The sequence below is a fragment of the Alosa pseudoharengus genome, unplaced genomic scaffold (genome assembly GCF_046254945.1).
Source record: "Alosa pseudoharengus isolate Yale_2024_CS ecotype anadromous, Long Island Sound unplaced genomic scaffold, YU_APseudo_1.1 YU_APseudo_1.1_scf_4, whole genome shotgun sequence".
In the NCBI taxonomy this organism is placed as follows: Eukaryota; Metazoa; Chordata; class Actinopteri; order Clupeiformes; family Clupeidae; genus Alosa; species Alosa pseudoharengus.
This window is the reverse complement of record NW_027468774.1, coordinates 4020145-4085144: the sequence shown is the minus strand read 5'-3', so window position 1 is coordinate 4085144 and position 65000 is coordinate 4020145. Positions and strand designations below refer to the sequence as shown.

At 44.1% G+C, this 65000-nt stretch overlaps 3 protein-coding genes and 2 long non-coding RNA genes across 7 annotated transcripts in view; 3 read left to right on the top strand and 2 right to left on the bottom strand.

Moving 5' to 3' along the window:
- Positions 1–1753, bottom strand: part of LOC143103172 (cerebellar degeneration-related protein 2-like) — a 10397-nt gene extending 8644 nt beyond the window's left edge. Inside the window, exon 1 of the mRNA XM_076266981.1 lies at positions 1612–1753. Coding sequence (XP_076123096.1) covers positions 1612–1690 — 79 coding nt within the window. The 5' untranslated portion in view covers positions 1691–1753. The remainder of the gene's footprint in view (positions 1–1611) is intronic.
- A 7778-nt stretch (positions 1754–9531) lies between these two features.
- Positions 9532–18246, top strand: LOC143102778 (uncharacterized). 2 transcript variants are annotated; one of them, XR_012982648.1, is made up of 3 exons: positions 9532–10111; positions 12568–12704; positions 17362–18246. It is a non-coding gene; the product is annotated as an uncharacterized LOC143102778 (long non-coding RNA). The 2 variants fall into 2 exon arrangements; XR_012982649.1 differs by having other exon boundaries at positions 9533–10111; positions 12571–12704.
- Positions 18247–18503: 257 nt separating this feature from the next.
- LOC143102777 (uncharacterized) lies at positions 18504–21232 on the top strand. Its single transcript, XR_012982647.1, has 2 exons — positions 18504–18847; positions 20404–21232. It is a non-coding gene; the product is annotated as an uncharacterized LOC143102777 (long non-coding RNA).
- Positions 21233–24635: 3403 nt separating this feature from the next.
- gtf2a2 (general transcription factor IIA, 2) lies at positions 24636–25397 on the bottom strand. Its single transcript, XM_076266590.1, has one exon. The coding sequence runs from the start codon at positions 25168–25170 to the stop codon at positions 24841–24843; it is 330 nt and encodes a 109-aa protein (XP_076122705.1). The 5' UTR covers positions 25171–25397; the 3' UTR covers positions 24636–24840.
- A 71-nt stretch (positions 25398–25468) lies between these two features.
- On the top strand, positions 25469–62390 carry sap30bp (SAP30 binding protein). Of its 2 annotated transcripts, none has more exons than XM_076266979.1 (11): positions 25469–25565; positions 26420–26532; positions 30077–30121; positions 41626–41668; positions 52070–52158; positions 56857–56948; positions 57512–57572; positions 57749–57800; positions 58451–58509; positions 58878–58962; positions 61228–62390. In XM_076266979.1, the coding sequence occupies exons 1-11, from the start codon at positions 25490–25492 to the stop codon at positions 61404–61406; spliced, it is 894 nt and encodes a 297-aa protein (XP_076123094.1). In that variant the 5' UTR covers positions 25469–25489; the 3' UTR covers positions 61407–62390. The 2 variants fall into 2 exon arrangements, with proteins under 2 accessions (XP_076123094.1, XP_076123093.1); XM_076266978.1 differs by having other exon boundaries at positions 61225–62390.
- The last annotated feature ends 2610 nt before the right edge of the window (positions 62391–65000 follow it).

Genomic DNA, 65000 nt, shown 5'->3' with positions numbered 1-65000 from the left:
ACATTCCTGCTCCAGCCGTGCCCTGCACTGGAACACTTAGTCATGCTGGCCACAGCCAAATGTCAGGATACTAGCAGCACTCAGCTGCGGATCCCCTGAGCGCCTCTAATGCAGTCTCTGAAAGGACTCTATGTACATAGGGCCCTCCACACACCGTAGCCAGAGTGCCAAACACAGGAGTCAGCAGCATGGCAAGCTAATCATACACAAGACAAGGCAATGTTTGTAGCAGCGCTGAACACGGCTGGCACATGCCCGCCCATATTTGGCATCTGCCCAGTGCCCACTCATCCTTTTTTTGAGATAACTTTAATCATCAGTAGGCAAATGATAATGCTCATCCAATCAGAAAGTTATCCCATGTATCACCATCGTTACACTGTACTCATGCGTCGTTACCACCACACCATTCATGTGTCACCGTTACGCTGTTCTTGGGTTACTTGCACAACTCCTGGTATGTAGGTTACAGTAGGTTACTAGCACTGTGTTAGTTAGATGCCTAGTCTTGGTGGTCTGTGTTGGACAAACAGAAAGGTGTCCTCTGATGTTCTTCCCCTCCCCCCTTCCTGTTTGCCTGGAAAATGTTCCACACGATTCCTATGAATGTCACCGCCAGGCAGCTGCAGTAAGAACCGTCCTGTGGGGTGCCTTCTGATGAGTGTCGTGGCAGACATGATGACACGGTTAAAGTCATGTGCGTGTGCGTCTGTGTGTGTGTGTGTGTGTGAAAGAGATGCGTATGAGGTGAAGTGCGGGGAGAATGGCGGAGGCCGGGGAGACGACTTCCACCGCGGGCTCTTTGATGAGAGGAAACGCGTCTGGAAGCGCCATCCACGCAACTGTTATCAGGGAATCTCTAATTCACTTCCGTGTTAAATGGACCAGTAATAGCATGATTGAGACCGTTTTGTCGCTGATGGTTTACAGTAACAGAGCAGCAGCTGGTGATGGTGGTCGATCGTAAACTTGTTTGCTCTATGGGCAAAGAGCCCGACGTGGATATGCTTTGCACATAACATCCACCCAAGCAGATGTGCATCCTCTCAGGGAATGGCCATGCATTTGTTGACAGACTGTAGGCTATACCTGCAAGTATGTTTTTTCTAAACGTTATGCCTAAAAGACCAAGGCTTTTTCGAAAAATAGTCAATTCAAGTATGTACACCCAAATTATAAGTACTGGTAGACGACACTTCATACGGACAACATTTATAGGCCTCCCCAAAGCCAGTTGTAATCATACATTCTTTGGGTGCATGTGCTGATGTGTAATTTTGTGGCCAAAACCATAATATAGGCCATCCAGCTGGAGCTAGGCAATGACGTTATCGCGGTGTTCAGTTGTTCCGTATCAAGCGGCTGGCAAAAAGGAACCGGATTCCAGACGCATTTCCCCAAGAATGTTCCGCGCAAATAGGGTATATTTGTGAAACAATTGCAATCAATAAGCCAGGACGGTGTGTCTGCAACATGTACATTTGACTACCAAAATGCCAGAATATATATATCTGAAAACAAGCCAGTTTCTACACTGGCAAGAACCCTCCCCACTCCCTTACGCCGAATGAGACATCGGCACTAGCGGTTCTCTCTCTGGCGATAACTCACCCTGTTCCAGATCCTGCTGGTCGTACCATGGCTCCTCTTCCTCGGTTACGAATTCTTCCATCCTGCCGGCTCCTAGCATTGGAGATAGGCTATCAGACGGCCACACAGTCACTCCCGCACATGAACGCAGTCCGCCCGGCCGCTAGCTACACGGCGGAGGAGAGGAGGATCTTTGGTGCAGGAATCACACTGGCGAAGGGGAGTGCTTTCGTTCCGCACGCAGACAGGAGGACGGAGATAGCGCCGCAGTACCATCCGAGGCTATCCCAAGTTGTCATACGCTTGCTCTCATGCAAAAGACCTCTTCAATTCTTCAACAGTTCCTTTTAACACGCCCTATTGCATGCTTCTAGGATATTATAAGAAGCAACATCAACGATTCTTCAAAAGAGTTCTCCCCATACTCATTTGCATAGCGTTCCAACTTTCAGAAACAAGGTCTCCCCCTCGTGGACCCCATAGCAAATGTAGGTTTTGGAACTCGGTATTCCTAAATGGTCTAAGCTAGCTAAGCAACTTTTTGGGGACACGTTTGACAAAAGCACCAAATTGTTTTGCAGGGAAACAGGTGAATTTGGGTAAAAATGAATAAATAATAGATACCACCATTAGGCATTAGGCAAATAAGCCTTAATATTATATGTAGTTTTCCAAAATGTTGTTTTAAAATGCAAATTATGCATTAGTTAAATATGGACTTAAATTGCATACTTTTAGAAAGCAGAAATCTGAAAATTGGCTGAAAACATGCAAAAATCATTGTGTCATTTTGCTGATAGCCTATTAAGAAGGCTACCAATACGGCTATTTTTACCGGTTTTTGTTTTCATCATTCCATAAATCAGAAAAAGCCATTCAAAAAAATCCGCCATGTTCAAGGGCTGACGTGTTATAAATCAAGCTATGAATGAAAATACTGATCAATGTATCAGGGCGCAATTTGCTGCCTTCTTCTTCTGCAGCAACATGGGTTTGGGCTGCTTGGTCTTTTGTGGCCCCATCGTCCACTTCAAGGCAGCGCTGGAGTTGCCTTGAGAGCATGGGTGGGCTGGGGGCAGGAGTGCATGTTTCATGTTTCCTTATTATTATTATTTTTTAATCTGACTTTAGCCTATTGGGTGTTTAATTCATGCTTTGTTGGGGTCTTACTTGTGGTACTTCTATAACTCAGCAGCATGTTCAACTTAGGCAGGTACCTTACCTCCTCTCTGGTGCTGCGGGCGGGGGGCGTTGGTGGTGGGGATAAAGGATAAAGAGATGTCAGATTGGGGGAGGGGGGGGTTATGCCTTTAATCCGACAGGACAGGGAAGAGGCCTATCATTCGATGGCAAGCTCAAACGAAGGGAATAAGTATTGAATGCGTCAACCTTTTTTTCAGTAAGTATACTTCCCATGAGGCTATTCGCATGAAATTTTCAACAGACATTAGTATTAACTTAGGTAATCCACACATATAAATAAATCCAAACATTAATGTCCATAAGTAGAGTTGAGTAAAAAAGTGGAATGGTACAGGGAAACAGTATTGAACACGCTAAGAAAAAGCAGTACACAAAGACAAGAAATGGCAAGGAACAAGATGGAATCTATAAGTAGTTAGAGAGTAATTACCCCTCTTATCTATTAATATACATATTGATTGGCTATAAAACGTTTTTCATTACCAAGGTGTCAGACAAGAAACTGAAGAGCTCTCCCAAGACCTTTTCAACTGTTGCAAAACATATCAGTGGAACTGGTTACAGATGCATTTAAAAACTTCAGAATCATCCATTAAGCAATATTGGAGCCATTATCGGCAAGCGGAAAGGACATCACTGCATCATCAATCGGCCATGCACAGGATCTCCTTGCAAGATTTCTGACTAGGAAGTCAGAAGGATAGTCAGAAGAGTAGCCCAAGAGCCAAGAACCACTCTGAGAAAGCTCCGGAAATTTACTTGGAAGCAGCAGGTACAATTGTTACAGATTAAATCATAGGCAATGCACTCCACCGCCATGGCCTCTATGCATGCTCAACCCGCATGACTATTACTGAAGAAAAACATGTCAAAGCTCATTGAAAGTTTGCTATACACAACATTTGAGACAAGCCTATGAAATACTGTATTTTGGTCAGACGAGAGCAAAATTGAACTTTTTGGATGTCATACTACACACCATATTTGGAGGAGAAATGACACTGTGCATGACCCTAAAAATACCCTATCAACAGTGAGGTTTGGAGGTGGAGGCATCATGGTGTGGGGTGTTTTTTCATCTGGCAGACTTCATACAGTTGAAGGAATGATGAATGGAGTCATTTTGTTCCGGGATAATCTTGCCATCCACCAGGATGATGAGGATGAGACATGGCTAGACCTTCCAGCAGGATAATAATCCAAAGCATTCAGCAAAGGAAACTCTCAATTGGTTTCAGAGAAAGGGATTTAAGGCCCTGAGGGACCCCTGAAATCTTCAATATTAAAAGACTGTTTAAAAGTATGGGCCAAAATCACACCTGAGTACTGCGACTGATTAGTTTCGTCATTCAGGAAATGCCTTGAAACTGTCATTACAAATAAAAGCTTTCCCACAAAGTATTTAAGAAATGTCAGTGTCATTCCACTTTATTACACATAACTCTAATGGACTTCTTAATGTTTGGATTTTTTTTATATGGGTGGATTACCTGAGTTAATAATAATGTCTGGTAAAAGTTTCATGCGAATAGCCTCATTGGAAGTATACTGGTACTTACTGATTTTTATTTTTTTTGATGTGTTCACTTCTTATTTCCCCCGCTGTATATGATTGATGTTGAGCTATAGAACAAAACTGATGCTGGATATCGGATAGTGACTTGCTTTCTCCACAGGGGGGAGCTCCAGCAATGGTAAATTCTACTTAGATTGAAATTAAATTCAGTCTGATTATTTTGTCGCAATTTCATCAACAGAATTATCAGATTAAAACCTTACCTCTAACTCACCCTAGACAATGAATATCCCAATATGTCAGTGGCAGGAGAATACAATCCTATTATGATTGATCTAGAGCCTGCAGAGACAAGACCATATGTTGCGTATGTCGTACATCTTCAAAGAGATACTAGCATGCATTGCAGAGGCTGGTATGCTAACTCTGTGTGTGTGTGTGTTTTTTTAGTTGTTTGTGTACTTCTTGACCGTTAACATCAGACCGTTCACATTCAACTTTACCAGTTTTCCTTAGAATGTGAAACATTCACAGACACAGCAGCGCTGGAGAAACACATATTAACAACATGGTCTCACTCTCCTCTGAGCTGTGACACTGAATGCACTTCTGGAATAAATATACTGAAGACTTTTTTTGATGTCATCTTGAATAATTCATAAAAAGCACAGAAAGCATATTGTAGTCATGTCACTGTAAACCACACAATAAGGGTGTGATTCAGTGAGAAGTCTAAGCCTCCATGGAATGTATGTTGCCATATCAACAGAATATTTTATACAATGAATCTGGGGTATTTCATATAGCTTCTGTTCGAGTCAGTGTGCAAGGCCAAATAAAAATGAGACAGTAGGAGTTTAAATGTGATTTATTTTGTATTTAGGTCCTAAGACATTATAGATAGTTGTTTTGGTACCACTAAGCCACCACATTAGATAAAAGGAAGGGTGGTATATAAGGTGGTATACATGAAGCATTATAGACACATTTATAAAGGTTAATAAAGCATTTATAATGCCTCACACACATTGACATAAGTCTACTCTATGTCATTATTCAAAGATGCATGTTGTGTCTACTTCAACATAAAGAAAAGTATTCTGCCCTTGCAATAAGATCGGATTGCATGACGTTGTAATGGCTGATGTGGGTATCAGTATCTATCAACCTCTGCCGGCCCTGGCTCTCAAATGCCTGTTTGCAGTCAAGTCAGTCTGTGGTCTTCCTTTATTCCACTACACTGTACACAAACACCCCCCCCCCCCACCCCATTTTAGGACCGTGTGTGTGCATGTGCGCGTGTGTGTGTCATGCAGACTCCACACTGCAGAAAATACTTTTCTGGTGGGACGCCAACCAAGAACCAAGAGCACCTGTACAAAGACTCCCTTTATCCCTAAGCCCCTCCCCCACTACTCCCCTCAACAGGCCCTCTGCTTTACAAGATGCAGGACACACACACACACACACACACACACACACACACACACACACACACACAAAGAAAGTTTCCAGACGGCCTGCCCAGCAACCACCCCTACAGGCCCCGTCATTCGTGGAATAGTGATGGGGTGGTGTGTGTGTGTGTGGACACAGCATTATAAACATTTTCATAAAGGGTTATAACCCTTTCATAAAGCCTCATAATTAGTGAAATTAGTATACTATAAATATTTGAATTACTTATTAATCAAAATCTTGGTGATTACAAACCAATTGAACTTTCTTTTCAGGAAAAAGCTATACAAATAATATGTAGAATTTAGCATTCATAATGTTGTTTGGCATCTTTTCACGACCTATAAATACTCAATTCGTTTGGCAAATGCACTCAATTTTGAATATTAAAAAATTAATCAAATAATTAGTTACCTAAGTAACCCAAATAGTTAAACTAGATGTACCGCAGAGCGGTACAAAATATGACCGCCGCCCAGTCCAGCACATTTTTTCCACAAAAAGAAATCACGCTGAAAGGCCTATATGATTCTAACTGTCTCACTAAATTGCATTATCCACACTCAATTCTCACTGGTATCTGCTAGACAACAAGTACCAAAACATGATTAGTTCTTAGATTTCACATGTAAAATTCATTTTATACAACCCCACCTCCATCTTGCCTGTTCATAATTCTGAGAAATTCTTGATTGTTTGTGTTATGAATATGTTATGTGTGTGGGTGTGTGTGTGTGTGAGTGTGAGTGTGTGTGTGTGTGTGTGTGTGTGTGTGTGTGTGTGTGTGTGTGTGTGTGTGTGTGTGTGTGCGTGCTTGTGTGTGTGCCTGCGTATGTGCCTGTGCATGCAAGCGTACATATGTCTACTGTGTGAGTATGTGTCATACGTATGATTACTGTGAATATATGTGTGTGTGTGTGTGTATCTGTTTGTGCACATGTGTGCACATGAAATGGGTTAACATGACCCCTGGAGGCAAACATACGGAAAAAAATGGTCATCCTAGGCCCTACAGTTCTCAAGATATTCACAGAGAACTGTGTCTGCCCTACCCTCCTTTCGGGGGGTCCAGTCCAGCTACAGATCAAAACAAAAAATGACGGTTCCATGCTATCCATGTGGGGGTACATGCCCACCAAGTTTTGTGTACCCCGGTCTTTCAGTGTCCCGGGGATCCTTGTTGGTGTACGTCACTAAATGTACACATAAATTATTTTATTGTAAGGCCCCCCATGAACGAAAGTACACAAAACTTGACATGCATTTGGAGGGTGTCATAATGACCCTACACTTTTAATTTCGTGCAGTTTTGACCTTGTCAGCCAGAGATATTGTGATGAAAACACCTAATTTTTTGCTTTTTAATTTTTAACTAGGTGGCGCTATACATGAAATAAGTGGTAATGGGATGGGTTGACATTCCCCCTTAAGACCAACATACATAAAAAAGGTGGACCTCCTAGGCCCTACGGTTCTCGAGATATTCACAGAAAACTGTCTCCGGCCACCTACAGGCCAGTTGGTGTATAGTAACATAAATTAATTTATTGTGTGGCCCCCCATGAACGGAATTCCACGAAACTTGGCGTGCATACAGAGGGTGTCATAATGATCCTACACTTCCAATTTCGTACAGTTTTGACTATGTTAGGTCACAGATACCTTCGATTACAACACCTCATTTTTTCTTTTTTGTGTTTAACTAGGTGGCGCTATACATGAAATGAGTGGTTATGGAATGGGTTGACATGGCCCCTTGAGATCAACATACAAAAAAAAAATGGTCCTCCTAAACCCTACAGTTCTCGAGATATTCACAGAAAACTGTGTCTGCCCTACCCTCCTTTCGGGGGGTCCAGTCCAGCGGGGGGGCTACAGATCAAAACGAAAAACAATGGTTCCATGCTATCCATGTGGGGTTACATGCCCACCAAGTTTCGTGTACCCCGGTCTTTCAGTGTCCCGGAATCATTGACGGAAATTTGGGCATGCGAAAAAGAAAAAAAAAAGAAACAAAAAAAAATCTGACTAAACCTATATGAGCGCCGCTTCGCTGCGCGCCGCTCATAATTACATTTTAACAGCGTAGGCAATAATCTGTAACTTATTGCATTTCAAAAGTAACCTTTCCAACCCTACACATCATATGACATTAAATCATATTTCAATCTTTTGCTCTGGCAAAATAGAAAAATAATTCAAAATACAGACAGATGGCAGGAAGTTATCAGCAAAGAAGAGAGGGTGGAATGATGTAGGAGGTGTGTCTGGTTGGTATCATATAATGCACGTGGGTTGCAGACATACCGAGCAATGGACGGTGTTAATGGTCATCATACACAATGAGCTGTTAATCATCTTACGCAAGCACGTCTGTTTGAGTGTGTGTCATTTTTAATACTGGCATGTATCTCTCTCTCCCTCTATCCCTGCCTCCATCTCTCTCTCTCTCTCTCTCTCTCTCTCTCTCTCTCTCTCTCTCTCTCTCTCTCTCTCTCTCTCTGCCCCTATGTATCTTTCTATCTTTCCCTCTGTCATAGGCATGCATGGGTGTGAAGAGCAGGAAAGCGTTTTATATGACGATGAGCGTAGGAGAGGTGACAATGCCAGACATGAAGAAAAAAGAAAAAGAGAGAGAGAGAGAGAGAGGAAATGGAAACGCTATCAAACAGTCTTGTCTTCTGCTTTGTGAAGAGATTGGTGAATCTCTCAAAAGATTTTCATCACACCATGTGACCATAACCATTCAAACAGTTACTTACAAAATTCAAACTTGTAAAGTTGATGAATCCACTAATTGCATTTGATCTTACTTCGACCTTTCAGAAGAGACAGAGAGGTCGCCTGTATATCCGGTGGCATTAAGTGTTTAGTTTATGTTGATGCTCATCCTGCCACTATGGGTGTTAGCTTTGAGGTCTGAGGAGCTCAACAACATGAAGGATGCTTATTAGTGGTGTCATGTCCTTTTATCCTTATCCAATGTGACTTGTGTATGTGTGTTTCAGCAGCCCAGTGTGTGTGTGTGTGTGTGTGTGTGTGTGTGTGTGAAATGTTATGCTGTAAATGATTTGTTAAGGACGACAGGACTGTGGTACACAGCCAGGGTGGCTGGAGTGATGGTCTGGTGTCTTTAACTATCCTTCTTACCAAACAAATGTATTTCCTAATAAAAACAAAACATCAAAACATCTACAAAACACAATTCCCTCTCACTTTTCTCCTTTTCTCTACAGACATCTGTAATGTGTGTTCTCACCAGATTACCTAATGCCCATTTCAAGAGCGTGAAGGACATACGTGTTTTGGGTTAGAAATAAAGGTGAAGGTGTTGAGTTTGTGACTCAGGCTGTGAACTTGCGTTTTTGTCGCGTCATCAAAAACCTCATTTATTCTCTCATTAGCATTGCATTCTCTAAGCTGAGCCAAGCAACAGGTCTGACAGCCACACACACACACATACACACACACACACACACACACACACACTCCCTCGTACTCTTCCCGTCCAATGAATGTCAGCTGAATGGCAACCAGACCTACTACGCCTGAACAGACGTACACACACACACACACACACACACACACACACACACACACACACACACACACACACTCACTCCCCTTCCTCCCTCCCAATCCTTTCGCTGTAAAAGGAACCCTAGTCGCCACGGTGACCAGTGACAAAAAAGGGAGGCTTGACGGCATGGCAGCTGGCTCTTGGAGAGGGAGGGAGGGAGAGGGAGAAAAATAGAGTGAGTGAGTGTGAGAGAGAGAGAGAGAGGGGGAGAGAGAGAGTGGAGAAAAAAGACGAGGGGGAGTGGGAGAGAGAAATGAAAAACTTCCCAGTCCAGAGCGGCACAAAGAAGTTGTAGATGAGGAGAAGGGTGGCGTCACTGAGACCCCTTATGGGAGGCAGAGACGTTTGCTTTCACCACCACCAACGTGAGACGTCAGCGCAGAGGTGACCGACTGTCCAACTCACCAGTGGAGCAAAGAAAAGCCAACTGGAGGAACAAAAGAGTTCCACGGTCAGACGAGAGCACGGGGGGGCAGTGGAAAGCCTGGACGAGAACATAATGTTTTTGTCTTCACAGACACGCTGTGCAGAGTAGCCTCCCCTGGTGACTCCTTCAAAGAGAAGAAACCAGCATAGAAGAAAAACACTCAGAGTACTTCTTGCCTGCAGGCGTTTCATTCAGGAGGACGGTAAAGCAACGCTGTGGGAGTGAAACGTGTGGCTTTGCCAGGTGATAGAAGTACACAACAAGGACCGCAGTGTTAAGAAAAATAAAAAACAACAGTGAAGACCACCAAGAAGTACGGACAAAAGTTTGTGTTCAGGTTAGTAGTTTATCAAACAGTCCTCTTTACTTGCCTTGTTCATAACATTCCATTACTGCATGGTGTTCTGTTTTGTGCCATCAATGTTTACTTCTGGCATTCTGGCACCGATGTGGATTTTGTTAGTTGACCACAGACAATAAAAGTTAGTGACTGTTGTGAACTGTAGCTAGTTGTCTGTGTTATCTCTAAACAAACAAAAGTACAGGGAGTATCTTGGGGTGTCCTGCAGTAGTTGCAAAGGGTCTGAATGTTTAGTGTGTGTGTGTGTGTGTGTCTGTGTGTGTGTGTGTGTGTGTGCATGTGTGTGTGCGTGTGTGTGTGTGTGTGTCTGTGCACTTTGTGTGTGTGTGTGTGTGTGTGTGTGTGTCTGCGCGTGTGTGTGTGTGTGTGTGTGTGTCTGTGTGTGTGTGTGTGTGTGTGTCTATTTGGGTGTTTGTTTATATGTGTATGTGTATGTGTGTGTGTGTCTGTGTTGGTTCAGTGTTGGTTCATTGTTGTTTCAGTGTGTGTGTGTGTCTTTGTCTGTCTGGGTCTTTGTGTCTGTGTGCATGTTTGTGTGTGTGTGTGTGTTTGTCTGTCTGGGTGTTTATGTGTATGCGTGTGTGTGTGTCTCTGTTGTTTCAGTGTGTGTGTGTGTGAGTGTGTGTGTGTGTGTCTATATTTTCAAATGTGTGCAGTAAGTATAAAGTGAGTGTGTTTTGGAGAAGCTGTGACAGACGGTGGAGAATGGGGCGGGGGAGGGGAGGTGAACCAGTGACCCTCGCAGGTGGCTGAGACATATCCACACAAGGCGGCCTCCCTCACACACACTTACACACACACACACACACATACACACATAGACATGCGTACACTCACAAACACACACATACTCACATATGCACACTCACTCACACCCCCCCCCCACACACACACACACATACACACATAGACATACACTCACAAACACACACATACTCATACATGCACACTCACTCCCCCCCCCCCCCCACACACACACACACACATACACACACACTCACACACACATATAAACATTAACATATTCCCGTGAATACATACTCTGACAGACACAGACATATTCTGTGTCTCAGCAAACACACACACACACACACACACATGTGCATGCATTCACGTTTGAGTCACAAATGACACTTCATTGATGAATCTTCCCTTTACCCTGTAAAATAATTGTAAGTCAACCTGCCTAGTAACCTTTAAGCTAACATCTTTCACAGCTTCTGAAACACTCCCTGAGGCTGATAACACAGGCACACACAGCACACACACACACACACACACACACACACACCTCACCCCGTCCACTAACACAGCACTCCGTCCCCGTGCGTGGTGCTATTCTCCACGCGGTTGTGTTAATGAGAGAGGCGCGCTGCATACCACGCCAGGAATAGCCTGCCGGCCTGTCATTACAGTCAGACTGTGCTGATAGATCTGTGCCAGTGGGCACGCTACGGAACCGCACGGAACCGCACGGAACCACACGGAACAGCACGCCCAGTGGCAGTGGCAGCCTCAGTGGCCCACGGCACCAGCTAACGAGCACATTGCTATATGTAATGACATGATGTGGAAGATCCAGGAGCTAATTGGAAACCTGAGGAAGTATTTTAGTGTATAGCGTTTTCTGTGTGTAATCACACAGTACGTAAAGTGTAAGATGAGAGTATAGGTTAGTGTAGGCTGTTCCTAGGAATGGACCAACACAGACTGCTGCTGTAGCATGTAGTTTCGTAGATATTAATACAACTCTGCCAGAGTGCAGCCACACAGATGTACCACTACTGTAGGCAGATCTGAGACACACACACATACACACACACACACACACACACACACACACACACACATATATACACGCACACACACACACAGATGTACCACTACTGAAATAGGCAGATCTGAGGCACACACACACACACACAAACAGACGTACCACTAACTGAAATAGACATGTCTGAGGCACACACCCTTTCACTTCCTTACAGGTGTTTCCCTTACTGAACTGTTATATTGCTGGGAGTAAGGCCTAGTTAGTGGGTGTCTCTGCACAGACTACATTAAAATTTGTAAGCAGTAACATTTTTCTTGTAAGGCCACTCTTAGGTAAAATGACACGTCGACCTGTGGCAACTTAGGAACTGCACCAGTGGCAGATGCCTTGAAATGTTAGTGTGTTCTAGTGATCCTGATGAGACAGTATGTGCTATCTCATTGTGATGACACAGTGTGTGTTAACTCCGTATGATGAGAGTGTGTGTGTTCTTACAGTGTTATGATGAGTGCTGTGTGTGTTCTTTCACTGTGATCATGAGACGGTGTGTCATTTCCGTGTGTTGATGAGTAGTGTGTGTGTTATCTCAGATGAGACTGTGATGAAACAGTGTGTGTTATCTCAGTGTTATCTCAGACTGTGTGTGTGTGTTCTTTAGCAGCACTTCCAGTGAGACCATGGAGGTGAAAGAGGAAGTCCTGGACATCCTTCATCGCGTGTGGGCCAAACTGCAGGGCCTGCCTGAAGCCAACTCGTTGGAGATCGGAGCCTTCTTCATCCTCCTCCTCTTCGTCGGTGAGTTTAGCTGTCGTTCTCTCGGCCACTTGGCGTCTCTGAGTCAGGCGTCTGTCCAGTGGCGATGACGAGCGATAAGTCACGGCGCGGGGGTTGCCATGGCAGGCTGATCAGGAACGCGTGGCTGGACACCTGCGCCCACAAACCCATAGACGCGCAGACCCAGATAAACGTCAGCTCTGGCAAAGACAAGGGCCTGGTGTGGTGTGGATTCCCATAGACGCGCAGACCCAGATAAACGTCAGCTCTGGCAAAGACAAGGGCCTGGTGTGGTGTGGATTCCCATAGACACGCAGACCCAGATAAACGTCAGCTCTGGCAAAGACAAGGGCCTGGTGTGGTGTGGATTCATCGTCAGCTGTTGAAGTGTACCAACAAAGCTCTTGTTCTTGGCTGTGCACCAGACTCTTGCTCTATAATAAGGCTCTGTGTGCATCTCACAGGAAATCCAACCATAACCACGGACTCGGTATGTGAAGCTGCTGGTATTCCATCTGAGTCTGGACTCTAATGGACTCAGTAATGTCTCACTCAATGCCAGTGTTTAGTTATCTTGTTTATTTGCCAGAAACACATTAGACACCGGTAAGGCATCAGAACTCAGTGGCCCACAACTGGCCCAGGAGGACATAAAGAGCAAGAACGTCTTCAACAGGTAGCTTATATCTCCTGGGGGTCCACCCTATAGATATTAGAAAGCTAGATTCCGCATTGACTGTGTCGAGTTCTATTAGGTGGCATCGTAAACACAGTCACCATATTGCTGGGGGCAAACACGTTTACTGTCTATGGGCAACATTTGCAGGCAATCACAGACACCTGTCTGATGTCCAGTCAGAGTCACATGCTCCTCCATTGGCCTCCAGTGATTGCTGCCCCCACCAAGATGGCGCCGCTATTTACGTACGTGCTGGAGCCCAATGTGGTATGTAGCTTTCTAATATCTATGGTCCACCCCCCTCTCGCCAGGCTGCCAACCAACCAGCGTGCCCAGGGTTATACATAGCACGTGCGCTCTGTGATTGGAAACCCGCCGCTACAATACGAACAGACTGAGCAGTGGCAGGGCTTCTGCATCCAATATATTCAGACGTCAACAAATTTCACACTGTGACAACAGATACAGCTACGGGCTTATTCTGGTACAAATGTCCAAATCCAGTTGGTATGTACCGCAAGGTTATTCTTTAGCCCTAACCACAGTGCCTAGTTCCCTTGGGAGATGGCTATAGACCTTTTTCATAGCAGCCATTTTGAGAAGAAATAGTAAGCACAGGTGTTACTAACTACGTTAGTGAAGTCTCTGTAAGTATAGCAAAATCAATACCTTAACTAATGTCAGTTAGTTACTGGCTGGGCTGCCATATCTTTCATGTCAAAAGCTGCAGCACTGTCACTGCCTGGTGTGAGTCGAAGGTAGATATGAGTTGTGTAGGCGTTACACATGTGCTGCACATCATATATTTTCATTGTTCAAATAAATAACAACAAGGTCCGTTAACTTGGTCTCTGACAGCGCAGTCACCTAAAAGCTGTCACAACTGTCAAACACTCTACGTTTGGTCATCCAAGACCCAGAGACTAATCATCATCACACATCAGTTTCTTTCAGTCATGGCCAAAGCTCTAGTCATGGCTCTCATCCATCAGACGAACAAGGATGGCTCTCTCCCACAGGAAATGCAGTCATAACCACTGACTTCATGATTCAGCTACAGTATGGCATTCTTATCTCAAATGCCCAAACACTGCTTGGGACACCAAACACCAGTATAGGCCAAGATGACATCACATCCCCATTCTCTCTGTCTCCTGAACCAGGGGGGTCAGGATTTGGAGGGCTAGCTAGCATCAGCCAGTTAGCATCTACCGAGTCCCTCAAGTGTTTGCCTCCACCCATATTTTCACAGACAAGCCAGTTAGATGCTACATCATTGGTGGACACTGACATATTATGTTCTTTACGTGGATTGGTGGAAGAGCTGTCAATTTCCTGCTGGGAGGATCAGCCAATCTACCTGTGGCCATTGGTAATGTGGCAACTAATTGGCGGATTTATGAAAATGTGAGCAAAGGTGAGCACATGTTGAACGGCATATTTAAAAATGGCGACAACCCACTTAATATATGTCTGTCTCTGAATTAAGTAACCTATCATACAGGGTTGCCAACTCTCACGCATCTGGCGTGACACTCACGCTTTCAGCACCAATCTCACGCTCTCACGCACGCTCAAGAAATGTCACGCCAAATCCATAATTTTTTTTTGCAATCCGTTCATTTTTTGTTGATGACTAGACTAGACCACAGCATTGTTTCTAAATGACAGGATACGAGTTTAAGGCATAGATATGTCTAGACCAACAGCAGGTAGGTCTAATATCCGCCTACAACGTTCTCAGCGCAGTTTTCTCTGATTGTTGATTCGCTGACCAGGCTATTTTAATCCGGTCCGCGGCACCTTCACGGAACATGCTGCTTTAGACATGAGGCAGACCGACATAAATTGTGGCCGCCCATTCTTATAGGAACTACTCGCGAAGTAGCCTCACAGACATCACATGAAATAACTTTTTCTCATCTTTTATAAGGTGCTATAGCCGCTATTTGCTGCGATAAACGGTTCGCGAGAAAAATAAATTAACTTTCAAGAAATAATCATATTAGGCTACTATAGCTCTGCGCTCATTTCAATTCCTATAGGAGGAATATCTCACAAACTTTTCGTTCCACACATGACAAACCGTAAACATAAACAGCAGACCTTACCGAACACAAAGGTGTAATGCAATCCCCTGTACAATAAGCCGTTCCAGAGTAATCCGGTTTTGAAATGGTAGCAAATTTCTATATGGTCTCCAATTTTGGGCTTTAAGCGTCTTAAAACTGAGCTGTGCTTAAATACCTACATATGTGTAAATATTAAAATCAGAGGATATATAGCTCATGGCTAAGAGTTTGTGGATGTAGCCATAATGATTTGTTTTCACAAAATGCTAAGCATGCATGTATTTAAGTGTCTTAAAAAGTGTGCTTATATTGGTCAATGCATAATTTCATAACAGGCCAAATAGAAAATAAATGTTAAATGTTAAATATACTGTAGCCTAAACATAATTTTAAAATCAGATGATGTAGGATAGTATAGAGTTAGATAAAGTTGGATGGCTCCAGAACTCACACCAGTGGATTGGGTCTTAAAGGAGCCACACGACTTTTATGACACTATAGCTGTTCTGTTGACCTTTAGATTTTTTGCTACTGGGCATGAAGGGCAGGCCAATTATGAGTTCTGTCCAACATTGATGGTAGGTTTAGAAGAAAAGTCACCACATTTTAATCATATTGCAATACCAATAACCGTGATCATTTTGGTCATGATTTTTCATCAAATGTTCATATCTCTAGTGGCTGGTAGACTTTGGAATCCACCAGCCACAATGGTAGGTGGAAAAAAATATTTTAGGCTATTTGCATCCCTGATACATACGTACACTCATACACACATTCATAAGTCTCAATCTGTCAATTTCTTTCCACAAAACTCGCCAGAAGTCATCATTTAAGGGGTTATTTTTCATTTTTTTTCTACTAAGCTACTACCTTTTTCAGGTGGGCAGGGGGGCCCTTTTCATGTCTGTGCCCAGGGGCCCAGTGGCTCATAATCCTTCCATGCCACAGGGTTAAAACACTGGTCTTGTTTTCAAGTGCAATCAATAATTGTACATTTTGAAGAAACTTAAATCATGGATTATACTGTACATAGCAAAAAAGTCTGGGGACAGACATTTTTAAAATTAGGTTTAGGGAAAAATGTAACGCACACGCACTATGACTTCACAAAATCTCACTCCAGCCAAACACCCAAAGTTGGCAACCCTGCCTATAGCATCATCAATTGAAATAAATGGGGCTGGAACCTCTTCCCTCTCTTCAGAGCTATACAATACCTCCATGGTCCAGACCTCAGCAAAACTACTATGTAAATACCTCTATGTCCAACACGGCCTTGACAGCCTCAGTTCTGCCTTGAAAATGGACCAAACTGTGGCTGGAGTAGGACTTCAAGAAGTCCCAGATCACCCCTAAAGTCTTCAGTGGGGGATGGTGAAATATGTCATCTCAATATTACAGTATCTGGAACATTCTCTAGTTCTCGTTCTCTCAATATCAGCCAACAACACAGTGACAATACTAATTTGCGGCTGTGTGGGTTTTAGACAGGAATGTTGACAGTGATCAATAATTATGAATCAATATTCTCTGACACTGGTAAGCTCTGCCATAGAGCCAGAGTGATCTATTTATAACTGCCTCAGCCTTTGTCTACAGTCTTTCTATAAATTACTATTATTATGGCTTGTTGCCTGAAGATAGGGATGCTTCAGACCTAGCCATCTGGGAGAGAGAGAGAGAGAGAGAGTATGATGCAATAGGACAAAGCTGGCAGGGGTAGTAGAGCAGGAGGTAACCAGGGTAACAGAAGCTAGCATCCTTTATTGTCTCTGGGGATGATGTAAAGAAAGACATCAAAACCCATGAGGCACAAAGGCTATGGGGCTTGTGTTGTGTTAGCAGCCTGAATGGTGCTGTGGGTGAATGAGAGTGCATTCACTAACGCATGTTTGTGGTTTTGTTTTTGTTGTTGTTGCTGTAGCAACCTTCCTGATGCTGATCGTGCTGTCATGCATCCACTGCTGCTGCTGTGGGAAACCCAAATACCAGGCCGCCAGAATCCAGCCCGTTTGAAACCAACCTGCTTCCAGGCCACCGTAGTCTGGATCACAACCTCCTCTTATACAAGAGGACAACTATGTGTTGTGCTTGTGCCTCACATGTGAGAAATGGACTACACCACCACAGTGTTGAACTTGATTGCTTAATGGCTGTTACAGCCTTCCTTGTTCCTGGTTGGGAGGAATTATAGATGTAAGTATTGTTGAAGGAGTGTCTTTGTACACAATTGTACCACTGTGATGATCTGTGTAATTATCAGTATTCTCCTTATTTCCGAGTATTTCCCTAGTTCTGTATCCAGGGTGACATGTGGAAAGTGAAGAAATAGACACCAACAGCGCCCTCTGTAGGACATTAAACAGAAGAGCCCAGGTCACAGATAATATTGTACAGAGCAAATAACACCAGTCCAAATAGAAGGGATGGTGCTTCTGTAATGAACCATGTTGTAATAGAACATATTTACTGTAAAGTCTTTGACCAAAACAGAAGAAAATATCATCTTACTTTCTTCATCTTTGTAAAGTAAGGCCTTACAAATGTATTAGCACAAACTGACAGCACATGTTATCTGTGGGATAATGGATATGATCTTGTCATGTAAAACATGTATCAGAGACGCTGGAAACAGTCGGATCAACTCCTCAGCTGACACGGCCTACACAGAATCCATACAGGTTTTGTTGTTGTTTTATGTGAGAAAACTGTTTGTTGGTTTGTTTGTTTTTTACAGCAAAAGCATCAGTGCTTGTCTAATGTACAAGGGCCACAATGCTTTAGCTGAGCTGAAAATAAAAACTTGTTGTTAAAATGTGAGTCTGACCAAGTCACATATGATCTAACCAAATATAATGCCATTAAGGCTTTGCACCATATTGTTCATGAGATTTATATAAAAAAACACAATGAAAAAATTAATAGAGCTTGTTCAAAATCCAAACTCCATAATGTGTGTAGTCTGTAGATTTTGACATGGCATATATATAGCCAGCACATTTGCATGTTTCCTGCTCTGTGCGTGAGGTCAGAGTACTGGTGCCAGGCGGTGCCAGAACTAGGGCGCCCAGAGGGAGCTCAGTCAATACTGTCTGTAAACATTAACCTGACTTCTCTCATTCTGTGCTTCCGAGTGGACATGCAGACCCCACAGTGTCACCGCTAAGAGAAACAGGAACTCTACAATGGACTAACAGATTCAGCAAGGTTAGATAGAATACTGAAGCAAAATAGCCATCTTAATCACACAGTATAGACAAAGCTGCTACACAGGCATTCCTATGACTGGGCCAATCCATGAAAACAAGTGGTGTTGAAAGGGTAAACCCATGGGAGTTGGCCGTCTGTAGACAATAGCTCCCTCAGCAACAGCTACGGTGACAGTAAACACTCAGCATGGACGTGGAGAGGTGAGTCTGACTGAAACAACTCTTATATGACTCACAAATAAGATTAAAACTGTTGAATCCTAAAGTGAGATACCATTAAAAAAACAGGATTAAATCACTTTTATCCTGAGGTAGGATATCAGGTTTATATGAATGGATTGCTAACTGTTAATATTGAATCTCCGTTTACTATCGCTTCATGTTATACTGAATAAGTCAAAGTAAATTATTGAAAATGCTGAAATTGGTATTGGAATGAGAAATTCCTAAATTAACATTATCACATAACCAAATAATTCACACAGCACAGACAACTGATTTATTTAACAGGATTGCCTGGTATGATTGCCTTATATCTAATCCGAATAGCTTATTTGATGCCTTCCAGACATATAGATATTGAAAGTGTTCTTTGGTGAACAACCTCTCACTGGTTAGTGGACTTTCACCAGCTCCATCAACAAGTAATAACATTGTCCTTGTGTTCATATGTCTGTAAACAGGGGGCGGAGCTTAAGCCTGCCCTTGAACAATCCCCCTCTTTGACTTCATTTAAGTCTGGGGTCACGGGATCACAGCTTCATATGTTCTGGCTTTCTCAGATATACTTTAAACTGGTATGTCAATAGCCCCTTAAAGCAACACCAAAGATTTTTTTATACCTTAAAATAATGTTTCCAAAATCGTTTCAGTGGTTCATCAACTCGTAACAGGGTGAACGGCAATTCTGCATTCGCTTCGCGGCCCTCTATCGGCTATAACCGCACTATGTAAGTTTGCCAGATCGGGTAGCGGATCTGTAGTTCGATGGAATGAGACATAAGAAACTACAAATTTGACTTGCATCTGATGTCGCAATACATCGTACTTTTATAAGTCATGCAAAATATTCTACCTTGTCTGTGGACATCGTTATTTGCAAAGCCGGTGCTGGATAAACAAATAGCGTGCGTGCGACAGAGGGAAAGTTCTTTGGTGTTGCTTTAATTCAAATTTAGTCCACAACATGGACCTTATATCTTCAAATTGGATGTGTAATTCAGCCTACTTGATTTTCTTTTGTATTACTTGCTATCAATGCTTCCACCCAGTCCTATTGTTTTAGTGATATGAAACAGTCATTGGAGTTACATTGCCACACCCCAAAATCTATGTGAAAACACCTTGCCAAGAGATGACTATCAGGCTGATAACATCTTAAAATAAAATGAGAACTCATGTGAGACTGCGGACTTTGGATATCTTCTACAACAACAACAACAACAACATGCATTTCATATAGCGCTTTTTCAAGACACCTAAGGGAGAACCTCACTAACCACCATCAATGCGCCAGAATGCTCACTACACACCATCAATGTGTGGCACCCATTATGCGCCAGAATGCTCACTACACACCAGCTTGAGGTGGAGAGTGAGGGAATGAATGAGCCAATACAGACGGGCCTCTGTCCAAACCGGGTCTCTTATCAATGTTGTTCTATGGGTCTCCACTGTATCTTGAGGAAGGTTCATATGAAGCCCACCAACATCTCTCTCTCTCTCTCTCTCTGTCTCTCTCTCCATTGCTCTTTCAGTGTCCCCAAACCTCCGTTCCAGGGCAGCTCCCCCCAGGACTGGGTTCAGTGGACCTGGCACCGACTGCAGACCCAGCCATGGGTGCTGGGTGGCGCTGTGGTCATGGCCATTTTCTTTGTGATGTTTGTGGCCATGATTATCTTCGCCATGTCCTTCGGCTGCTGCTGCAGCAGCTCTGGCAGAGGACAGAAGAAGAAGACCAGGAATGGCATCTTGTGATACCCAACAAGATCATGTTGGTAAATGGCATCTTGTGATACCCAACAAGATCATGTTGGTAAATGGCATCTTGTGATACCCAACAAGATCATGTTGGTAAATGGCGTCTTGTGATACCCAACAAGATCATGTTGGTAAATGGCGTCTTGTGATACCCAACAAGATCATGTTGGTAAATGGCGTCTTGTGATACCCAACAAGAAAAGAAGTTGGAACCGTCAAAGGAGGAAAACCTTAAAGTTCCAGCTGTGTCGTTTTTTTTTTTTAGTGTTTTAAGTGCAAACACTGCCACTTGGACATGGTGCACTACACACTGCCTATCTATGATATGGGTGCAAACACTCACTCATGCACTCTCTTTATGGCCAACACCTTTCAATAGGCCAGCTGTTGGGCAGAAGAAAAAAGCAATGTCAAGCGAATGTAACAAAGCAGACAAATGACGCACTGCTTGTTTAAGGAGAAAACTGCCCAGGTTTGTTGTTTTGTACGGGTTAACAATGGGATTGAATTAAACAAGAATAATAATAATAAACCAACGATTGGAACATAATGAATTCTTCCATATCTCTGACAACTTGACGCAACAATAAAATATCTTAAAAGAGATTAGAGTGACTAATGTATTTATAAAATGATTCAAAGTTGTTCAATGGCTACTGACTTTAGCATATAGTTGCCAACAGGCCAACGTGATATTTTTGGATGGAGAGAGAGAAAAAAACATGTATGTATGAATATCTCACATAGAGAAGGAAATTGTTCAACTGGGTAACACCTCATTTTAAAGTAGCACTGTGACGGAGTGCCGTCGTCACTACGGTTGAGTATGTGCTCTTACTGCCAATCGGGCTCTTTGGCATTGCGGTCAAGCTGCAGGTTTAGTACCCCCAAGACCCGGGTATAGAGTCCGGGTGGGGTCACTGCTCTCTCCCTTCGCTACATATGGTGTCAGAGGTGGGATGGCTTGCCATGAGGCCACCAGAGGTGTGCCCACTGTGTGAGGGACCCCCGAGAGGGGTCATTCCATATCAAATCAGACAAGGTTGTTGTTGGTGCATCGTCTCAGATTTTGTTCAAAATGTGTCTATAAGAATGGGTCCCAAAACCAAAGTCTTTACAATTATTTCTGTTTAAATCCTATGTCTTCATATTATTTTCAGCCCTTGAAATTACTTCAGTTTTACAGCATGTAAATCACATTATCTGATAAGCAATGTTTGGGCATATATAATGGGAAAGTGTTATTCATAATCATAGGCAGCCCAAACTTTGTAGGGTGTAAGACAAACATGTTCTCAGCATGATCGGTGCCATGTGGATATAAAACATGAGTTTACAAGAACCTCAATATCACTAGTTTTGCACTTTGTTCCATATCTAGGGCCTTATATAAAACTAATGGGCACACAGTGCACACTTTAAAAGGTCCAATCACACTGAGAACATGTCTGTCTAGGAATAATAGTTTTTAATATATTAATGCCCAAACATGGTCTCCGAGATAAGGCTCTTTGTTTTAGTGTAAAAAAGATACAAAATCAAGGTTAAAGAAATGTAAGAAAAAAAAACACTGGGAAGTTAACATTTTTATACGTCTCAGTTTTGGGACCTAAATATAGATAAACTTTGAGCAAAATATGAGACGGTACTGCAACCATGTTTTCTAGAGTTTGCGGAATCCTTGTGTTCTAGACTTAAAGGAACCGTATGTAAGAAATGTATTACAATTAATCATAAAATGGCCCTGATATGTCACTAGACATTAAGAAATCATGTTAATTTCAAGTACTTATATCACTGACAACATAGTTCGGCCAGGATATTGTCATTTAAAAAGTGAAGTTGCAGCCCTTAACTGATGTTGGTGTTGTGTTTTGTCATGTCATGTTGTGTTTTGGCCTGATGCGCCACCCTCCACGTATCTACTAATCACAAAGTCAGTAGTGTTTCGGCATCCGGGTTGGCAACCTCGAGTCAGGGGGAGGGGATACACATCTCTACAGTAATTTGAAAGTGGTTGCAGTACCAGTTTTGACCACAATATTACATATGGTTACTTTAACGGAGACACCTCCACCGCCACTTCAACCTTCCATAAGCCTGTTAAACTATCACTCTGCCTTAGCTAGTCCTTGCATTTCTCTCTATGACTAAATATACAGTCTTTGGTTTCTCTCCATCTCCTCTTGGTCCAGCAAAAATATCCAAAAATCTTCCATAATCATCAACAATTCCTTGGAGCACACAGTAACCCAACCCTCTCTTACTGTTGGACTCTGCATGTTTACATGACAGCTGTCAATAACACCAATGAGCCCTCAAGTTGACACAGGCATTTACAGTTTTTCTCAGTCGCTTTGGTGCTTTTTTCAGATCAGAATGAAAATTCTCATAACTATTAGTTCAACCTCCACAACATTTAGTCATTTGTGCACATCATAGTAGCAATTTCTCCTTCCTCTGAACAAATTGCAAATACTTTTGGACATGTATCAGTTGCTTACATACAATTCTCTGCTGTTTTTTAACATTATCATTTGCTTATGTCATGTCAGTCAAAATGAACTATACTTATGAATGCTGAATAGTCGTTCCCAATAAAACTAATAGTCTTCATTTCATTGCTTGAGTCATTACATACAAAATTGTTGAACTAGTTATCAAATTCTGTCACAATGCTGTAGAATTGCAAAGAGCATACAGTAAAAATGTACGTATTCAGTGTCTTGTACTCACTTACTCACCTAACTACAGCAATGTGTAACTTTACTGTAGTTTTCAAATGGCTGTACAAGTACTGTATAGTGCTGTCTTGAGCATGTTCAGGTAGTGTCACCGAGTTCTGACCTTTTTTTGCATTGGAAAACACTGAGAGAACTGTCATAATGAAAACATGACAAAGCCATTTGACTATCTTGTTCATAAACGATGGTGTCAAGACTTCTCATTTTGATGACACTGACAGTTTCATTGACATGAATACCTGCTTTTGAGGAATGGACTATCCATTTTGAGCAAGTGACGTGCTTTTGCAGGTCATCCACTAGGTTTTGCAGTTTGCACTAATTGTTTTGAGAATTGCACTAACTGCTGTGCAAATGTTAATAGTGATGTGAGAAAAGCACCAAAGCGACTGAGAAAAACTGTGAAGACAGCATGTTGCCCTCTTGAGGAACTCTGTGGGCCAAGTAATGACAGACCAGGCCACAGATGATAATCTTTTTTGATCTGAGGGGATTCTCTGCAGACCTCTATGCTGACTGCCTGTAGTAAGTCCAGGTTCCAGCCGTTTTTATTACTACACATGCTGAATTAAGCTCTTGTAAGTCTCACATGGTTTTAGAGTGTCTTATCATCCATTGTCAGGATGCTCATCTATTCCAATCCAGTCCTCAATATTGGGGTTGTTTATAATTTTGTTTTGCAGCATGTCTGAGAGAGGTTTTTGAGCTAGGCCTATGTGTTACAGGATGATTTGGACAACAAAAAGCTTGTTTTTATTTAGCATTTGAAAACATTTGTTAAATGTAATATCATTGTTGTTGTGGTTAATGTAGCAGCACAAGCCATGTCTAGCGAAACAAAAGTGCAAACAGAAGCTATTAATTGTGCAAATTTTATCCTAAAGCATATGCCTCACCTGACGCGTATCCTCTCCTCTTCAACTTCTCCCTCATCCGAGACTGCTATGTTTTATTTCTTTTTTATGTGAAAACATCAACTCGAGAAACACTGTTTTTGACAAGCCCATTATTTAACTGCTTCCTCGTTTATAGCCTAGCCTACTACGCGCGCGACGAGTGATTACAATTTGCGAACTCGGAAATAGGAGCTAACGACAAGCACATGAATTACCTAAATGTTCATTTTTTGACCCATTACAAAAATGCCTACCTCAACTTGTCTTCTTTTATCCAGGCAGATTGTAGGCATAATGCAAACGGTCTGTTTCCAAGTGCAATCTACTAATTCTCAAACAAATAAATAAATAAAATACAGTACTAATACACCAACGGCAAACGTAAAAGTTTATTAAGGATACAGACTATTATTGAGGACAGTGGTAAAATGGGGAAAAATACAAGGATTTCCTGCAATTGCAGGCCAGTCACACACACACACACGCCATTGACACAGCTGTGTTGGTTTGATTGGCCTTCGTAGTTTTACTTTAATATGTACAGTCCTGTTCTTCCTCTCTCTCTCTCAGAACATCACTCTGCTGCTCCAGATCCAGTATTCTTTCCATCACAGGCCACAATCTTCACTTTGTCGACTTTCACCAGGTCCGTAACCTCCCGAAATTCCACATCATTCAAGACGAATGTCCACACATTGTCACAAAAGCGGTAGGTGTTGAGGGAACCTCTGAAGTTGACCCGGTTCCGCACACGGTTGGCCAGTGCAGTGTTGATAGCTTTATCAAACTGGAGCAGAACCTGAAGCGCAAGTTGAGGAGTGATCTGCTGTGTCTGAATCAGTTCATCAAGGCTCTCCTGAAGGCTGTTTCCCAGCGTGGTGTTTCTGTACAGTTGGTACGCCATAACAAACCGTCTTGAGTAGAGATCTTGTTAGACGATAGACAGATTCCAAAGGAAGTTTAGGCGGTCAAAAAAGCGCAGAGTAGTTCTAGTAGGCTGACTAGCGATCGCTAGTTAAATATGTAGTCATACGTGGAAGAAACCTCGGTATTCTTCTCGGTTTTTATCAGAGATAAACGTGAACGCCCGGTTCCACTGTTGTCTTGAAAAGAGCTCGGATGTCTATCGTCATCAAATCGCGTTACGTTGTAGCACCGCACGCATGTGCACAGTACAAATCTATCGTCATTACTGTGCGACGACGACGGGTAACGTTACAGAGATGGCGAGCGGTAAAAAGACTGCTCTAATTTCATCTTTGGCGGATTATGCTACCGACTCAGAGGGAGACGAAGGAGGTATTAATAATATTATATTATGTCAAGGTGATGGCGATATTTTAGTAGGTGCTTGCCTTTTCCCGGGAGATACATTTGATTTCTGGATTGTCCAGAAGCTGCTAGCATCTAATGTTGAATAGCTTCTTAGCATTTCAGGAACATGCTACTTGAAATAAATAAGTTGCCACTTTGCTATGTTGTACAATGAATGACAACTAAACCAATTAATAGCATCCTATACATCTACAATATTTCAGTCATACACGTATTAACTGTTGAAGATGTCCAAACAGTGCCTGTTAACTACCTACCTTTGTCTTGTAATTTAGCTACAGTATTGTAATGAACGATAGTTACAGTGCCCAACCAACCCAAACCGTCTAAATTGAAGGACTTGCATGTGTTTGGCTTAGTGTTATTAGTCACCCAACTTTATTAGATGTCCCTATGTGAAAGATATTTGTTTAAAGGATTCTTGTAATGACATCTTACATTAGCCAGCGTTCTTACCTCCAAAAGGATTGTTGGAGGTAACGTTAACTATTAGAATAGGGAAACGTTATAGCCTAACTTCAACATCTCAAGCAGAGGTAGACCTACATTCTGACTAAAACGTTTTCTCTCTCTCTTTGTAATCATTAAGTTTATTGGTCGTCTATGCGTCCTTTGAATAAAGATGTCTTAAATTGTTATTTTATTTTTTAGTGTTGTTATTGTAGTGTAGAAGGAGTTCTTAGTTTGTGTTGCCATTTCAGGTCCTCGTCTCACCCTTTGACAGTGCGACATTCGAAGTTTTTGCGAATCGCGCAGTGACCATGTTGAAAGTAAATTAGGCTCACCGTTTGTAAAAATAGAGGATGTTGTTTTTCCAGATGAGGGCCAGACCGGATTAGTATCTGCAGCCTATAACGAAGTCAGCCGAATCGATGACGGAGACGAGGTGGGATCAGGAAACGAAGAGAGCGAGGACAGTTCCAGAAATTCGGTGAGCTATTCTGACTTTTTCCACACTGTATTAGTTTCATCGGGTCAGTGCGCAAGTATGGCCTGGCCTCACTTGGACATTAAGCAGACTAGACACGTAAATTCACTTAAGATGTTTTCCTTCTTACATTGAATTAAAAACCAGACAGTGTGAAATCCGTGTATAAAACAAGTGGTTGTGCAGCTGGACACCTCAGTAGGCTCTCTGAGCACTAGACAAAGCCTCCTGTCATACCAGTCCCAAGACATCACCTATTCTCACCTTCATGCATTCTAAAGAATGCAGTGTCCCCGGCATCAGGCAGGATGGTGAGTCGTAGCCTAATCTAAAGCGCAGTAAGTGAGGTGGATGTGTCCGTAAGAATAGTAATGTTGGGCATTTAACTCTGACATAAAGCGCAACAAGAGAACATCTCTTTGTCCACATGTGTCAGCCTATTTCTCTGCACATCTACCATAAGCAGAACATTATTTCAAAGCAAATGGGTTCAAGCCTCAAAGACGCAAGTCCCTTCATTTATCTAAATAGAGAAGTGTTGTTGTATAAAGTGGTTCAGATCAGTTTAATACATTATTTGTAAGGTAAGCTACTGTTGTTGAGAGAGCTTGGGCCATATACTTCATGTTGGGTTTTTCTCCGATGGCTGTTACCAACTGCTGATCCGTCAGTCTGTGAAATACATCAGTCTCTCCTCAGGCATGACCTTGCCTGCATGTCAGTTATAGAACACTCTTAACGTGTGTGTGTGTGTGCGTGTGTGTGTGTGTGTGTGTGTGTGTGCGTATGTGCATGTTTTAGCAATGTTAATGAATGGAAATGAATGGAAATGACAGGAGATGTATAATACAGCATACTACTACACCCAATGGTGCATTTCATTCTTTTAACAGACTTGCAATGGGATGTTATGCCTTTGCTGTATATGTGTGAATTTTTTTTTTTTGTCATGCCGTGTGTCTTGATGCGGGGAGTATGTGTAGACGCTGTAACATCTAATGGCATTTAAAGCTCATTCACTCACTCCTTATGTAGACGCTGTAACATCTAATGGCATTTAAAGCTCATTCACTCACTCCTTATGTAGACGCTGTAACATCTAATGGCATTTAAAGCTCATTCACTCACTCCTTATGTAGACGCTGTAACATCTAATGGCATTTAAAGCTCATTCACTCACTCCTTATGTAGACGCTGTAACATCTAATGGCATTTGAAGCTCACTCACTCACTCACTCCTCACGGTCTCAATTAAGTGCAGTGAGACACCAGCTCCTTGGGGCTTTTGCTCAGGGCTATTAGAAGGTGTTTCCCAGAATTTCAAAACATGCCATGTGAAACAAGGCTGCAGTTGCTCTTGTTATTATAGACACTATCACGGGTTCCCAAGCTTTTCAGCCCCGCCCCTCAAACCCCCACCGGAAAGGTTTTTATTTGAAATGTAACTACTATTTTTTTAATCTTTTGTTACAATTATGACTAAAATATGCTAGTTCTAGTATTAACATGTTTTATTTCTGAAAATCATCTCTCGCCCCCCCGGGGGCTCCCGACCCCCACTTTGGGAACCAAGGCACTATATTATTTCTTTCTAAATTTCAGATTCCAGGTCGTCTTTAGAATAGTGAACCAGAGTATTTTTTACAATGTGGCAGGTTGCATCCTATCTCCTTCCTCACTGCTTGCAGGACACCACACCCCTGTTCTAATCTTTAATGTCCTATTCCAGTCAGATCTCTGGCATTAAAGTGCCAGCTGTTCTTCATTGATATCACAACTGATCTGTACAGAGACATACCCTAGATGGGGCTGCACACATTATAGTAGAACACCTCTGACTGAGGAAGACCTCCAAAACATTGCATGCCCTGGTTTGTCATCTGGTGACTAAATGGTTCTGTCATGACAGTTCCAAAAGATTATTACGGTGTCCATATTAGGACATCCTCAGGTGTCAGACTCAGGTTTCAGACATCATATGGAAAGGCATAAGGTCTTGGGGATATCTAATATGAACACCGTACAGGTTTTCAAAGGGCTTAGGTACTCTACTTTTTGGAAGAGTTTTTTATTATGCATATGTTACGACCCCCTGTGCCCTCTTCAGGCTTGGCATAGCCAATGCACTGATAGTGGTGTCCTTGCTTCCACTAATTGGTTAATGGTATACACCTGGGTTAATGGGTTGGGCTATATACAGGGTTGTTTCTCTCTCTCTGTCTCTCTCTTGCTGGGTCACTTCTGGGTTAGGCACATTTCTAATTTGAAGACACATTGATAGATTTCTTTCCTACACACTTCTTATCTCTTTCTTTATCTTTCACTCCTCTTTTGCAACACCATACTGACGCTTGCATTACACCCACGCACTTACATATATTGTAATTCTCCCCTAGACATCTAGTGAACTGAAATAATTTAATATTTAATGATTGCTTTTAAATAAATATATTTTGGTTGACCAAACCATCTTGTCCGCCTTCCTCTTTTATGTTATGGTCTCGAGCCGGCCGTAACACATATGACCAGAGAATGAGTTACATGTCAATCACACAAGCGCTCATCCAATCTTGTTGATTGTTGATTGGCAGGTCATACCTGTTGCCAGCTTAGCGGAGACCAAGCCACCACTTGCTCTTTTGTCTGCACATAAGAGGCTTCACTGATGCTTTCAGTCTGATCTAAAGCCACCACTTGCTCTTTTGTCTGCACATAAGAGGCTTCACTGATGCTTTCAGTCTGATCTAAAGCCTAAACTGTTTTTTTCTGTTCATTTGTCTCAGGTGCTCTGCAAAAACACTGCAGCTGCTGCACTTAAGATTTAATAATGCACTAGCTGGTACATTTTAACTGGCATTTCTTCAGCCAAGCTAAGAACATTTACACAACTGTATCCTCAGGTTGCAGTGGTCTTGTACCTTGTATACCTGTACAGTACGTAGGATGAGTAGTGTGTTGTCATTTAAAGCCATGTCATATCACAACTTACTAACTGTATTCTGGCATGACCCCACCTCTACCTCCCCCTCTACACACACACACACACACACACACACACACACATACCCTCTTCACTCCTCACTGCACTGTCTCCGTATCTCCGTGTGTGTCGACTCGTCTGTGGCACTTGGTTTGGTTGTGTGTCTGGCTGTGAAAGCTTCATGACTGGAGTTAGTCTAGCAGCTGCCTGTGTGGTCTCGAGAAGGCATTTGAGTCATCAGCACCTGTCCTCTTTTTTGCTCTGTTCTAAGTCCATCTTTGCTCTCTCTCTCTCTCTCTCTCTCTCTCTCTCTCTCTCTCTCTCTCTCTCTCTCTCTCTCTCTCTCTCTCTCTCTCTCTCTGTCTTTCTCTCTGTCTTTTTTTTTTCAGTGATCTTGTGATCGTTAACCTTGTCATCACAGACGCTTTTCTCATGACCCATGTGTCAGTTGACTCCGGCCTGGGTCAGGGCCTGATCTCAGTCCAAGCTGGGCCAGATCAGGGCCACATCCCCCCCCCCCCCCCCCCCGTGATGCTGAGTTAACCCCCTGCATTCTTGTCTTTGTAGGAAGAGGAGGAGTCGGACACAGGGGGCGATGCAGATGACAGTAAGGTATTTGAAGCCTCCCCCCCATCACACACACACACGTATCCTCATAAAATGTAGTGTTAGTTTTGTCTGTGTTCTACTTGCAGGTCATAGTCTATCACCCAAAAGAGGTTTTACCTGGTGTTTAGGAGAGACCTGGGTTAAGCTTCCCAAAGGGCTTAATGGTGCTACAAGAATTTTGAACTGTAAAGGGAGAATCGTATGGATTCCTGCCTGTCTGTTATTATCATGGTAGCATTATTGGAAGCGGGACCCAAACGTGTCTCTTACATGTTTTGTAAAACTCTCTTCTACATGTTTAAATCTTTTTCCACTAGGTGGCACTGTTGGTTTACATGGCTCATCACACCAATGGTCCACCTTCCTACCCTTTTCCTTCCACCCCACCAACCCACTCCACCGATGAGCAAATCTGCCTGGTTGTCCATGTATGTTGTCTGTGTATCCTTAATAACCCCTCTCACTCACCCTGGGATGAGTTGAGGGCCTGTGGTGGAGACTGTGGTGTGTTTCTCCAGTAGCCCGTGCCACGCCCTGTGCTGCTGATTAGTGCTGTTTGAGTTGGAAGAGCTTGGCCTGTTTCTTGGGGCCCATTTCCTGCCATACGGAGCCAGGTACAGGCCCTTACTGACCTAAGGATGCCCTGACCTCCTGCTCCGCTCCGCCCCGTCCTCCTCCTCCTCCTCGCCCTCCTGCTCCTCCTCCTCCTCCTTCTCCTTCTCCTCCTCCTCCTCCTCCTCCTGCTCCTCCTCCTCCTCGCCCTCCTGCTCCTCCTCCTCCTTCTCCTCCTCCTCCTCCTTCTCCTCTTCCTCCTCCTCCTCCTTCTCCTCCTCCTCCTCCTCCTTCTCCTCTTCTCAACGCTCTGCTCTCCTCCTTCTGTCTGTCACCTCCTGCTCCTCCTCCTCCTCCTCCTTCTCCTCTTCTCAACGCTCTGCTCTCCTCCTTCTCCTTATTTCTTCTCTCACTCTCTCCCCCTCCCTCCACATCCTTCATACTTTTTCCTCTCATTTCCCTTTTCACTCACTCCTCTATGCTTTCTCTCTCTCTTTCTCTCTCTCTCTGCTGCCCTTTGCTCTCCCATTCTTCTCTTTCTGTTTTTTCCCCTCTGAACTCTCAACCTCCTCCTCCTCCCCCTCCCCCTCCTCCTCCTGCGTTGATCTCTGCCCATGGCCTGCCTGTGATCTGAGCCACTCCTCAGGCTAGTGAAGGAGAGAAAGAGGAGTGCAATGGTGTCAGTGGCTCAGGAGGTCAGTGGCTAGAGAGAGAGAGAGAGAGAGAGAGAGAGAGAGAGAGAACGGAGGGCAGAGCTCTGGAGGAGTAGTGCTTTTTGTGGCATGTCAGAGGGGGAGGGAAGAGAGGGATGAAGAGAGATGGAGGTGTAGCGGAGTACACAATTTGGAGGAGAGGCATCTAAATGATGGAGGGAATAAGAACAGAAAGGAAAAAGGGAGAGTGGTTGTGGGTGGGGAGGCATAAAAGCTGTTGCCCTGTCTCTTCAGTTCTGGGACTTGTGGTTCAACAGCTCCTCAAAGATTCCCTCTTAAGCACACAATCATTTATTGAGACACTTCACATAAAAGAAAATGGTACAGTGTGTAGAACGGGGACAAACTGTCTCAAGCCTGTTGTGCTCGACGCGTGTTCCTCTGGTGTGTGTGAACACGCCCTTGCATGTCTGTGGCTCACAGACACAGTGAACAGTAATGATCTAAAAACACACACCCACAGCCTAGCAGATGAGCTCAGGAATCCAACTTCATACTTAACTGAATAGGTGTCAAACAAATGAAATGCTTTTGTAACTTCATACTTAACTGAATAGGTGTCAAACAAATGAAATGCTTTTGTAACCTCATGCTTAACTAAATAGGTTAAAATCAAACAAACAAAATGCTTCTGTAACTTTATGCTTTACTGAATAGGCGTCAATCAAATAAACAAAATGCTTCTGTAACTTCATACTTAACTGAATAGGTGACAACATCATAGTTATTCACATGGATTCAAGTCTATTTACTCAAACTTGAGAATATGAGGTGTTAAACATTAACATTGCAGACATATTTTTTAGCAGCCAGTAGTACAGCCATAAATTGTCTGATGCAGTAAAAGTGAACTCAGTAAGTAGGTGTTAGATGCTCACAAGCACATTAATATCTGTCTGGTATTTTGCAAACACTTATATCCCATGACTTTACTCCCTACCTCCTGCCCATAAATGTGATATGTTCATAATTTAATAGTATTTTGTTGCAACTACTTGTCTTTGTTTTTCATAAAACCTTTGTAAACACATTTGGGTTGTGTATGTAAGACATTCAGCTTGACATACCTCATCTGCTTGACAGACTGATATTCCATTTATGTTGTTGATTATATACTGTCAGAGCAACATGTATACCCTCATTAATAAAAATGGGCCTTAATTAATTGTTAATTAATTAATAGTTGAATGTCACGTAATGTACCATGATTTAATGAACGTGGTTGTATTATTCACAATAGGACATTACACATTTTGTCTTTCATATAAAGGTATTATATGTAAAATTTTATTTTGAAACATTCAAAAACTAACTGCAAACAACAGAATGTGAAGAATTTTGTTTTTGTCAAAATCACGTATCGTCTGCACCGCCCAGATATCTGCTAAAGATAGCATGCTAACCAGCAAGAGTAACGATGTCAGCTCTTATAATGCCACCATGTACCTCAAGAGACGTTGATACCACTGTGGCAAAAACAGCAAGGCAAAGTAATGGGCAGCCAAAGTAATGGGCACTGTCAAGAATGGCGTTAGTAAACACTAGGATCAAATATGACCGTAAAATGGTTAGACAATCAACTAGCTCAACTAGCTATCAAGGCGTTGCCTCAAGACCTACAGGCGTTTGACTGGCTTGACTAAGTTAATGTAACATATAAATATAAAAAGTTGATGGAGACATTAATGGAGGTCTTCATATCTTCATATTTTCATCAAAATCGCTGTTTTTTTTCTAGAAATGGAGATATAACGTCTTTCATGAAATATTAAGTGTTGCCTGTAAACTTTCCGGGAAGTAATCAGCGAGACCTGGCGAGACTGCCACCTAGTGATAGACCCACGAAAATGGCCTGGTTTTGAGATGACGTGCATGCGTCACTGATTCGACCCAAAGCGGCAACCGAGTTATGATAAAATGTCCAGATTGCGATTTCATGAGTTTTCAATCGTCATATATTTCATTTCCATTCATCACAGAGTTCCCAAAATCACATAAGGTGTGTTAGAGTGTCTAGTTTCGTAATTTAAAAAAAAAGCTAAAGACGTAATATTACATTTTTGGCACTCAACGAATGGGAAGGAAAAACGTAATATTACGTTTTTGGCACTCAATGAGTTAAAGAGTTACTAATCTTATACCCATCTTCAGTTGGTTAATGAGGATTACGGTCAGATGTGCGTCAGTACGGTTGGGTGTAATACTGCTCCTGTGTAGCACGGCAGTTAAATGCCTTAAATACCTGTCCTGTGGTATATGTGGAAGTGCCCCACCCTTGTATGGGAGACTTAAAGCTGGAGCTCTTTGTGTGTGTGTGTGTGTGTGTGGCCTAACCTGACTCTCGCCAGATGAATTTCGTTCCGCCTAGCTCCACTCACATCCACCTGGGATTGGTTCCGTTGAGAGTGATTTCAGCACGAGATTGTATGGTAGAGCCAATCAGGACGCAGGGCGGGAGTTTCATAGATGTGATGTAGCGTAGAAGCGACTGTGAGACTGTTCTCAGCGTCACGGGTTTGCTTCGATCTGAGTGGTTGAAGTAGCACGTCAATAGATGACGGACAAGTGGCTTATCCAATCTTATGCAAGCATTTTTTGATTAGGCCCAGCCTTCTGAAGCAACACTCCAATGGATTGGTCCCAGATGGATGAGTGGAGCTAGGCGGAACGAAATTCATCTGGCGAGAGTCAGGTTATGTGTGGCCCAGACTCTGTGAAAACACAGACCTGTTATTACAGAGGGCAGGGGGAGGACAGTGTGAGCTGCTGAAGGGGACTCGGCTGGAGGGACAGACATGGGACAGACCGCAATCCTAGCGTCTAAGGGGACTAAGCCTAGCGTCTAAGGGGACTAAGCTGGAGGGACAGACCGTAATCCTAGCGTCTAAGGGGACTAAGCCTAGCGTCTAAGGGGACTAAGCTGGAGGGACAGACCATAATCCTAGCGTCTAAAGGGACGAGGCTGTAGGGACAGACCGTAATCCTAGCGTCTAAGGGGACGAGGCTGTAGGGACAGACCGTATTTCTAATGTCTATGGGGACGAGGCTGTAGGGACATACCGTATTTCTAATGTCTAAGGGGACAAGGATGTTTGGCATAAACCGCATTGTAGTATTATCCTTCATTGTTTATTGCCTGCAAGAAGTAAAGATTAACCCTGTCCATGTTAATGGCTGGGTGGAAACAAGATAGACAGTAGATAGAAGTCGGGGGTGTCTTAGTGTATTAGATGGCCTTGGTTGGTCCAATATTAGTGTTCAAGCTAGTGCCCTTCAGGGTCGAGGGGTAAGTCTAGAGGGTAAAAGCAGTTCTATGAATGGAATGCTTTTTGTGTGTGCATCTTTTCATCCTTAGCATCCAATCATCAAATTATCCATCGCTCCATGGTGGTGTGTGTGTGTGTGTGTGTGTGTGTGTGTGTGTGTGTGTGTGTGTGTGTGTGTGTGTGTGTGTGTGTGTGTGTGTGTGTGTGTGTGTGTGTGTGTGTGTGTGTGTGTGTGTGTGTGTGTGTGTGTGTGTGTGTGTGTGTGTGTGTGTGTGTGTGTGTGTGTGTGTGTGTGTGTGTGTGTGTGTGTGTGTGTGTGTGTGTGTGGGTGGGTGGGTGGGTGGTATGTCCAATCAGAGAGACTAATGTTTATAGCCTGTAGCAACAGTGACAGTAAAACACACTAATCCTCCTCTGGGGGAGGATCATAAGTCGCAGTGACGGCAGTACAGCTTCCTTAATGTGCGGATGTGCATTCATTAATGCTTAGCCTTTTGTGTGGTCTCACCCACACAGGGACCTCAGGGATTTCCCTGCCCAATATATCTCTGGTGCTCAGCTTTCCATAGGTGTGCCGCAGGCAGCTGGAGGTTGAGCATGAGTGTGTCAGTACTCTGCGTCCTTTAGTACGTGTTTTAGGACTGCACGTACATGTGTCCTAAGTGTTGTCAGAACTGTGAGTGGGTCAGTACTCTGAGTGTGTCAGTACTCTGCGTCCTTTAGTATGTGTTTTAGGACTGCATGTACATGTGTCCTAAGTGTTTTCAGTACTGTGAGTGTGTCAGTACTGTGAGTGTGTCAGTACTCTAGTACGTGTTTTAGGACTGCATGTACATGTGTCCTAAGTGTTTTCAGCGCTGTGTGTGTGTCAGTACTGTGAGTGTGTCAGTACTGTGAGTGTGTCAGTACTCTGGGTCCTTTAGTACATGTTTTAGGACTGCATGTATGTGTCCTAAGTGTTTTCAGCGTTGTGTGTGTGTCAGTACTGTGAGTGTGTCTGTACTCTAGTACGTGTGTTAGGACTGCATGTACCTGTGTCCTAAGTGTTGTCAGCGCCGTGTGTGTGGTAGGATGCAGTGGTGAATGGAGAGCTGGTGATGGATGGATGTGATGACACTCCTCAGTGTTCACTAGTGCAGAGAAGTTTAAATGTTTTTTGAACCTTTTACACACACACACAAACACACACAAAAATGTGTGGTGTCTACTTGACGATTGGGTCTCATCCATCCAGTTCCTAGTTAATCGAAGGAAAAGCTACTTTATTCTCTTAGTTTATTTTTTTATCAGACTCTGCGTGTGGCGTGTTTGTGTGTATCTGCCAAATCCCATAAGCATATTTGTGTACGCCACCCCCAGATGACTTAAACGCAGAGGAAAAATAGAGTAACTTCACTCGCAGTGCTGGGTGGAGAGCGTCTCTGCATTCCTTATGTTGGGTATAACAAATGAAGAAGGAATGGGGTGTATTTCAGCACAGGGACACTGGGGCAAATGAGGACTGGCTGGAGGAGAGCACTGGGGCAAATGAGGACTGGCTGGAGGAGAGCACTGGGGCAAATGAGGACTGGCTGGAGGAGAGCACTGGGGCAAATGAGGACTGGCTGGAGGAGAGTGTTGCAGTGGAGAGAAGTGATGGTGTAAATGATGACTGTGCTGGCTGAGGGCACAGTGGGGGGGTACTGAATGAACCACTCAAGAGGGAGGAGAACCAGGACAGGCTGCATTAGAGGAAGCCGATTTGTCCAAAACATTCTGAGAAGTGTGTGTGTGTGTGGGGGGGGGGGGGGGGGGGGGGTGCTGCAACTTGCAACAAAATATTTAGAAATCCTGTTGATGACTAGCTGGATAGTTTCAAAATGAAACCCTTCATTTGTGTGACTAAATGAATCATAAACCATTCTATTCAGTGCATTAATACATATCATAATTGATACATTAAAGTGACATGTTCAACACACAGGGCTGATTTCCGAACATAGATTGAGCCCTTGTGCTAGTCTAAAGGCTCTTTCTGGGTGGAGATCTCCAGGTTGATGATAACCAGGCTTAATCCAAGTCTGGGGAACAGGCCCAGTCTTGAACAAAGCAGTCTTCGACCAAAATTGCATTGCATTGCACACGTTTGTGTTCAAGTGAGGAATAGCCTATGGCTCAGTATCACAAGATTGGCATTTATCGACAAAGTTCTGTTCTGTCTGCTTTCGTAATTGTCTACGTAATGGACATAGCATTGCTGTGGGCATTAATGATCAGTAGGAAGTGAAGAAATGTCTTTTAGCACGTCATGTAGTCAATCGCAGCTCATTGCAAACTTCACTATTGTGCTGTAATGTAAATTGTACTTAATTTGATTTGGGAACTGAAGTTAGCCAAGTCTCCTTTTGCAAAGCTGACATGTTTCCTCTTAAATAGCTGTATTCGGTTATTTAGTGATTATGCAATAATAGGCTAATAAATCTTTTTCCGGGTCCAACGGCTTTCAAAGCCGCTCGGTTTTCTCCATAGACAGTAAAATAAACTATGTTTCTGCTATTCAGTGCAGCCTTTAAGAACATTGCCATCCTACTACTCCCTTGTTGCCTCAACCTAATAAAACCCTATTTTTTGCGGAAGCCTGCACGCAACCCTTGATTGTATCATCTGGCTGCACAGCTACAGTAATTGCTGTTAAAGTTAAGCGGTTTTGTTTTACTCTCAATAAAACGGAGGTGATGGTGACCAGGTTTATAAGTTGCAAAAAATGGCTGGCTGCGCTAGTAAACATTTTTTTTTGACCAAAAAGCTGTTGGGCCCGTGACATCGGACTTAACAACCCAATAGCAGATGAGCACATGCCCTGGTCAACTCTGCCTCTTTGCAGTGCAGCTGAAGAGATTTAAATATTTTGGATGATGCTTATGTTAACCTTCTGTCATTTTGCTGCAAAACAAATGACATCAGAAACTCTAGTTACTTCATAGCCTATTCCCAAGAGAACCCTTTTCTATGTCTAATGAGCTAGTTAATCTGTGCAAAAATCTGGTTAATGACGTAACTGACTAATTGTTAAATTAGATCCTTGATTAGATTAGACCCAAGATCCTTGAATTAGTTGGCTACAGTTTTTATAGTTGATTAAGTCGATTAGTTTTTGCAGCCCTAGTGTGTGTATGCATCCAAGTGTGTGTGTGTTTGTGTGTGGTTGTGTGTGTAGATAGATAGATACTTTATTAATCCCCAGGGGAAATTCAAGATTGTGTGTGTGGTTGTGTGTGTGTGGTTGTGTCAGGGTTCTGTCCCAGGCTCTCTAAATCAGTCCTGTGGTGAACACGCAACACAATACACAGTGATTGACTGTCCTGGGAGCAGTCTGTGTGTGAAATCTGGGCAGTGCCCCTGAGGAAACACACACACTCAAAGGGTTCTGCCACATGCTGAGTTGGCAAGTTGGAATTCTGTTTGTGTGAAGATCACCATCACGATCGCAGAAAAACATTCACACCTGTAAAATAAAATGTAGAAATTCACATACTCATTCTTATACAAGTGCATAGAATTATGGCCACATGCCTGAATTCAGTAGCATTCAACCAGACATTCACACACACACACACGCGCGCACGCACACACACACACACACAGGCAGTCACACACACTTTCTCCCTCTCACACACACACACACACACACAGGCAGTCACACTCACTTTCTCCCTCTCACACACACACACACAGGCAGTCACACTCACTTTCTCCCTCTCACACACAATACTTCAATACTTTGTTTTGGCTCCTTTCCTTTCTCCTGAGAACAATTCTTTGGATGTGCCCTTGCTGTTGCTAGGTAACCTGAGGGGGCAGTGTGTGTGTGTGTGTGTGTGATGCCAGTGAATAGAGGCACTGTTTCTTTCTGCTGAACCTGCGCGGTGCCTGGTGTTGGCAAGGCCAGGCAGTCGCATAACGAAGCTTCTCAGACTGCCCTTATCTGCACACAAGCCTTGCGCTTGGACAGGAAACGGCCAGGAAGCCTTTTGTCTGGAAGCGCAACACTCATTTTACACACTATCACCTCTGAGCTTATTAAATGCATATTATCATTTAATTGGAAATTATTCCATCGTTGTAAATGACTAGGTAAAGGACACATGCACAGGCATGACATTAGCAAAGGATCAGTACCATCACTTTCCCTAATCCCAGTTGTGCCCAGATTAAGCGTGCCGGGTCTTTAATTGTTCCCTAATCCCTGTAGTGCCCAGATTAAGCGTGCACAGTCTTTAATCGTTGTTGTACTTGTTCACGTTTGGGCTTGTACACCCAGCGCTTTGGTCAGTCAGTGCAGCCAAGCCAGGATTTGGCCTCTCTGGTGGCGTGTACTTTACACCGAGAGACTCTTTTGTCTCCGAAACACGAATTTTCTTTTGCTAATGTTAGTGAGTGTTAAAAAAACAGCAGATGGAAAATGGTTGCCTAAGTGTTAGCTAGATAGTTAGCTTCCTGGTGATACCAGATGGAAAATGGTTGCCTACGTGTTAGCTAGATAGTTAGCTTCCTGGCAAAGCATAGACAGGTAACTAAGCAACAACCCATTGTTGAACAAAACACAACCACAAAAGTTAAACTATGTTTAACTGTTAGCGCCAGGCGTCTCGTGTGTTTTTTTTTTCTGCTTGTTGTATGCTCAAATAAACACAAGGTGCGTGTTCCACAGAGAACCGATTAAAATCGGGCATCCAGAGAACCACCTTAGTGCCTCACTCTCACACAGCCGGTTCCAAAGACCTCAGACCAGTGTTTTCCTTTTGGATGTCTCTGGAGGCATTTGATGGCATTGCTGTGTGTGTGTGTGTGTGTGACTGTGACTGACACAGGTGCACTGGGTGTAAAGCAGAAGCAAACACCATAAAGCGGTGCATGTCGATACACTAGACGTTACACTCCCACTGTTTATTGCATCCTTTCAGCCTCTTACGGCCATCAGCAGGCAGAACATCTGGCGGCCGCAGCCTGGGGACAAAACTGTGGACCAGAGGAAGTAGTTCACAGGGCACAGACACAGGGCAGGCACCCCAACACCAGGTGGGGGAGAGGGGCCGGCACCCTAAACATCAGGCGTGGGGCGCTTCAAGCATCAGCCGAGAGCGTCCACCCTAAACATCTAAAGCCGGGCAGACACTGAGTTTATTTATAGCTGCGATATGGAAATTGCATTACTCAGTTCAGTCGGGACACACTTGCTTTCCTCACACTGTACGTTCGACTACAAGACATCATAAAAAAATTTAAATCTGATGACTGAAATCCACTGGGATCAAACCCTTGTTGGAACATTAATTGTGGCTTGGACATTGTGAGCAGATGGGACAGGATTCCGACCTGATTAAAGAGTTTGTTAGATCTGACTAGAGTGTGTGTGAACAGAACACCCCAAACATTAGATGACGAGTACCCAGGATGCATGAACATTAGTCAAGGGCATCCCAAATATTAGGGCAGGTTTCACACTCATGAGATGAGGGCATCCCAAACATTAGGGCAGGTTTCACACTCATGAGATGAGGGCGTCCCAAACATTAAACGTACGTATGAATGGGCAGCATGAGGGGGCTTCCTGAACCTTAGATTAGTGACCATATAAACACATGCTCTAACTGACCAATTCTCTACCCCCCATGTGTTCATATAGATTAGTGACCATATGAACACATGCTCTAACTGACCAATTCTCTACCCCCCCCCCCCCCCCCCATGTGTTCATATAGATTAGTGACCATATGAACACATGCTCTAACTGACCAATTCTCTACCCCCCCATATAGATTAGTGACCATATGAACACATGCTCTAACTGACCAATTCTCTACCCCCCCATATAGATTAGTGACCATATGAACACATGCTCTAACTGACCAATTCTCTACCCCCCATGTGTTCATATAGATTAGTGACCATATGAACACATGCTCTAACTGACCAATTCTCTACCCCCCATGTGTTCATATAGATTAGTGACCATATGAACACATGCTCTAACTGACCAATTCTCTACCCCCCCCCCCCCCCCCATGTGTTCATATAGATTAGTGACCATATGAACACATGCTCTAACTGACCAATTCTCTACCCCCCCCCCCCCCCCCCATGTGTTCATATAGATTAGTGACCATATGAACACATGCTCTAACTGACCAATTCTCTACCCCCCATGTGTTCATATAGATTAGTGACCATATGAACACATGCTCTAACTGACCAATTCTCTACCCCCCATGTGTTCATATAGATTAGTGACCATATGAACACATGCTCTAACTGACCAATTCTCTACCCCCCCCCCCCCCCATGTGTTCATATAGATTAGTGACCATATGAACACATGCTCTAACTGACCAATTCTCTACCCCCCATGTGTTCATATAGATTAGTGACCATATGAACACATGCTCTAACTGACCAATTCTCTACCCCCCATGTGTTCATATAGATTAGTGACCATATGAACACATGCTCTAACTGACCAATTCTCTACCCCCCCCCCCCCCCCCCATGTGTTCATATAGATTAGTGACCATATGAACACATGCTCTAACTGACCAATTCTCTACCCCCCCCCCCCCCATGTGTTCATATAGATTAGTGACCATATGAACACATGCTCTAACTGACCAATTCTCTACCCCCCATGTGTTCATATAGATTAGTGACCATATGAACACATGCTCTAACTGACCAATTCTCTACCCCCCATGTGTTCATATAGATTAGTGACCATATGAACACATGCTCTAACTGACCATATGAACACATGCTCTAACTGACCAATTCTCTACCCCCCCGCCCTCTTTTGCCCTCTCTCCCTCTCGCATCTGTCTCACTTTTTCCTCGTTCTCTCTCTCTCTCTCTCTCTCTCTCTCTCTCTCTCTCTCTCTCTCTCTCTCTCTCTCTCTCTCTCTCTCTCTCTCTCTCCTTCCCTTTCCTCGCTTTCTCTTTCTAACAGGAAATCTCAGAGGTGGAGAAAAGGGACCCGAATGAACTTGTAGGTGAGTGGCTGTTTTTTCTGTCTTACACACACACACACACACACACACACACACACTACAGTAGCCTAATGCCTGGTCACTTTACAGCTGGTGCTTGAGAGATATGTGTAGGCAGCCTCTATTTGTCGACTTGTAAAGACTTTGAGAGGCCGTTTCAACATCACCTCTATAGCTGGCAGTCTTGGTGTCTGTCAACAGCTTGTCAACGCTTCAGAACCCCCCCCCCACACCCCCCCCCCCCCCCACACCCTCACCACCCCTACACCCTCACCACCCCTACACCCTCACCCCCAGGTGCAATGTCTGTCTCCACAGAGCTTATCAGGGATCGTTATGTAGTCCGTCATCAGTGTAAAATAGCATGATTATTTTCTTTGGCTGTGGATCTGTCGATTTGGCCTGTCGATTTCTCAGGTGTGCTGAGTGGCTTGGCCTGGCTTGGCTTGACCCACCCACACCCACACCCACACACACACACACACATACACACACACACACACACACACACACACACCCACACACACACCAGCCCAGCATGAGTCAGTCATTAATCAGGACTTTACACAATACAGTCCAGGCGGGTCCTCACACCAACACCATAAAAGACAGGAAGTCACCTTGGCTGAATCAAATGCCCTCTCGGAATATCAACACTCACACACCCAAAGTTTGTGTGTGTGTGTGTGTGTGGGGGGGGGGGGGGTATGTATGTGTCTGACCGTTTGATCATTCATATTAAGGTGTGTTTTTTTGTTGACTCATCAACAGTACTAAGACTAAGTAACAGTACCTGAACTGTGTGTTTAGGTAGTACCTCTATTGACACATTGATCAGAAAATAAGGTGTGTGTGTGTGTGTGTGTGTGATCCAGCAACATTTCACAGGATATGAGTGGTGCAGGACGGGGTGTGTCTTCTACTCAGCTTTTTCTTCTTTTCTTTTTTTTACTAAAAACTGTGTGTGTGTTCTTGCGTGTGTGTGTTGAAGGGGATGTTTGGTATTTATGTAACTGATATTCTACCGCTGAAGATTTGCCCCCCACTCACTCCTTCCCCAGTGGCAGCCTCCCGCGAGACCTCAGCAACACTTCACACACCGCACAAGCATAGGCGTTTGTTTATTTTTATTTTAGCCTTTATTTTCACGGATGACCGGAGTGCCAAATGGCCTAAACCGGAATCCGAAGGGCTCGTTGGCAAAGATCTGGAATGTTCCACATTTCCATGTTGTCTTTGTTATTGTGCTGCTACTGCTGCTGCCGTTCCCTTCGCTGTCTTGTTAAAATGTCAGCGGCTTTGTGCAAAAGGTCTCACGCGAGCTGCTTAAAGATGGGCTTTGTACATGACACACAAAGACTGCGCTGATTTGGGCTTTTCTTCTGCTCTTTTCCTCCTTCTATCCTCCCATCTTTTCCTCTGGCGGGCTGGCTGGGGGCGTGAGTGAACAGTGCCGCCAGTCATCCTCTCCTCTCCTCTCCTCTCCTCTCCTCTCGTCTCGTCTCCTCTCCTCTGTCAGGCCCTCTATGCCCTCTCTCTTGTTGTTGTGCGGCTCACCAGCCGGCCAGGCCGTCCGTCTCTGAGGACATGAAGCCGACGCCTGCCCGCCCGGAACATGCCGGCCGTCTGAGTCAGAAAGCTTATAGCTGGAGCCCAGTTAGTAAGCATACAGTGTTGGCCGACTCAGAGAGTATACAGTTTTACCTCATTATCATGGCCCCCTTCAGAAATGTAGTAGTTGCTCAGAACGAGAAGCGTTGGCCCTTCATCTGCGTTGGTTTTGAACGTTTCAGGTTGAAATGGTCTATATGAGCCAGTTTGCTGACGCGGGTGAGTCTTGATGACTTTGCGCTTGCTTTGCACTTTCCTGCTGGTCTAGTCTGGTCATCAGGGGTGCAGTCGTGGCCTACTGGTTAGCGCTTCGGACTTGTAACCGGAGGGTTGCCGGTTTGAACCCCGATCAGTAGGCACGTCTGAAGTGCCCTTGAGCAAGGCACCTAACCCCTCACTTCTCCCCGAGCGCTGCTGTTGTTGCAGGCAGCTCACTGAGCCGGGATTAGTGTGTGCTTCACCTCACTGTGTGTTCACTGTGTGCTGAGTGTGTTTCACTAATTCACGGATTGGGATAAATGCAGAGACCAAATTTCCCTCACAGGATCAAAAGAGTATATATACTTATACTTATACATATCACCAAGAACAGGGGCCTCTCAGGAAGCTACCAGCATTAGCCGCCCCTAGAAAGCGAACAGTCTTGGGCAACCTCAGAAAGCAGCTTTATAAAGCTTCAGCAGAACAGCTTATGCTCATCAGGAAGCTATTGTTAAAGAAAACAGACAGACAAACACACACACACACACAGACACACACACACATAAAAAAACAAGCAATCACATAAACAAACAATGCATTGGGCCTTCAGAAAGCTCTTGCAGCATTGCCCAATCAGATGAGTGCCCGTATAAAGTCTTCCTTCAGCAGCTCTGGTGGAGCCCTCTGAGTCCCAGCCGCGGCCCCACCCTGATGTGCTGTCGTCCTGCCAGAGGGACGTCGAGTGGGCCAGAAGCGAGGGAGGGAGGAGGGGGGAGGGATGGAGGGAGGGAGGGAGGGAGGGTGAGGGGGGTGACTCATGCAGATGCAGATACACATGCATGCTCTGCTCAAACACGCTGGATCTGGGAAGGGCTAGCCAAAAATAAGCTTACTCTGTGCTTCCTGTGTTTCCATTCCAGCATTGCCATACAGGGATGGGCAGCATTTATGATGCATGGATTTAAAATACAAAATAGTATGCTGTCATTTGTATTTTATTGGCTTGAAGAAAATGGCTTTGCATTTTGTATCACAATACTTTATAGGTGTGTAGTTTATAAGGTTTTGTATGGGTTGCTGATGGGTTGACGATGCAGCCTCTGACTGGTGCTGACTTAGTAATTTGCCCAGACTTGTTCCAAATATTGAGATTCAGGAAGATGATCCAGAACAAGATGAGTAATGTGTAAGTTGCTCACGCACACAATACACTCCCTCTCATACCAACCTCAAGTGTCTTGAGAACTTTAATTATCCAATCGGAACACATGGAACTCGTTATGTGGTGGCCCTGCAATATTGCTCAAATAGTTGCACCATGTATCACCTAAAGCAACACCATGAGAATTTCATATCTTTGTCCTGTATTTTGTAGTTTATGTTGCTGCTGCCATATGATCCAGGACACTCTGGCAATCTGGCAGGCATTGACATGTTCATGTTTTATGTTTTTAGTGTTGTAACGTAACCTGCGTTGCCCGTGCCTCTCCTTGCTGGGGCCATAGAATCTGATCACACTTGTGTTTTAGTGACTCTTAATGCTTTCTTAGTGCATAATGGAATCTGATCACACTTGTGTTTTAGTGACTCTTAATGCTTTCTTAGTGCATAATGGAATCTGATCACACTTGTGTTTTAGTGACTCTTAATGCTTTCTTAGTGCATAATGGCAGCAGAAGTACGGTAGTTTGTGATTGTGCAGTGTTATCTTACGGTCCCATTGTGCCAATGATGAGGAGCTCCTGCCCCTAGGAACCAGTCCTGTCCAATCCCATGGCTCTTGGCTGTCAATCCTGTCCAATCCCATGGCTCTTAGCTGTCACAGTCCTGTCCAATACCATGGCTCTTGGGTGTCCACAGGGCACTGGAGCGCTCTGCGCTCAGGATGTGGGCAGACATTTATATAGACCCTTTCAGCAGCATAACCAAGCATGGGCGTTCCTACGGCATTTCCAGTGGCACAGAAAGCATAAGATAATAGAAAATATACTTTATTGTCCCTCAAGGAGAAATTTGTCTTGGGCTGTAAAGTGCCTTCTCTGTAAACAGCAATCACATACATGCAGGACAACAATCACATACAAGCAGGACATGGCTCTGATACAGGGAGAAAAAAGCCCTTAAATTAAAAAAAAGGAAAAATAGATTTTTAAAATGTATGTTTCCTTCCTTTTCTTGTTTTTATTGAGTAGAGCCACCGACGTAGGGAGGAAGGACTTAAACTCCTATAGCTAATGGCCCTAAACCGCTTTCCTGATGGCAGTAGCTCGTATTCGGTATGGAGAATATGAGTTGGGTCATCGAGAATTTTATGTGCCTGGTTTACCATCACCTTTTCAAAAATGGATTGAAGGGATGGGTAATCCCTTCTGTTCATTACCTTCATCGCTGTTTTTACTAATCTCTCCACCTTAGATTTAGGCCCTGTCCACACGTACGAAACCGATCTTTTTTTCCTCCGTCTTCCCTGAAACCGCATCAAGAATATTTGCGTCCAAACGGATCCATCTCAACACGACTCAACACGTTACTTCATAGCCCAGGCCTATAGGTGGCACTGTTTCTTTACAGAAATTGACCAAAACTTGCGCTTTACAAACAGACAGAATAGGCTACGACCAAATGGCTAGTGCAAGGAAACCAGAATTGTTTGTGTGGACTGATGGTGAACTGTCAACTGTAGTCACCTGTAAAACTAATAAACTTTATTTTACGGTTTGTGAAGGGTGCAGTCCCGTCCATTATTTGGCTAATGCAGGTAGGCCTACTAATCACCTTTACTTTCTTTGGTTGTAGGATAGTCCGTGATTCACATTAGTTTTGGCTATCACTGCAATTAGGCTACTAAACGCAGGCTTACCCAAGTTCTAGGCTATTCTGTCGCCACATTTATACTATTGCTATAAAACCTTCGTTAACAGTCAATACTTTTGCCTGCATCAAATCGCGCATTCGCGTGTGCTACCATCGGCTTAACGTGAGTTCTAAGCGTCTTTGTATGCTTATATCTGATTTCACTCGACTGTGAATGCATGTATATATGTTGTAAGACATGTAAAATAAATGAATGACACTGGCACTACGCACAAATTAATGTAGCCTAAACTTACACCGCACTTTCCTAATAACTTAAGTTCTCTCGCGTCACTGACAGTAGCTAGAATGCATAAAAAAACACCGGGAAAAACAGTGTTCAGTCCACCAAGTCATAAGCTATCGGCGCTGCGCAGCACCAGTTGTGATATTTATCTTACGGAGTGTAATCGTAGGTAATGTCATGTATGAAAACTAGTATTGTTAGGCAATACTACAAGTGCAAGTCCAGGGCAGCTGAGGTGTGGCAATGACATCATCGCAAGCAGGATGTGCGGTTTCGCTGTCTAAACGAATTCAAACGGGCTACGGTTTCAGATTTCTCCACTCTGGGACCAGGTTGCAGAAAGGTGCGGTTTCGGGCAGTGCGTTTACAGGATTCGTTTGGACGCTCGGCCAAGACGAAGCAAAACCTCTGCGTTTAACCTAAAAAGCGTCTCCGTGTGGACGGGCCCTTAAGCTGTACTGTGAGTGGGCCAAACCAGGCAGCCATACCATATCTGATTAAACCTTCCAATACAGCATTGTAGAAGAGTATCATAATGTTGGTACTTACACCAAACAGTCTCAACCTGCGTAAGAAGAGTAGTCTCTGGCCCAGCTTGGCACAGAGACACTCTACCTGCACATTCCATTTTAGTTGATTGTTAATATGTATTCCTAGGTACTTATAGGACGCTACTTGCTCAATCTTTATGTCTCCTATAACTACAGGGTTATGGGATCCCACTTTCTTTGGGTCGAAAGAGCTGTATTAAGTTTAAGATGATTTCTCTCACACCAGTCCCGAAAGGAGCTGATTTCATTAAAATACGTTAGGAGACTGTCACCCGTTTTTAATAAACTAAGAATGATTGTATCATCTGAATATTTGATTATATAATACTTTTCTTCTCTGCTCCTGCAATCATTAGTATAGAGTGTGAAAAGGATGGGTGAACTCACTGCCCCTTGTGGTATCCCTATGTTTAAAGTTTTAAAGTCGACATTTTGTAGAGCCTTACGCTATAGTCCGATTCATCTTTATTTCATAGTATCTGCGTTGGTTCAACCGGAAACCCTCTAGGAACAGATTTAAATGGTCTATGAGCCAGATTCCTGACGCGGGGGAGTCTTAATGGCGTTGCACTTGCTTTGCGCTCTAGGAACAGATTTAAATGGTCTATGAGCCAGATTCCTGACGCGGGGGAGTCTTAATGACGTTGCACTTGCTTTGCGCTCTAAGAACAGATTTAAATGGTCTATGAGCCAGATTCCTGACGCGGGGGAGTCTTAATGACGTTGCACTTGCTTTGCGCTCTAGGAACAGATTTAAATGGTCTATGAGCCAGATTCCTGACGCGGGGGAGTCTTAATGACGTTGCACTTGCTTTGCGCTCTAGGAACAGATTTAAATGGTCTATGAGCCAGATTCCTGACGCGGGGGAGTCTTAATGACGTTGCACTTGCTTTGCGCTCTAGGAACAGATTTAAATGGTCTATGAGCCAGATTCCTGACGCGGGGGAGTCTTAATGACGTTGCACTTGCTTTGCGCTCTAGGAACAGATTTAAATGGTCTATGAGCCAGATTCCTGACGCGGGGAGTCTTAATGACGTTGCACTTGCTTTGCGCTCTAGGAACAGATTTAAATGGTCTATATGAGCCAGATTCCTGACGCGGGGGAGTCTTAATGACGTTGCACTTGCTTTGCGCTCTAGGAACAGATTTAAATGGTCTATGAGCCAGATTCCTGACGCGGGGGAGTCTTAATGACGTTGCACTTGCTTTGCGCTCTCCTGCTGGTCTGGTCTGGTCTGGTCTGGTCTGGTCTGGTCTGGGGTATCCCCACCGCTGCCTACATCCCGTTAACGTTAGCAGGAACACTTAGCAGGAACAGATAACATCAGCTGTGTGTCTGAGTAAGCCTTCAGACAGGCAGGCCGTAGGGATGCATTTACGCCTTCATGCCTTTACCTTCCCATGTGATTCAGCTATGCTGCTGCTTGCTGCTGATGCTGCTGCAGTTCAGGCATGCCCTGTCAGGTCCGTCAGCGTCCTCCGGGAATGCCTGATGTTCCCACATTCTCCCGTCCTGAGTGTGCCTGCCTGCCTGCCTGTCTCCCTGTCTCCCTGTGTGCCGATGTGTAGCTTAGGGGGGTGAAGTTTATGTGTGTGTGTGCGTGTGTTTGGGTGCGGTACTGCCGCAGATGAGTGATGTCTGAAGCGAGCCAGGATCTGTGAGACACGCCCTGGTCCACGCCCTGCGTTCTTGCACTGCCTACCCACAATGCAGTGCTCCGTGCTGAGGCATGGGGAGTTCAGGGGGAAGTCACCTGTGGCCTGTCTCAACTAGTGCGCTCCGAGGGGCCGGCTCTGGCCCGCCTGTGGACACACACAGGCTCTCAGTTGACGCTTTACACTCTGTCACACACATGCTCTCTCACTCCCTCTCTCACACTCTGTCTCTCTCACTCCCTCTCTCACACTCTGTCTCTCTCACTCCCTCTCTCTCACTCCCTCTCTCTCACTCTGTCTCTTACACTCTGTCTCTTACACTCCCTCTCTCACACTCTGTCTCTTACACTCCCTCTCTCACACTCCCTCTCTCACACTCTCTCTCACTCTGTCTCTTACACTCCCTCTCTCACTCTGTCTCTTACACTCTGTCTCTTACACTCCCTCTCTCACACTCTGTCTCTCTCACTCCCTCTCTTTCACTCTGTCTCTTACACTCCCTCTCTCACACTCTGTCTCTTACACTCCCTCTCTCACACTCCCTCTCTCACACTCTCTCTCACTCTGTCTCTTACACTCCCTCTCTCACACTCTCTCTCACTCCCTCTCTCACACTCTCTCTCTCTCTCACACACATGCTCTCTCACTATCTTTCACACTCTCTCCCTCTCTCACTCTCTCTCTCCCATCCTCTCTCACACACACGCTCTCTCACTCTCTCCCTCTCTCTTTCTCTCTCTCTCTCCCCTACCCTTCATCTCTCACTCTCTCTCTCTTTTTCCCCTGTTCACCCTCTCATTATTTCTCTCTCCTTTCTCTGTGTGCTTCTCTTGCTACTTGTTTGTCTCAATCTTGCTCTTTCTTTCTTTCTCCCTTTCTTTCTTTCTTTCTTTCTCTCTCTCTCTCTTTCTTTCTTTCTTTCTTTCTTTCTTTCTTTCTTTCTGTCTCTCGCTTGCTCCATATGTCTGTTTCTCTGCTCACTGTCCCCCCCCCACCACACCCCTCCTTCTCTATCTGTCTGCTTTCACATGCACATATGCTCAAACACACAGCTCAGCAGATTCCGCTGTGTGGAGTTGTTTTGAAGCTGCGTCATGTGTCTGTCTGTGTCTGTGTGTGAGATTCATAAGGTTCACCCATCACGTTTTGCTGGTGATCAACATTTGAGTATATTTCTTCATTGTTGCGTAAATTTATATATATGGGTTCTAAATTAACACCCGCCAAATGCGGGTTAAAATTAATTTTGGCGGGTGTTAATAAAAACGTACTAGCCAGTTTGGCCGGTGATGCATGAGGCATTACGTGCATGATACATAAGTCTCTGTTCTCGGTCATATATCCCCCTGGCAGTACTTCCTACTTTTCATGAGTGGAACCAGCGCGAGCGAATGGAGCGTCTACCAGAAAACTCAAGGAATTAGAAGAAGGAACGGAGCCAGAGCAGGGAGCAGAGACTGAACGAGGAGGGAGTTAGCCAGTAAAGTAAAAAGTACATAACACATAAATGGGGGGGAGGGGGGGGGGGCTGAGGTCATGTAGCGGAGTCAGCAAAACCTGAAGCAGCTAGATCGTTTATTTTATTGTCTATGGAGTAAGCTGAAGATGGAGAGGAACGTGAGGCGAAAATTATCAGTTTTAAAAAGTTGCCTGATCAGTGATCACCACCACCACACGCATCACGCACTGCGTAGGGCACCGAGAGACAGAGGAGGGACCAACATTTAGCCAATAAAAAGGTAGCTGTACTGCTGTACTAACTGTTTTTCACTCTTGTTAGAGAAAGTATACAATGTCAACATGCACCAACAGAATGCATCATAAAGATAATACTTTTCCGGTCCTCTCTAACATTGTAGGCCCTATGCTAGCCTACTCCATTTAAAGGGAAACTTGGCAGGATTTCCCCCTCTGCTGGAGAAATTGTGCATTATGCTATTTCAAACTGTGGAAAAGGCTAACGATAAAGCACATGGATTTATTTACAAGCTAGCAAAACGGTTAGCAGGTTCGGCAGACAATGTGGAATGTGGGAAGGTAAGAAACACGATTTAAAACAAGTTTCTTGTTTCTTACTTCTCTTTCCGGGACAGTAGTCTCAATGTTGCAAGGCTGGTTTTCCGCCTGGGGACGCTAGGGGCAGCGGGAAAAGTCACAATTTTCACCGGAACAGGTCATTTAACCATCCAAATGATTTCTAAACGGGTTTATTACGTTGAAATAGTTGCCAAGTTCCCCTTTAATTGAGAACGCGTCTGAGCATGCAGGAGAGGGAGAGAAAACAGTGGCAGATAGATAGATAGATAGATAGATAGATAGATAGAGATCCCAAACATGAAATGAAGTAGTGTTTACACTTTCTGTGTATATTTTGTGGTATATTCATGCCAACAATGTTACAGTAATAAAATGATCAAATGCATTCAGTGAGACTCATCTCATAAACTCATAATTCTCCGGAATTTCACCGGAAAAAAAATTGGCTAGTAGAAATTCTGATTGGCTTTAGAAAGTTACCAGCCACATTGGCTGGTGATCCAAAAAGTTAATTTAGAACCCTGTGTATATATATATATATAAAATATAAGTATAAATATAATGAAAGCTTAAATTATAACTCTGTAAGCGTTCCCACCATGAGTAAAATTCCATGTCTTAGTCATAAGAGAGCCTGTAATTAACAGATGGTTAGATGAGCAGCTAGTTTTCCTGGCTCCTGGATTAAACCTTAATTCTAGTCCCAGACTAAAAGGGCGTTTTCAGTGGAGATTGTCATTAAGGTTCTCCTCTAGTCTGGGACTAGTCCTCGGTCCGTGTGTGTGTGTGTGTGTGTGAGATTCATAAACAGTCAGTGGAGATTGTCATTAAAGTACTCCTCTAGTCTGGGACTAGTGCTCGGTCCATGTCTGTGTGTGTGTGCTGGGACTAGTGCTCGGTCCATGTCTGGGGAAACTGGACACAGTGTTTATCCCAGTAGCAGACTTCCATCTCCAGCTGATGAATATATAAATTTTTATTTAAAACTAACACAACAAGGTCAAACAGATATCGTCATTGAAGAACAGTTTCGTTGCGCAAATTATATTGCACTATAAAGATGTGTCAGCTATATACAGCAAATCTCTCTCTGTAGTAGAACTATAATCATCCGTGCATGCACATCCATGCATCCGTTCTCTATGTAGTATAACTATAATCATCTGTGTGTGTGTGTGTGTGTGTGTGTGCGCGTGTGTGTGCGCGTTTCACTGACCAGTATTCTGATGTGGTGGTCTCTCCACAGCCCTCTTCTCAGAGAAGGTGCGGAACATGTCTCCCGATGACATCAGAATCCCCCCAGAGCCACAAGGACGCTGTTCCAGTCAGCTACAGGTGTGTTCTATCTCCCTCACACACACACACACACACACACACACACACACACACTGTTCCAGTCAGCTACAGGTGTGTTATATCTCCCTCACACACACACACACACACACACACACACACACACACACACACACACACTGTTCCAGTCAGCTACAGGTGTGTTCTATCTCCCTCACACACACACACACACACACACACACACACACACACACACACACACACACTGTTCCAGTCAGCTACAGGTGTGTTCTATCTCCCTCACACACACACACACACACACACACACACACACACACACACACACACACACACACACTGTTCCAGTCAGCTACAGGTGTGTTCTATCTCCCTCACACACACACACACACACACACACTGTTCCAGTCAGCTACAGGTGTGTTCTATCTCCCTCACACACACACACACACACACACACACACACACACACACACACACACACACACTGTTCCAGCCAGCTACAGGTGTGTTCTATCTCCCTCACACACACACACACACACACACACACACACACACACACACACACACACACACACACACACACTGTTCCAGTCAGCTACAGGTGTGTTCTATCTCCCTCACACACACACACACACTGTTCCAGTCAGCTACAGGTGTGTTCTATCTCCCTCACACACACACACACACACACACACACACACACACACACACACACACACACACACACACACACACGCTGTTCCAGTCAGCTACAGGTGTGTTCTATCTCCCTCACACACACACACACACACACACACACACACACACACACACACGCTGTTCCAGTCAGCTACAGGTGTGTTATATCTCCCTCACACACACACACACACACACACACACACACACACACACACACTGTTTTAGGTAGCTACAGGTGTGTTATATCTCCCTCACACACACACACACACACACACACACACACACACACACACACACTGTTCCAGTCAGCTACAGGTGTGTTCTATCTCCCTCACACACACACACACACACACGCTGTTCCAGTCAGCTACAGGTGTGTTATATCTCCCTCACACACACACACACTGTTCCAGTCAGCTACAGGTGTGTTATATCTCCCTCACACACACACACACACACACACACACACACACACACTGTTCCAGTCAGCTACAGGTGTGTTATATCTCCCTCACACACACACACACACACACTGTTCCAGTCAGCTACAGGTGTGTTATATCTCCCTCACACACACACACACACACACACACACACACACACACACACACACACACACCTCCACATCCATCTCCTCCATCATGATCTCTGTCTCGCCCTTGTTGTTTGTGTGAACCAGTGTTAGAGTTCATTCACTGTGTGTGTGTGTGTGTGTGTGTGTGTGTGTGTGTGTGTGTGTGTCTAAAGAGATGGTCTGGTGTGAGTGCAAAAGGGAAATAAACTTGTGTGTGTGTGTATGTGTGTGTGGAGATCCAGAAGTAGCAGCAAGCAGTGAATCAGTGTGTGTAACCGTGAGTGTGTAGTGGGTATGAGTGTGTGAATGTGTGTTTGTTTGTGTGTGAGTGTGTAGTGGATATGAGTCAGTGGGTATGACTGAGTGTGTAGTGGGTATGAGTGTGTTTGTGTTTGTGTGTGAGAGTGTGTGAATGTGAGGGTGTGTGGTCTCTTAAACCAAGCACTGCAGTTGTGAGTGTTATTTTTTAATGAGTTGGTTGGTTAGCATTGAGGCATGTGTTTAGGATGGGCTGTGTGTATAGGGATGGGATGGTGTCTCTGTGAGTGTGTGTCTGTGTGTGTGTGTGTGTGTGTCTGTGGCTAGGTGATTGTGTGTGCATGTGTGTGTGTGTTTTCAGGGCCGTATGGCAGTGATTAGCAGCAGAAGCAGCAGTAGTGAATCAATCATCCCTAACTGGTCTTACATGTGTGTATCTGCGGTTAGGGGAGTGTGTGTGTGTGTGTGTGTGTGTGTGTGTGGCAGTGAGCGTCCCGGCCATTGCAGCGCTCTCCCCTGGGCCCAGTGCTGCTGGTGTTCCGTGTGTGTCTGTGGTTAGGGGATAGTGTGTGTGTGTGTGTGTGTGTGTGTGTGTGTGTGTGTGTGTCCCGTGTGGCACGTCTCCCTAAAGTCGTCTGATGAGAAGTGGTCTCGTACAAATCAATGAGCCCCCAGTTCACTGCGAGTTCTAACGACTTGAAAGTTGCGTCATTTCAAAAGTTACGAGTTGACACAAGCAGTCACCACGTACAAATAGAACGCACACATAAGCTTGTTGTTTTGGAGCTGTTTTTGCCGTTTAAAGCTGTGATTGATAGAAGGAGTGGTTTCATCCTTGTCTGCTCACGGTGCATCGCTATGGAAACTGCTTTTGGCAGGGGAATGTTGGAGCGGGGACAAAAGGGCGTCGGCCAAACACCTCAGCCGCCTCCCCCACCCCCCCAGGGCTCGTGCATCAGCCGTCGTCACCGTAACGAATATCCTGCCCCTGGAGCGATGCAAACAGCCCCGTGTGCAGAGAGAGAACCACAGTCTAGTTATTACGCGCAACACCTGGACCAGGGCAGTGATTTGTGTGTTTGTCATTCTTTATTCATTAGAATGACTCGATGGTTACCATGGTAGCTAACTTTTTTTTGTATTCATCAGTTACACATATATATTTTTAATTATTATTATTTAAGTTGAAATATTAATTTGTAAAGTTAGTTGTAAATAATGCTGATGCTGTTGTGGAGCCCCACCACGCCCATGCGGCCCTCTTGTTTTCGCCGATATCTCCCTTTCCTGCTCCTCAGAGTGGGGTTGAGCTTGTGCTCATACACACACTGGTCACCATGGCCACGGGCCAGCAGGGCCCCCCCTCTCTTCTCGAGCCTAGTCGTCAGATTTGACCCTGTGGTATCAGAACCACACTCACACAAGAGGCCCATTCACAGTGCCATACAGAGAGGCCAGCTCATCACTCACTCATACTCATGACCAATGGCCAGACTGGCAGCCTGAGACGGATGCTGAGAGCAGACTTTTAAACGGCCAGCTGAGCAAGCGCTGCATATAAATGAAATTGGGGACATATCGTTGGGTAGAAATTAAAATGTATGACTTCTTAATTAAATTGGGGACATATCGTTGGGTAGAAATTAAAATGTATGACTTCTTAATTAAATTGGGGACATATCGTTGGGTAGAAATTAAAATGTATGACTTCTTAATTAAATTGGGGACATATCGTTGGGTAGAAATGAAAATGTATGACTTCTTAATTAAATTGGGGACATATCGTTGGGTAGAAATGAAAATGTATGACTTCTTAATTAAATTGGGGACATATCGTTGGGTAGAAATGAAAATGTATGACTTCTTAATTAAATTGGGGACATATCGTTGGGTAGAAATGAAAATGTATGACTTCTTAATTAAATTGGGGACATATCGTTGGGTAGAAATGAAAATGTATGACTTCTTAATTAAATTGGGGACATATCGTTGGGTAGAAATGAAAATGTATGACTTCTTAATTAAATTGGGGACATATCGTTGGGTAGAAATGAAAATGTATGACTTCTTAATTAAATTGGGGACATATCGTTGGGTAGAAATGAAAATGTATGACTTCTTAATTAAATTGGGGACATATCGTTGGGTATGACTTCTTAATTAAATTGGGGACATATCGTTGGGTATGACTTCTTAATTAAATTGGGGACATATCGTTGGGTATGACTTCTTAATTAAATTGGGGACATATCGTTGGGTATGACTTCTTAATTAAATTGGGGACATATCGTTGGGTATGACTTCTTAATTAAATTGGGGACATATCGTTGGGTAGAAATGAAAATGTATGACGTCTGCCTTTCTTCTCCCCTTTCATGCTTTATCTTGTTTTTGTTGTTCCACAAAAGTTGAAATATCAATCACATGAGATGATAATCTTCGGCCATCTCATATCTGCTGTGTATGGGTGTGTTTAACAATGTGTTTAATATAGGGCTGTCAATCGATTAAAAAATTGAATCGAATTAATTACATACTCTGTGATTAATTAATCTAAATTGATCGCATATATCATTTTTGCTGTAAAAGTATTTTAAATATTTAAATTCAAATGAATCATTGAATAATCAGCATTAGTGACATTAAAGTTCAAAAACTCTTATTATTACAGTATTTTCACTGTTCAAATAAAGGCCATAATAATCTATGATATGACCTAATATGCTGAGGAAATAAGTTCAAAAGTGCTTCGGGAAGTTTTTTTTCACATACAAGGCATTTCAGGCCACAGATATAACCTAGGGGACACAATGAAAATAAATTAACACTCCCCTCATATCAACACTATTTCTGCAGAGGACTATTTTAATCAACACTTTATTTTTATCAACACCATTAGGCCGTTTTTTAAAAGTAAATGTTCCGATCAATGATCTAGGCAGCACATTTTCTTCTCTCCTTCAATTTACAGTCTAATGGTTACTGACTAGAACGGCTCGGGGTCAATGGTCATACGGAATCGATTAATCTGCGTTATGTTTTTTAATCAGTTATTTTTTCTCAAATGAATCATCGATTTTGACAGCCCCAGTTTAATAGTGTGTTTTATAGCGTTAATAATTATGTAATATGTGTGTTACGTAGAGGAATGTATGTCTTGACTGTGTAGGATGATTATAATTTGCCCATTGGTCTGTCCCCTTCATCAGGAGAAGATCCTGAAGTTGTACGAGCGCAAACAGCACGGGGCCTTTGACACCAACAGCCACATCCAGAAGAAGAAAGAGTTCCGGAACCCAAGGTAGTCTTCTGAATGAAAGCCTAACCGCCTGGCTAAACCCGGCATGCAACTGAAGCGTTCAGTTCACATCACAGTGCGTATGCTGCAGTTAGCCACAATCAATGGAACTGGCTACGCCAGAAGTGATAGCGGCCCGTACATTCTAAAAAAATAAACAATTCTTCTAAAACTATTTTACTTATATTTATACCCTGAATAGAACACTTCAGTTGTGAGGCCGGTGTAAATAAATATAAATATGTAAGTTTGAAATGGTAACTATCCGTCCATATTATTATTTTCGTATTGTCTTAGAAGTGTTTAAGTTCCAGACACCATCATAAACAAACTTGTGTTAGTGTCATGGCAACTGCACATCATCATACTACCTGCACACACTGCAACACAAACCCAGAGTGTTCGAATTTCTGTACCTCAGAGATTGTTTTGGAAAAGTATCATTTTTTAGTGTTGCAATACACTGTTTTAATGTGGATAGAAGGGCGAAGGAGAAATTGTTATTTAGATTTACCAGACATATTTAGATTTACTATTTAGTAACAGCTGTGTTGCTTTATTTACAGTATTTATGAGAAGCTTATCCAGTTCTGCGGCATCGATGAACTTGGAACGAACTATCCAAAGGTAAAATGCTGACTGCACCATGACCTTGCTCCAGGCCCGTTTGTATTCAGTGCTTGAAAAGCGTTCTGTGAATAATCATTAGGAAGTGACCTGACACAGATGTGACATTTCTCATGTTATTACAAAAGTTGCAAATGACATTGTGTCATTTTGTCTGTGGTGATTCTGTGTTTCAGGACATGTTTGATCCCCATGGCTGGTCTGAGGACTCTTATTATGAAGCACTAGGTAAGCTCACTGCGTATGTTTAGACCAGGTCTGAACTCCCAAGCTATAGTGCTACTCTAGTTCTGCACCGCATCAAGTGCCATAAGGGAACTCATTACTAGTTCCAGTTCCGAGGAAACCAGTACAATGTGTATTTCAAAGCAAACAAATGAAGAGACGCACACAGCTGCACTCCCATCACACAGCTGCACTCCCATCACACAGCTGCACTCAGTCACACAGCTGCACTCAGTCACACAGCTGCACTCAGTCACACAGCTGCACTCCGTCACACAGCTGCACTCAGTCACACAGCTGCACTCAGTCACACAGCTGCACTCAGTCACACAGCTGCACTCAGTCACACAGCTGCACTCCCATCACACAGCTGCACTCCCATCACACAGCTGCACTCCCATCACACAGCTGCACTCAGTCACACAGCTGCACTCCCATCACACAGCTGCACACAGCTGCACTCAGTCACACAGCTGCACTCAGTCACACAGCACAGCTGCACTCAGTCACACAGCTGCACTCAGTCACACCAAAAACTGAATGGGTTCTGGATGCAGAGTGAGTGTTTTTGTTCGCTGTGGCTTACAAGTCCAGTCGTGTTGCCTAGTCGAGTTAAGTCCCTGAAGTGAAGTGAGTGTGTTTTTCTTGTCCAGCCAAAGCTCAGAAGATTGAGATGGACAAACTGGAGAAGGCCAAAAAGGAGCGGACCAAGGTTAAAACCCCTGCCTGACTCAACACTCATGCTGGGTTAAAACCCCTGCCTGACTCAATACTCATGCTGGATTAAAACGCATCTGCCATACACCCTGGGGCCTTACTTTAAATGCTAGGCAAAGTGCAAAGTGTAATCTAACTAAAGCCTGCCTAATAACTATGGAATATCTATTTGCTAATTTAATACCTCGAGAAAGATCCTAAGCACTAACAGCGGCCGGCCAGCTAAAAGCTGACTCATGATGTCGTTAGTTTGTGCACGAGAACTTTGCTCACAGCGTGACTCTGCACTTTGCCCAGCATATGAGTTAGGGCCCCTGGAGTCCAAAGCTGTCTGTTGCAGCTCTCTGTGTGCTCTGCCTCCAGATCGAGTTTGTGACCGGCACCAAGAAAGGCACCGCCACCAACGCTGCGTCCTCCGCAAGCAGCGCGGCCACGGCAACAGCAACAGGTATCGCATCGTACAAACAAACGACACACACACACGTGCAGGAACACTCACTCGCATCGTACAAACAAACGACACACACACACGCAGGAACACTCACTCACTCACTCGCATCTTACAAACAAACGACACACACACACACGTGCAGGAACACTCACTCACTCACTCTTACACACCAAACCAACTGATGACTGTCAGAGGTGTACACACCCTTACGCACGCTATATTATGGCAGCCACAGCCTTTCCCTCCAGTGGAAGCTATGTATAGGGCGCTCATACACACAGCCTTTCCCTCCAGTGGAAGCTATGTATAGGGCGCTCATACACACAGCCTTTCCCTCCAGTGGAAGCTATGTATAGGGCGCTCATACACACAGTCGGGCTACACAGGGCGTGCAACTGAGGCATTCTGGGTACAGAGCTGCTGTGCACTTTTGAAAAAAAATGAGCGCAGTCCTTGCAAACCTTTTTCCCACTCTGCCAACGGAACGTTTCAGTGCTGCGCCGGGTGTAGCCGGACTCACACACCAAACCAACTGCTGGTAGCCAGCCGTAAATCCAGCCTCACCGCCACAGTCTCCTTCCACTGGGAACCACGTACAGGACACACACACGCACATACACACGCACGCGCGCACACACACACACACACAGTGTTGCTGTATAAGTGTTGCTGTGCGTGCTGAGTTATCATGCTCTTGGGTTTGTAGCTACTTGTTTGTTCCAGTCTGAATGAGTCACAGGCTTCTGGTTGCTCACTCTCTCTAAACGCCATTCCTCCCTTTTTTCCCCTTTCTCTCCTTTCGCTCCCTTCATCTCATTCTTTCTCTCCCTTCATCTCATTCTTTCTCTCCCTTCATCTCATTCTTTCTCTCCCTTCATCTCATTCTTTCTCTCCCTTCATCTCCATGTCCACTCTTTCGCTCCCTTCATCTCATTCTTTCTCTCCCTTCATCTCATTCTTTCTCTCCCTTCATCTCATTCTTTCTCTCCCTTCATCTCCATGTCCACTCTTTCTCTCCCTTCATCTCCATGTCCACTCTTTCTCTCCCTTCATCTCCATGTCCACTCTTCTGTTACTCCTGACTTCTTGCAAACGTTCTCCCCTCTACTCTCATACACCCGCTCTTATATTTAACACTTTCCTTCTCTCTTTCTCTTTCTTTCTCTCTCTTACTCTCTCTTTCCCTCTACCTCACTCTCTGCTTACATGCCTATATCTCCCTCACTCACTCACATTATCATGCCCTCTCTCTCTCTCTTTCTCTCTATCTTTCTATCTCTCTCTCTTTCTCTCTTTCTCTTTTAAATCAATTCAAATATGCTTTCTTGGCACAACTAATCATATGCTGCATTGCCTAAGCACTCTCAGGAGTAAAAGAAAATGCACACAAAAACATATAGAAACATACATTGTTACACTTCATCAATGCACTGTAAATTATGTAAGTATATATGCATAGCCATATGTGTGTGCGTGTGTGTGTGTGTGTGCGTGTGCACTTCTGAGTGGGAATGTGGGTTATTGCAGTATGTGGAGTTTATAGGCGCGTCGCTCAGTGGTCAGTTGTATATGTAGTGTAGCTAGTATTGCACAATCGTCCTGCTCTCCTAATAAGTATCTGGGTTTTTTGTGGTCTTCGATCGAATTTTGGATATTTCGCTTGTGATTTCTGAATAGAAGTTGGAGAGAATCTCTGTGTAGTTTGGGCAGCTAGTGAGGAAGTGTAGCTCTGATTCCATTTCAGTAGATGCACAGCCTGTTCCCTTTAGCCATCCTGGTCTGCCTGCCTCTGCCTACTGTGATTGCCGAGACCACCTGGTCATGGTTTTTCTTAACTGAGGCTCTCTCTCTCTCTCTCTCTCTATCTATCTATCTATCTATCTATCTATCTCTCTATCTATCTCTATCTCTTTCTTTCCCTTCCTCTCTCCCCCCCCCTCTCTCTCTCTCTCTCTCTATCTATCTATCTATCTCTCTATCTATCTCTCTATCTATCTCTTTCTCTCCCTTCCTCTCTCCCTCCCCCTCTCTCTCTCTCTCTCCCCCCTCTCCCTCCCTCTCCCCCCCTCTCTCTCTCCCCCCCCCCCCTCTCTCTCTCCCCCCCCCCCTCTCTCTCTCTCTCTCCCCCTATCTCTCTCCCTCTCTCTCTCTCTCTCCCTCTCTCTCTCCCTCTCTCTCCCCCCCGCCTCTCTCTCTCCCCCTATCTCTCTCTCTCTCCCCCTATCTCTCTCTCTCCCTCTCTCTCCATCCCTGCTCCAGCAGAAGCCCAGAAGAGGAAGAGTAAGTGGGACTCTGCGGTGCCCGTCACGTTGGCTCAGCCTGCCCTCCTCACCACCACAGCCACGCTGCCCGGCGTCGTCTCGGTAACCACCACCGCCAGCGGCACCAAGACCACGGTCATCTCCGCCGTTGGCACCATCCTCAAGAAGTCCAAGCAGTGATCGCCATGCCAACAAAGCAGCCAATGAAAATGAGGGCGGGAGTGCGTGCGTGCGTGCGTGCGTGCGTGCGTGCGCGTGCGTGCGTGCGTGCATGTGTGCGTGCGTGTGTTTGTGCATGTGTGTGTGTGTGTGTGCGTGCATTGGTCGAGGTCTTGGATGTTCTGTAGCTGTGATCATGTCACAGACCCTGCCTGACCTGAAGATGACTCTGAATCCAACCCAAGAAGACCACCGGCCTTTTTGTCTTTAATTTTGTCCACCTATATATGTGTAGGGTTATGTGTAAAGGTGACCTATATATGTGTAGGGTTATGTGTAAAGGTGACCTATATATGTGTAGGGTTATGTGTAAAGGTGACTGGCAGTCACTCTCTCTCTGTGTCTGTTTAAAGTGATATCGTTTCCCTCTATCCTGTGATGGACTTGACAGACCACTGGCTAACGCCGTTAGCGTCATTAGCATAGCTGGCCACAGCTCAATGTCCCGAGAGAACTGACCAGCCCACTGTGAACAAGAGGGACTCTTGCTTCTTTTACATGTCTGTGTTGTGGGATGGGGGGACGCAGAAAATGTACACATAAAACTGCGTCTGTCATTTGCTTTTCTTTGGGGTTTTTTTGTCACATCTTTTCATTTCACCTGTTAGACTTTAGCCTTTGCCCAAGAAGCTTTGTCTGCCTGCGCATTTAAAGTAGTTTGTTTTCTGTGAAAAAGGAGACTGGGGGAGTTTGCGGTAGACTTCCTCTGTGTGGAGCGCTGGCTCATCAGCCTTCAACCTCAATTATGGAAACCAGCTCTGCCTGTGTCTGAGGAATTTAGCAGCCTGAATGACAAACTTTCTGTCTCTTCTTTTCTGCCGGATCTCGTCAATTTTAATGGTCTACTCACAAAAGGGTTGTACAAATATTTTTTTTACAAATGTACAGAGCAATCTGCAGATGCCAGCAATGAAAATTAAACGTTCATGGTTTCTTTATACCCAACTGTGTCTGAGATTGATTCTGTTTCATATTCTGTTTTTTTCTTTATTACCGTACTACAACTACAGATATAACTACTACTACTATAACTACTACTACTACCCTACAACTAGCGACAGGAGAACCCATCTTCATCATTACGGATGTTTGTGTTGCTATTCACTAATGTAACTTAATGTCCGCGTCCAAATCCCAACTCCCAGCCCAGTGGGAACGTGGTTGGTGTCTTGACTGTTATCTAGAACAGACTCGTGCTGCTTCAGGGCCGAACCTCCCTATGAGCCGACTGCAGTCTTGGGTCTGGACAGGCCTCTGTGATCCTTGTTGGGGGCTCTTAAGTGTGTGCAGGCGTGTTCTTAAGATGGCACGGAATAGTTTTATATAGTTCAACTGCCAGCAGAACTTGGTATGAACAAGCTGTGAGGAATTCTCTTCCCTATCCAGGGGTTTGTGTTTGAGTGCGGGTGTGTTTGTGTGTGTGTGTGTTCTGATTTATTCCAGACATGAACCTGTTATCTCCACATCTGCCTTGCGTTGGGCTGAAATGCTAGGCTTCTGTGTCTGGTCCAAATGGTTGTGGAGCCTCTCACACAGGAATGCAGATGGGTAGCTTCGCTCAGATGAGCAGAGCTGGCCTGGGATTACTGGGAGGATAGGAGTTCATAGAGATTATTTTAGCCTTCTACCTTTTGTTGGATTAAGATTAAATAGAATGTTCTGAGGATGTTCACAAACACTATAGGCTTTTGTTTGAACATAATGTGTAGTTTATTTTTGTTGTTTATTTGCTTTTTAGCATGGCAGGGTTGCAAGAAGGATTAAAAGCACTGTAAATCTGAGTGAACTGGGCGTGTAGGCTAGACATCCAGAAGCTGTCAATCATTATAAGCACTCGTGGAATATATTTTGCCAGGTATGCGGTCTAGATGCAACCACTTGGGAACATGACAAGTCAGTTGAACAAATGCAATAGTTTTGTTTTCTTTTATAAATAAATTGAAATGGGTATAGGAGATGCACACAATTTCAAGGTCTAACCTTTTTGAAATCTAAAACATTTAATCATGCATGTATAACATATCAGGTTAAATTCAGATACATATTAAGACCATATGTTGACCAAAAAAGGCATACAACTTTAAAGATAAGAAGGCCTAGTAAGGACATTATGGCTGTCATGGGGATGTTTGGCTTGATTTTGACACATGGCACTAGAGTAATGTCATGTAAACAGGCTGTTGCAATCTAGCCTGACGAGCCAGATGCGTCTAGATTTCTAGGCTAGTGGCAATCCATCTCAGGAAAAAAGTTAACCATAGCCGGCGGCCAGTGTTCTGTGCTGTTATTGGCAAGGCCTGGCACGATCAAGAACACTTCTCCAACCGTTCATCTAACGTGTTTTGCACAGGTGAGTCACCGGACACGCCCAGTGTTCCAAGGCAGGCCTCAACGACGTTGCGCCATACCCGATCTGCAATTGGCCAAACTTCAGTTGCCTTTGTTAAAAGTTTTATCATCTTTTGACAGCTTGAAACTGGAGTCATATTTTAGTAACACCCATCCTGTTATTTATTTTATCAAAAAGCACAAAATAATTATTGTGCTGCTGAACTTTATTGCATTGTAAACATACGGTTTGTCATCGGTTCATTTGCTGCAGTCTGTTCACAGGACCCTGAAATAAACTGAATAAAAAACAATTCAGAAAGTCAAACTATTGTCATGTAAATTCAGAAGCTAGTGCGAGAAGAGTGCTTGTCACTTGCTGTTCCCACCACTCCTTTCTGTGATTGGAACGTGAGTCTCCGCTTTCAACTGTTTTCTTCTCACATTTTCTTAAAAAGTCGTTTCGTAGAAGTGATCTGTCATCGACAAAGTAAGGTGTTTTTAATGCTGTTGTGATAGTATTTAGTATTAAGATGCTCAGATAGTATTAATATTTTACTAAATATAGGCTACTTATACTGCTATAACCAGCAGTAGGCTACTATCTGAGCGGACGGTTGCACGTGCCTATGTCTGCCTGACGGAAAGCTCAAATACATTGTTTATATAACAACACTGACGCTTGCTGTTTCCATCGTTTTACTTGTCAGTTGGCTAGGTGTTACATTTTTCATTTGGTGGGAATATTATGATGCAGGACATGGCTCTGGCAAACACCTGCTTATGACACAAAAGCTTGACAATTGTGTGAGACACCCAGAACATAGTTCTTTTGGCACCTCCCAAGTTCCAATGCCCCCCTGAAACGAATGTAGCCTACTTGCAATAACTCTGTAAGTGTGTGTGTGTGTGTGTGCGCGGTTGTGGTCCACAATTTCCTGGTGTTCCTTATAGTTTAGGTCTACCTCTTTTACAGGTCCCATGAGAAAGAGTTCAATTTTGGCTTGGATGAAAAAAAAGAAAACGTTTAAGTTTTATGAGTCATTTTGTCAGCCTGGCGGTGGCATTGTGGAGGGAAGTAGTCTGCGGTGCTCTGACTCACTGTGCCTACCCATTGTGTACCAGGCATTCCGTTGGGCAGCATGGTTGTCAATGCCGTTGCCAGGGGCTGTGTTGCTAAGGGATTCATCTTCTGAGTGTGAACTCACTGGAACTGTACACACCACA

What these genes read in the sequence shown, in the direction of transcription:
- gtf2a2 (XM_076266590.1), bottom strand. Translation starts at nt 25,170, where the DNA reads ATGGCGTACCAACTGTACAGAAACACCACGCTGGGAAACAGCCTTCAG.
- sap30bp (XM_076266978.1), top strand. Translation starts at nt 25,490, where the DNA reads ATGGCGAGCGGTAAAAAGACTGCTCTAATTTCATCTTTGGCGGATTAT. An exon ending in GCGATGCAGATGACAGTAAG is followed by an intron (nt 30,122 to 41,625) that starts GTATTTGAAGCC and finishes TCTTTCTAACAG; the next exon opens with GAAATCTCAGAGGTGGAGAA. An exon ending in GGACCCGAATGAACTTGTAG is followed by an intron (nt 41,669 to 52,069) that starts GTGAGTGGCTGT and finishes GTCTCTCCACAG; the next exon opens with CCCTCTTCTCAGAGAAGGTG.